The 71,826-nt window shown below is 43.4% G+C and overlaps 2 protein-coding genes and 2 pseudogenes across 4 annotated transcripts; 1 reads left to right on the forward strand and 3 right to left on the reverse strand.

The window, feature by feature from the left end:
• The first annotated feature begins 24,552 nt into the window (after positions 1–24,552).
• LOC136638133 (5S ribosomal RNA) lies at positions 24,553–24,674 on the forward strand (annotated as a pseudogene).
• A 10,432-nt stretch (positions 24,675–35,106) lies between these two features.
• OTOR (otoraplin) lies at positions 35,107–38,345 on the reverse strand. Its single transcript, XM_066609779.1, has 4 exons — positions 38,197–38,345; positions 37,751–37,890; positions 36,408–36,518; positions 35,107–35,422 (listed from the first exon to the last, which is right to left on the reverse strand). The coding sequence occupies exons 1-4, from the start codon at positions 38,318–38,320 to the stop codon at positions 35,399–35,401; spliced, it is 399 nt and encodes a 132-aa protein (XP_066465876.1). The 5' UTR covers positions 38,321–38,345; the 3' UTR covers positions 35,107–35,398.
• LOC136638238 (5S ribosomal RNA) lies at positions 35,670–35,788 on the reverse strand (annotated as a pseudogene).
• Positions 38,346–43,665: 5,320 nt separating the features above from the next.
• SNRPB2 (small nuclear ribonucleoprotein polypeptide B2) lies at positions 43,666–51,292 on the reverse strand. Of its 3 annotated transcripts, none has more exons than XM_066638702.1 (7): positions 51,143–51,292; positions 49,311–49,397; positions 48,402–48,574; positions 47,050–47,187; positions 46,088–46,141; positions 45,190–45,278; positions 43,666–44,531 (listed from the first exon to the last, which is right to left on the reverse strand). In XM_066638702.1, exons 2-7 carry the CDS (start codon positions 49,372–49,374, stop codon positions 44,372–44,374), a joined length of 678 nt encoding a protein of 225 aa, XP_066494799.1. In that variant the 5' UTR covers positions 49,375–49,397; positions 51,143–51,292; the 3' UTR covers positions 43,666–44,371. The 3 variants fall into 3 exon arrangements, with proteins under 3 accessions (XP_066494799.1, XP_066494806.1, XP_066494814.1); XM_066638709.1 differs by lacking the exon at positions 51,143–51,292 and adding an exon at positions 50,954–51,116; XM_066638717.1 differs by lacking the exon at positions 51,143–51,292 and adding an exon at positions 50,618–50,703.
• Between the last annotated feature and the right edge of the window lie 20,534 nt (positions 51,293–71,826).

Genomic DNA, 71,826 nt, shown 5'->3' on the forward strand with positions numbered 1-71,826 from the left:
AGAGTGTGCTTTGGCCACTGGACTATAGTTTAAGTATATTTTGTAGTGTCTTAACATCAAAAAATACGTGCTTGATGCTGTTCTGGCATTGCCTTAGATCAGGGGTGTCCAAAGTTTTTGGCAGAAGGGCCACATCATCTCCCTGACACTGTGTCGGGGGCTGGGGAAAAAAAAGAATTAATTTACATTTAAAATTTGAATAAATTTACATAAGTTTACATAAATGAATATATTAAAGATGAACTTATATAAATGAAGGAAGGTCTTGCAATAGCTCAAGGCCTATAAAAGGCCTTGCACAAAGCAAGGCTGGCCTCTCCTTTGCTGCTGCAGCTGCATCACAGATGTGAAACAGCAAGCTGTGGAGGGAGCTGTCATCCCACAGCTCATGCGAGAGGTCAAATAGTCACCCTCATGCTGAGAGCAGTTGCTTTGGACCAGTGAGGGCTCCAACAAATCTCCGGAGGGCCAGAGGCTCATTGGAGACTGGGGGCTCCTTGAGGGCTGCATTGAGAGGCCTCGAGGGCCGCAAGTGGCCCCAGGGCCGGGGTTTGGGCACCCCTGCCTTAGATAAACCAAGGGTTCTGAGTAATGGCTGTCTGATTGCTGTGTCCTTGAAGCCTGGAGAACATATAAGACAGTGCTACCATCACTGGAGATAGGATTGTGTTTTGCCAGAAAGACTGAATACCAACATAAATTAAAACTTGGTATGCATAGGAACAGGTCTGTATTACTCTGCACCTGATTCAGCTATGCAGAATAATGGGTTGTCATGGAAAAAGCACCGCCATGATAGGGCTCATGAGGTCAAGTTAATTCCCTGAGATTTTCTGTTGAATGAAGAAAAAAGTGCAGTCAAAAAGAGCGGAGCAACCAGATTCAAGTAATGAGGAGTGTTTTTTATACTTAATGAATGGGAAAGTACCACCTGCATCACCTCCACTTGGTCACGGACCAGATGGGACTATTCTAAACATCTGGCCATTTGTTCCAACCTGTATGCTCAGAATAACCGAAACTAATTGAAAACGAGTCCTTTTCAATCCAAGCTTGCAATTTATAAATTTTTGACATCCTTGCAAGAGGGCTATAGTCATTCTGAATCTAATTTGTATATTTTTCTAAGTACTTCAAAGAGTCTTCCATATTGGCATGAAAGTGCTTATGTGGAATAAAAATGAATCACCATCCCATGATAATTATGATGCAGAGCCTTTTCTCCAATTGTTTGGGTTTGTGCCCTCAACAATTACCAAAAATGCACCTTTGGCTCACAGCTACATTGATTCAATGCATGCTAGAACTTTTCTACTTCTTTTTGAGGAAACATATTTTAGAGAGGTGTCCCTTCAGTAAAATGTACTGACTTTATGCACAGGTTGCTGTTGGTTTTACACAATGTTGGAATTCTGCCTTCTAATTAAGGCTTTTGGGATGAAACACTACAATACCATATGGGGTATTGTGGCATGTGTAGACAGAAATACCATAACATATTTGATTGTGGCATGTGTAGACAGAAAGGGCATTGGGTTTCCTCTGACTTTCCTCTGACAAGGGAAAACAAACTCTGTGGTGAAGCTCCCTGTGGAAGGAGGAGGGGAGGAGATATGCATAATAATAGGTTCATGTTTCCAAAGGACTAGTCATTGTATTGTGGATGATCCAAACATACACCCTGGGGGGAATTGCCCCAAATAGGCAAGGTTAGGCAAATATTGCCCCAAATAGGCAAGGCTAGGCAAGAACCACGACTAAGGCCACAATCCTAACCAACTTTCCAGCACTGATATAAGGACAATGCAAATCTGAGGTAATGGAACACACATTGCCTTATTATTATTATTATTATTATTATTATTATTATTATTATTATTATTATTATTATTAACAGTACAGTATTTATATACCGCTTTTCAACTAAAAGTTCACAAAGCGGTTTACAGAGAAAAATCAAATAACTAAATACCTTGAAGAGGCCTCCATGAGTGCCCCCCAACTGCAAGATGCAGCACATGCCCCACTGCCACAGCTATGCCAGTGTTGGAAAGTTGGTTAGGATTGTGCCCTTACATGACAAATAGTTCTAAGTTGCAGACAATCAATTAGCTTGACTTGTTAGTAAGGAATAATAGTTCCCAAACTTAGCTATTATCAGTGGTGTCGCTAAGAGGTATGGGGTGACACGCATGGGGGGTGACCCAACTACTGGTCAAAATAATTAAAATCTTGGTATTTTTGAATAATACCATCATGTTATAAATAAATCTATGTGTAATTTCATGCAGAATGCAATGAAACAAACCATTTTGAATTATCTCGATTATAGCAAAAGTTATAGTCAAAAACCCAGCAGGGGCGGGGCAATAGTACATCACTCCCGCTGCCTGGGGCATTGCCCTGCCCACTGCATGAGAAGAGGACCATCATAGGGGTGACACACTGGCCTCCCACATCGGCTGACTCAAACCTTAGAGACGCCACTGGGCATTATGGTTTGTTTAGAGAATTCTGGGGAGCCCAAACTAGATGCAGTGGCAATAGAGTTGACTGGCTTATTTAATCTCAGGCCTGTCTCAAACACACACAAAACAGGTGGTCAATTTTTAGAGCAAAAGAGGGTACAGGGGAGTTACTAAATCCTCCCATATCTTATCTCCGCATCTACAATCTACCTCCAACAAACACTTCGTTTTCTTTTCAACGGTGACAATGCCAAAAGTACAGGAAGCTGACAGGGCTGTTTCTGGGCCCTACCCAGACATGTCAAGGACAGAATCTGAGACTGCAATCTGCCACGGAAAAACAGCCCTATCCCAAGACTCCTGTACTATAGCTTTAAATAACTCTTTCAATATATTCAAATACTACTTAACTGAAAAGGTGACAGAGCAGCTTTCAAACTGATCTCTGGGGGGAAGCCAACAGGAGCCGAGGGGCATCTGGTTTGGAACTCTTCATCCCTAAGGGACGAGGATGGGGAGGTTAGAGAACAACAAGGTAAAGGCAGAGTAGGAGAAGAAACTGGGAATGGTAGCATGATGGCGTGTGATAGACGGTTTGGCACACTGAGAGGATGCGGGGACAAAGGAGCTAATAGGCAGTCCATCCTGGGGCATTCCATGTGCGAATGCTTTTATGCAAATGCCCGAAGTCTCTGAGCAAAGATGGGAGAACTGGAATGTCTGGTGATGAGAGAAAACATTGCCATAGTGGGCATAACGGAAACCTGGTGGAATGCGGAGAATCAGTGGGATACCGCAATCCATAAGAACATAAGAACATAAGAACAGCCCCACTGGATCAGGCCATAGGCCCATCTAGTCCAGCTTCCTGTATCTCACAGCGGCCCACCAAATGCCCCAGGGAGCACACCAGATAACAAGAGACCTCATCCTGGTACCCTCCCCTACATCTGGCATTCTGACTTAACCCATTCCTAAAATCAGGAGGTTGCGCATACACATCATGGCTTGTACCCCATAATGGATTTTTCCTCCAGAAACTCGTCCAATCCCCTTTTAAAGGCGTCTAGGCTAGACGCCAGCACCACATCCTGTGGCAAGGAGTTCCACAGACCGACCACACGCTGAGTAAAGAAATATTTTCTTTTGTCTGTCCTAACCCGCCCAACACTCAATTTTAGTGGATGTCCCCTGGTTCTGGTATTACGTGAGAGTGTAAAGAGCATCTCCCTATCCACTCTGTCCATTCCCTGCATAATTTTGTATGTCTCAATCATGTCCCCCCTCAAGCATCTCTTTTCTAGGCTGAAGAGGCCCAAACGCCGTAGCCTTTCCTCATAAGGAAGGTGCCCCAGCCCCGTAATCATCTTAGTCGCTCTCTTTTGCACCTTTTCCATTTCCACTATGTCTTTTTTGAGATGCGGCGACCAGAACTGGACACAATACTCCAGGTGTGGCCTTACCATCGATTTGTACAACGGCATTATAATATTAGCCGTTTTGTTCTCAATACCCTTCCTAATGATCCCAAGCATAGAATTGGCCTTCTTCACTGCCGCCGCACATTGGGTCGACACTTTCATCGACCTGTCCACCACCACCCCAAGATCTCTCTCCTGACCTGTCACAGACAGCTCAGAACCCATCAGCCTATATCTAAAGTTTTGATTTTTTGCCCCAATGTGCATGACTTTACACTTACTGACATTGAAGCGCATCTGCCATTTTGCTGCCCATTCTGCCAGTCTGGAGAGATCCTTCTGGAGCTCCTCACAATCACTTCTGGTCTTTACCACTCGGAAAAGTTTGGTGTCGTCTGCAAACTTAGCCACTTCACTGCTCAACCCTGTTTCCAGGTCATTTATGAAGAGGTTGAAAAGCACCGGTCCCAGGACAGATCCTTGGGGCACACCGCTTTTCACCTCTCTCCATTGTGAAAATTGCCCATTGACACCCACTCTCTGCTTCCTGGCCTCCAACCAGTTCTCAATCCAGGAGAGGACCTGTCCTCTAATTCCCTGATTGTGGAGTTTTTTCAGTAGCCTTTGGTGAGGGACCGTGTCAAACGCCTTCTGAAAGTCCAGATATATAATGTCCACGGGTTCTCCCGCATCCACATGCCTGTTGACCTTTTCAAAGAATTCTATAAGGTTCGTGAGGCAAGACTTACCCTTACAGAAGCCATGCTGACTCTCCCTCAGCAAAGCCTGTTCGTCTATGTGTTTTGAGATCCTATCTTTGATGAGGCATTCCACCATCTTACCCGGTATGGATGTTAGGCTGACCGGCCTATAGTTTCCCGGGTCCCCCCTCTTTCCCTTTTTAAAAATACCAGGGCTATAAACTCTACAGGATAGACAGGGAGGGGTGTAATGGAGATGGCGTGGCCATTTACATTAAGGAAGGGATAGAATCCAGCAAAGTAGAGAGTGAAGGCGGGTCTGACTCCACCGTAGAATCTCTGTGGGTTAAATTACCAGGCCTCAGAAGTGATGTAATACTGGGGGCGTACTATCTTCTTCCAGACCAGAAACCAGAAGGGGACTTTGAAATGAGGAAACAGATCAGGGAGGTGACAAGGAGGGACAGGGTTGTAATCATGGGGGACTTCAATTATCCTCATATCGACTGGGTCAATTTGTGTTCTGGTCATGAAAAGGAGACCGGATTCCTTGACATGTTAAATGACTGTGCCTTAGAGCAGCTAGTCATGGAGCCCACCAGAGGACACGTGACTCTGGATTTAATATTGTGCGGTACTCAGGACCTGGTTAGAGATGTCAATGTTACGGAGCTGTTGGGGAACAGTGATCATGCTGCGATCCGTTTCGACATGCACGTTGGGAGAAGAATACCGGGCAAATCTGTCACAAAAACCATTGACTTCCAACGGGTGGACTTCCCTCAAATGAGGAGGTTGATTAGAAGGAGGTTGAAAGGGAAGGTAAAAAGAGTCCAATCTCTCCAGAGTGCATGGAGGCTGCTTAAAACAGTAATACAGGCCCAGCGGAAGTGTATACCGCAAAGGAAGAAGGGCTCCACTAAGTCCAGGAGGGTGCCCGCATGGCTAACCAGCCAAGTTAGAGAGGCCGTAAAGGGCAAGAAATAGAATTTATTTAGAATTCCTTCCATAAATAGAAGTCTTGCCCTAATGAGGAGAATAAAAAGGAACATAAACTGTGGCAAAAGAAATGTAAGAAGGTGATACGGGAGGCCGAGCAAGACTATGAGGAACGCATGGCCAGCAACATTAAGGGGAATAATAAAAGCTTCTTCAAATATGTTAGAAGCAGGAAACCCACCAGAGAAGCGGTTGGCCCTCTGGATGGTGAGGGAGGGAAAGGGGAGATAAAAGACTTAGAGATGGCAGAGAAATTAAATGAGTTCTCTACATCTGTCTTCACGGCAGAAGACCTCGGGCAGATACCGCTGCCCGAACGGCCCCTCCTGACCAAGGAGTTCAGTCAGATAGAGGTTAAAAGAGAAGATGTATCAGAACTCATTGATAAATTAAAGATCAATAAGTAATCAGGCCCGGATGGCATCCACCCAAGAGTTATTAAGGAATTGAAGAATGAAGTTGCTGATCTCTTGACTAAGATATGCAACTTGTCCCTCAAAACGGCCACAGTGCCAGAAGATTGGAGGATCTCTCCAGAATGGCAGAATGGGCAGCAAAATGGCAGATGCGTTTCAATGTAAGTAAGTGTAAAGTCATGCACATTGGGGCAAAAAATCAAAACTTCACATATAGGCTGATGGGTTCTAATCTGTCTGTGACAGATCAGGACAGAGATCTTGGGGTGGTGGTGGACAGATCGATCCAGTAGGGCTGTTCTTATGTTCTTAAAAGTTTTGGTCCTTAGGTAAGTTCATGTGACCTCACAGTTCTCACAGTTCATGTGACCTCACAGTTCATGTGGTCATAACCCAATGTATTTGTTTTCCCTTCGGGAACGCACATTATCACTAACATGCACTTGTAAGCAATTGTAGGCTGTGCACTTAGTGTTTAGATGAATCTGTGTTGTCTGTTTTCTCAAACATCTCTGAGAACATAAAGCAACGGTGTTCTTGTTCATCTACACATTTGCGCACCCAATGCCCTTTTAAAGGATCAACAAGGTTTTTGGTTAATTTTATCTTGCTAAAAGTGTGAAATGCAACTGGAGGGCAGATGGCTCATTTTGACTGACGCAACCTCCCTTTCCTGAAGAGGATCAATCTGACAACTTAGCTCTTTTAAGCCATTACACATTGCCAGGAGATTTAATAAGAAAGACTAAATTCAAAGTACTCTTTGTAACAGCCCAATCCTAACTAGCTCCCTGTGCGGCACTGTACAGGGACTGTGGCTACCTTTGCATCCCACAGGGGAGTTATGGCCTCTGGGGGCCTTCTCAGGGCAGCAGAACACTTGTTCCCTTTCCCTGGGTTAAGCTCCAGCAGCCACCATGGGTCAACTTGGACCTCCACCAGCAATATTGCTGGCACAAGACCAAGTTGATCCATGCAAACAGTTCAGGTCCAGGAAGGAAGTTAGGATTTGGCAGGCCAAACCCACCCCCTCCTAGGCTTGCAAGAAGAGGCTGATTCAACCTACATTGGTTTCAAGTTACAAAAAAACCTCTTGAACTCACCTTCTCCATAAGTAGGGGGCTCAGTGTGCATAGTGGTACCAGTTACTGTGCAGCATTTCTCTCTCTCTCTCTCTCTCTCTCTCTCTCTCTCTCTCTCTCACACACACACACACACACACACACACACACATGGACAAACGGATGGACTACACAGCTGCCATCACTTTCTGTCTAGTTGAACCTTAAATTGCTCAGAGCAAGCAGGTCTGCTGTGCGTCGATGAATCTGTGGAGCTTGCTCTTATGAACAGCCATTGCTACAATGGCATCCCTCTGCTCAAGCTGGACATTAGAGCTAAAGCAGTGGCTGTTGCCACATCTGGCTCCATGGAACCAAATCTAGCAAAATTTGCCACAGCCCCAAGAGATGCAATAGGAGCAGTACTTATGGTTTCAGGTGGAAGAGGAGAGTAAGCAGAGGAAAAATTTCCTCCCATTTTCCCTGCCCTTGGTTTTTCCCTTTTCACAACAGAATTTCATAAGGTGCCACATGTAACTTTTATTAGCATATATCATTAGGCTTCAGTGCAATAGCACATCTCTTTATATTTCCTCTTTTATTGTGCCTACAATGCAGATAGCAAAAGAAACTCAGATGCCTCAGGCAGAAATTTCAAGTGGTGTCTTCTGGGATGGTAAAAAATATACAGTAATAATGGACTAAACAGACATTTCAATTTCACTCCAAAATCCACCACCTGAAGTGAACCACTGTATCCTCCCAACTGTAAACCCAGCTCTAACCCGAATCATGCACACCATTTCTTGAAAAGTTAACTTTGTAAGCCTTTAGCATACACTCTACAAAGTACCTGTGGAACAAAGTCATATGCCATTACATACCTCTTTCTGCACCTGCACGCATTAGTCTAGTCTAGTATAAACATAACTCTACCATTCAAAGAATCCCTTGTTAGCTGTTGCTGTAGGGGAAGGCCTGTAGTTCAATGTGAGAGCTCTCGCTTTGCATGCAGAAAGTCCCAGGTTCAATCTCTGACATCTTCAGGTCAAGCAGAGAAAAATGCCTGCTTCAAACCTTGGAAAGCTGCTGTCAGTCAACATTAATTATATTGGGGAAGGTGGGTCAATGGTCTGGCTCAGAAGAAGGCAGAGTGTAGTCACTGAACCCTTGCCCAATCAGAAAGTTTTTACTATATTTCTAGAAGAAACTCAAAGGAGTTCTGCCAGACCCCTGGGAAAATGAGAGTTAGTTTGACCTTGAATTGTGATGGGGCAGTGGTGGGCCAAGATGTAAGAATGTTCGGTTGTTGGCTGTACATCTTCTCTCTCTATTTCATTTTAACATTCAGCTCATCTCAACAGGAAGACATTTATAGTCACGAACCATCTTTTAGTCCCAGACAGCATGTATAGGCTTAATAAATAATTGAGCATGGTGTGGAAAACTCAGTGACTCACTCACTATGCCATGGCTCTTCTACTACCAAATTATTAATGTAGCTGTAGAAAACCACAGAAGCGTCAGGCACTTATGTGCAGACTAAAGCCAGCCATGGAAGAGGACCCCTTGGGAGTCAAGGGGCTCTTGTTTCTTCCAACCATGGAAAGGATGCCACAAACTTCAGGCTTCCGATCCTTGAATTATGGCATTTCTGTTTTGAATTCATTGCACATTTCTAAATGCCTTCACTCCTAGGAGGCGATTCCCCTAGTTTCAGTCTTCCACGCCATAAAGCACACTATTTCATAAGCACAGCACTTAATTTGACATGAACCACTGCTGTCTCAAAGAGATTATAAAGAAACACGAGATGGAACACCTCTCCCCTTTGAAAATAGCAATAATAATGCAGAACAATTGATAAACATGCTTTCTCTAGGCAAGCAAATTACTGAAAGGCCACTTTAGAATGCTGAGAAAACTATGGAAGTGAAATATATTTGCCAGGAAAGTCAAGATTTACTTCGCAACATACACAGCACCAAAATAGGATTGCACTGAACACATTAGGAAGGCATTCAAATTCTAGAAATGACTGCACTGAGTATAACAGAAAGACAGTGGAAATTAGGGCTCCTTCCCTGTAAAGATAAAAAACATGCAAATTCTTCTTCAGTTGAGTGGTAACCATTGTTGCCACTGTTTTGTTTTCATAGCACAAATAAGATCTGCATAACACAGATGCCACTTGATAGTCCATCGCATACTGAATTCATACAAGGGGCTTTAATAATTAAAAATGAATATTAGCACTTCAGTCACATCCCTCTGAACTAAACCACAGCATAGAAAATAACTTAAGTCTACTGAATTATTTAGACCAGCAACTATGCAGATCCACCCAGTAAAACAAGATGTTCTGAAACCTCTTTGTTTAGACAGGCTGCCCACAGCTGCAGTTTTAACGATTTTAATCTCTGCCACAACAATGTAATAAATATCCGCAATACGGCTTGACCACTAACAAAACCCTGTATTACAAGATAATTCATTTGTGCAGGAACAAATGTACAGCCCTGGAAGCATTTTTGTCCCCAGTTCTATGTTACAAAGTAAAAAAAATAAATAAATTCAGCTTTAGTTTCTCCAGAGGAAAAGTTGACATCACAGAAGTTCACGTATCCAAATGTCTGCTAGATTCATGATTCTGAAATTCGTCATGACCTTGACGACTCTTGTTGAGCCTTCAAAGGAGAAGGAACAGAACATGAGGCGGTGGCAGCCTCTACATACCTGCTGCAACCACACTGATGATTCTATTGCTTCTCCCGCTGCTGCCACCATCTCAATCGGGCCTCATGCAGCACCCCCTTCCAGCCTAGCAACTGGGGCGGATTGCCCCCTGCTTCCTATGCCACTGCGCTGAACAGATCTCACAGTTCCAGAAAACTCTCTATGAATGCCCAATCATTGTTGCCTGGTACATAACACAACCATTAGGATAACGAAGCTGCATTTAGCATTACCCATACTGTCTGTTAAATAGAATAGAATAGAAAATTTATTTGTCATTGTACCCGTAAACACAAGTACAACGAAATTAGGTGCTTTCGCAAGGTAAAACAAGACACAACCCACACAAAACAACAATACAACAAAGTCAGGCAGTCTACATATACAGTCACCACATTGCTAAAACTCTGTTCAACATATCACTGTACCCCCGCATTTAATCTAGACACTGCACTGGGGTAAAAACTGTTCTTTAATCTACTCGCTCTTGTTCTTATCACCAGATATCTTCTTCCTGATGGCAATAGATGGCAAAAAACTGATAACCAGGATGTGAGGGATCTCTCAGGATTTTTAAGGTTCTCAACATACACCTTGTACTGTGAAGCTCCTCCAAAGAAGGGAGGGAACAGCCAATAATCCTCTGAGCAGTGCTGATAACCCTCTGGAGCGCTTTTCTCTCTGCCACTGTACAACTCGCAAACCAAACACAGAGACAATAAGATAAGATGCTCTCTATGTAGCTGCGATAAAAAATTACCAACAATGTCTCAGGCAGTTCTTGTCTGCTGAGGAGTCTCAAAAAGTACAATCGTTGTTGCGCCTTCTTGACCAGAGCAATGGTGTTTGCACGCCATGTCAAATCCTTCTTCATGATGATCCCCAGAAACTTAACCTCGTCCACCTGCTCTGCACAAACGCCCTCAATACACAAGGGCCGAATGTCAGATTTTCTTTTCCGAGAGTCCACAATAAACTCCTTAGTCTTATTTATGTTAAAAATAAGGTTATTATTTTTGCACCATGAAGACAACCGTTGTACCTCTTCATGATATGCAGACTCATCATCTTCAGAGATGAGCCCCACTAACGTGGTGTCATCCGCAAATTTGATGATCTTATTGCTGGGATAAATATTGGTGCAATCTGAAGTATAGATGGTAAACAGTAGTAGACTCAACACACAGCCCTGTGGAGTACCCTTATTGAGAGTCCTGGCAGAAGAAACAAAGTCCCTTAATCTCACCCTCTGAGGGCAATTTGAAAGAAAATCCAAGATCCACATACAGATTAGATCTGGAAACCCAAGATCTTTAAGATTAGATATCAGTTTGTATGGTAAAATTGTGTTAAATGCAGAGCTGAAATTCACAAAGAGCATTCTTACATAGGTTCCCCGCTGCTCTAAGTGAGTTAAAGCAGTGTGTAAAACGGTGTTTATAGTATCTTCCGTTGATCTATTTGCCCTATATGCAAACTGATATTTATCAAATGAGTCTGGAAGACTGGAGATGATGTACTGTCGAACTAATTGTTCAAAACACTTCATAATAATAGAAGTGAGTGCCACTGGTCTATAATCATTGAGGCTACTTATAAAGGATTTCTTTGGCAATGGAACAATGGTGGAAGCTTTCAGACTCAATGGAACAATGGCTTGGGATAGAGACCGATTAAAAATCTTAGTCAAACCCCCAGCCAATTGGTCTGCACAGTCTTTTACCACCCGGCCAGAAATGCCATCGGGTCCGGTGGCCTTCCTTGAATTTACCGCTTTCAGTGTCTTCCTCACATCATGCTCTCCCACAACAAGGAGGGAGCCGTGCTGAGTTGATAACTGCGGTGTGGCAACTTCAGTTTGATTTACCTCAAACCGGGCAAAAAAGTTATTCAGCTCCTCCGCCAACAGCGCATCTCCATCCGTGGGGGCAGCATGTCAAATATTGCATGTCATCCTCTTGTAAAGTGCCCCTCTTCACATGGCCATGCTAAATACCAGGCCCGTTTTTAGGGGGACAAATGGGGTAATTGCCCTGGGCACCATAAGTGGAGAGGATCACAGCAACATTGACGTGCCCAGGGTCATGCAGTCAGGGGAAGCAGGGGAGGCAGAGCCTCACCTGTCATACTCCAATGAGAATAACCTCCAACTCTCAGAGGCAGCAAGAGCTCTCCAGTGATTGTGCATGTGTGCTGCAGCTTCCAGGTAGCCCCTAGAATGCCTTGCAGCACCACAGCAAGTGCCTCACCAGTCATGCACAGCACATCACTGCTGATGTGCACACCAGCTAAGAAAAAAAAAATGCCACTGATCCAGCATGCATTGAGAAGGGAGGTGAATCTCAAATGAACACTTGGTCCTCCTGAGCATCTCAGTGTCCTGAAAAGAATGTATTGAAACCACATGACTTGCACTTAGGAGCAAGCAAAACTTTACATAGTAGAGAGAGTCTTCCTTAAATCCCAGCAATGTGTTTGTGATCTATATTGTTAGTGGTGAGGTTACCCAACAGAGTGTATGTAGACAAAGATTCTGTTGCAAGATTGCTTTGCATAGCTTATAAATTTTATGGCATGGGTTCTTTGGTATGTACATCCTTTAATTTAATTTAGCTATTATTTAAAGGGCTTTGCCATTTCTAAATATATCCTGGGAATAGCGTTCATCTTCTTCACACAAGCACACTCTGGGGAAATTACTATTATTTAAAAGGACTAGGAATGTACTGTGGTTCTGAATGCCTCCAAATTGCAGCTTTTATCTTCTGCCTGAAGCTAGATAACAGAACTAAAGGTAGAAGGTTGAAGAGATTTGGTAAATTGCCTCATTTAAGAGGAGTAAGTGGGCAGTGTCATTTCAGAGAAAGCAAAGCTGGAACAAGAGCTGGCATATCAGGGACTGGGCAGCACCCGGGTGTATAAACGCTTTACTTGACCTGCAAAGCAACAGAAGGAGCTATGCGACTGTGATAAGCCTTGCAGTTTGCGCAGCTGTGAAACTGCTTTCCCTACATGATACACAGAATCTTATCCCATCCATGCTTACTTAGAACAAATTCCTACTGATTTCAATAGGATTTGGTCCCATGAGTGCACCCAGGGCTGCAGATTTAAGGAAGAGCGTTTTTGTAGAGTGCTTTCTTGGGGTTTTTGTTTTTTTCCTTTTTTGGCCTCTAAAACATGTACATTGGCTATGAATGTTCTTTTTTTTTTTTAACTTTAATTACATTTTCTACATTTTCATTGAACAAGGCTTTTATGATTAGTTTTATAGGTTTGTGTTCTTTTTAGTGTTGGCTGGTTTTTTGCTCTTTGCTCCTGGCTTTTAATGCGATTTTATATATATATTAGGGACTGTTTTTAGGGACTGTAAATATATATAGAGAGGTGTTTGTAAGATAGGATTACAGCCTTAGGTTCAAATCCTAACCCACTTTCCAGCACTGGCATAGCTGTGCCAATGGGACGTGTGCTGCATCCTGCAGTTGGGGGGCAGTCAGGGAGGCCTCCTCAAAGTAAGGGCATGTTTGTTCCCTCACCTCAGCGCTGCATTGCCCTTACGTTGGTGCTGGAAAGTGGGTTAGGATTGCTCCCTAAGTCTTACTGAACACAATGGGCTTACTTCTGAGTATTTTCAAACACTTTCCAATACTGTCATTTTCAAACATCTCTAATAATAACATTCATATTATGCCTGAAGTCATTTCGAATGAGGTGGGGTATATCTTATTTTAAAATAAAATAAAACATAACATCAGTTAATCAGAATTTACCAAATGTTAAGCACATTTGAGAGACAACTGTATGTACTTGAATTTTTTTTTTTTTAAAAAGGCCACATTGCATTCTGCCTTGACAACATTCACATATTATGGACCAAATGGCACAAAAGAAATTCAAAGGCTTTTTTTTATGTAGCACAAAAATATCAATATGAACAAACTGTAAAATAAGCTACTTTTAGGCTACAATCCTATTCCCACTTTCCTGGGAATAAGCCCCATTGAATCCCATGGGACTTACTTCTGCATAAGATTACGCTTGTAAGCAACTATTCTATTTTTGATGCTTAGTTCATGCAAATAGTGCATGATGCACTATAGTTGATGCAAATAGTTCAGTAGTGTCCTGAAGTTGTGTTCATTATTTATCTGAACTGGGAATGTGCAGCCTGCTTTAGATTTAACAAAATGACTGTTACTGTACATGTTGCCTAGTCTTAATCTGGGGTTGTATCTATAGAGTATAAATCGTTCTCAGGCTGAATAAATCCTTCAACTGAAAGAACCTGCTACGAGGCAGAAGCATCCACCTTCCATTGCCCTCCAGAAATCAACCTTCACAGCCCACATCTCCATCTGTAATGAGTAGGGATACTGCAGAAAAGTGACTGAAGTGCAACTGCCTCCAGGCAGAAGGCCAAACAAAAGAAAAATGTTACTCTAAATGTGCAGTCAGGTACTCAGAATGAGGAACACCTTATTCAATCTGTTTTCCTTAGGAAGTCTGGGCTGCAGCTCCATACAACCCAATATCGTGGGTACAGCCCGATTGATTCCATACTCCAACAAGACCATACTAATTAGATGGAGGTGAAAAGTGATTTCCTGAGCCCAGTGACTAACCATGCCTCAGGCACTAAAATTACAAGAAAGGCGTCAGGCTGTCAAATCCTATCAAACAAGTGATCCTTTTTGTTTCCAGCAATTTCTGAGACACAGTTCAATCACAGCCTTCCATGTTCAGTTCTTAATGCTTAATAATTTAAACGTGGAAGAACTACGCACATTCCTAACTACATGGATACAAATTTCTGTTAAAAAATAAACAAGGATATTTACCTTAGAGTCTGTGGTTATATCCTAAGTACAGTTTGCATGCACATAATGTACTTCCATTGCCTTCTGTTCCTGCAAAATGTATCTTGGATTGTGGCTGCAGTTCTTTCAGTGTGCACCAGGTCTAGCAGAATACAACCCATGGAACCTACAGTGTGCACCAGGACTAGCAGAATACAACCCGTGGAACCTACAGTGCGTTCCAGGTCTGAAGTCATATCCTTCTCATAGCTGCAGGCAATTGCTTTGAACTGGCTCTGTGTGACACTGGGTGAAGATGGATATACTGTACTAAAATTCAGGGGCATGGATGTTCTCTGCTTGGGATGGAATGTAATGTATGTGCATTCAGACTTTTTCAACTCTCCTTCAGTCAGTCTATCTTCACCTAATATGTACTTTCTCATACTCCCAAGAGGTTCCTTTGGCACAGGATTACCCAACTTCTCCATTACCAAGGACTGCACAAAAATATATTAACATCCAGAAATTAGGCCTCAGCCACAGACCCTGGTTTCAATCCCTTGGTTCAGCCTTGGAGTGTAGGAAAATACGACTACTAAAGAAACATTCCCCCTGAGAGTATACCACAACCGTTCTCTTGAATTACTGCAGACACCTCACTGAAAAATTCCAGTGCATAACACTTAGGCTGCAATACTATCCACATTTACCTGGGAGAAAGCTCCATTTACACAAAGGGGTTACTTCTAAGTAGACATGCATAGGCTTGGGTTCTTGGATAAAAAAGAAAAAGGAGAAGGAAGCGCAACATGCAAGGATACTCTCTAAATTTTCATCTCTTTGGGCCTAGGACTGTACATGTCCCTGAGAATATCATGCAGGTTCTTCCACTTACCCAGTGTAAAAATGGATCTGCCTCCGTCAGATCCTTTTGAAGCCTTATGAATTAGTACACAACGTATTCCCCACCACTACTAAATAACCAATTTAGAAACATCTGAGATGAGGAAGCAGAGCTTTCAGTTTTTCTTTGAGCCCCAACACTTTCATACTGCAATTGCCTATAATACACATAATTTGTATAATTTTCAAGAACCTTGTAAGTGCCAAACTGTAACTGATATTCACATCACATGTTTTCTACAATATTCTTACTTAAATGTGAAAACACATGACTCAACCATTTGAATGATCATCATTATTTCCAAACATTTAGCGCATTTTGTCATATTTTCAGTGTTTGTTAGCCAGGAGTGCTAGAAAGTTTAATTCTTTTCTGAAATGAAGGATAGGATTTTCAATATCTACCAAGTCCTATGGGATACACAAAAGATCCTTGGAGCTCCGTAGTGAAATTGCTTTACTGAAGTGAACATAAGAACTTAAGAACATAAGAACAGCCCCACTGGATCAGGCCATAGGCCCATCTAGTCCAGCTTCCTGTATCTCACAGCAGCCCACCAAATGCCCCAGGGAGCACACCAGATAACAAGAGACCTCATCCTGGTGCCCTCCCATCTGGCATTCTGACATAACCCATTTCTAAAATCAGGAGTTTGCACATACACATCATGGGTTGTAACCCGTAATGGATTTTTCCTCCAGAAACTTGTCCAATCCCCTTTTAAAGGCGTCCAGGCCAGATGCCATCACCACATCCTATGGCAAGGAGTTCCACAGACCGACCATACGCTGAGTAAAGAAATATTTTCTTTTGTCTGTCCTAACTCTCCCAACACTCAATTTTAGTGGATGTCCCCTGGTTCTGGTATTATGTGAGAGTGTAAAGAGCATCTCTCTATCCACTCTTTCCATCCCCTACATAATTTTGTATGTCTCAATCATGTCCCCCCTCAGGTGCCTCTTTTCTAGGCTGAAGAGGCCCAAATGCCATAACCTCTCCTCATAAGGAAGGTGCCCCAGCCCCGTAATCATCTTAGTCGCTCTCTTTTGCACCTTTTCCATTTCCACTATGTCCTTTTTGAGAAGTGGCGACCAGAACTGGACACGATACTCCAGGTGTGGCCTTACCATCGATTTGTACAACGGCATTATAATATTAGCTGTTTTGTTCTCAATACCTTTCCTAATGATTCCAAGCATAGAATTGGCCTTCTTCACTGCCGCCGCACATTGGGTCGACACTTTCATCAACCTGTCCACCCCCCTCCCAAGATCTCTCTCCTGATCTGTCACAGACAGCTCAGAACCCATCAACCTATATGTGAAGTTTTGATTTTTTGCCCCAATGTGCATGACTTTACACTTACTGACATTGAAGCGCATCTGCCATTTTGCTGCCCATTCTGCCAGTCTGGAGAGATCCTTCTGGAGCTCCTCACAATCACTTCTGGTCTTCACTACTCGGAAAAGTTTGGTGTCATCTGCAAACATTGCCACCTCACTGCTCAACCCTGTCCAATATCCAGGGAGGGATCAGTTTGACTATAAGTGTGAATTATGACCTTTCCCTATCTGTTTGCCACCCTGTGTGCAGTTCATTTCTCTCTACTAGACAAATATTCTGCATTACTGGGAAAATCAACATTTGCTTGCTTGAGCACAGGAAAGTAAGATGGGTTAGCTTTCTCCTTAATGGCTTTACATGCACAGCCTGGCAAGTACACCCTTATTAGATCCCTTATTTTTTGCTTCTAAGTTTTATTCTAGGGGATGATAAATGCCTTTTGTAAGAGAAGCCCACGGTTGCCTTTACTGTTTCTGTATGTACTTTTGGTTCTTCTGCAGAAAATCTCCAGGCTTTTGTTTGCTCACTATTTTAAATTTGCTGCATGGCAAGAAGAGTTAGCAGATTGCTGATAAGCTTTCCACTGTGTTGGGGTTTACAGATACAAATTAAGCAGAATCATGTGGTGGAAGATTCTTTTTCCAATTGCTCTCCATCAGCCCCTACTAGACAAAAGTTTTAAAAGGAGAAGAGGTAGTAGAAAGGTTTCAAAAAAAAAAAAGCACAACTTAAAAGGGAAGGTAAAAGGTTTTGTTTTGCCTGATTCTTTTATTAGCATCCAACCTTCCAGATGGAAGAATTTCTTCTTAACCATAGCATTTGTCAGTACAGACAAATGCTATATCTGTGGGCTGTAGGACTTTGGGAGCATGTCAGCATAAGGGCAGGGCTTGTGCCAGCGTCTGTCATGTGCATCCTATGACACAAACTGGGGATCATACATTGTATGATTCTGTAATGTATGAAAAAGGCTTCGTCCTGTTTTCTATCTGTTTTCTACTCTGCCGGCTATGATTGTTCCTGTAGGAACTAAATTGACTCCATGGACAAATGAAGAGGCCATACAATTACATCCTACAGCAGTCCTATGCATTTCTACTCAGAAGTAAGTCACACTGAGTTCAGTTGGACTTACTCACTGGTAACTGTGTATAAAGGATTATAGTTCTAATTTCTGTGTATGTGTATGGGAAGATTTAAAGATAAGCTAGTCAATTTCCCTTTGCAGTCACTGCAGCCCATGTGATTCAGCCCCAGCATCGATCTTTGAAGGACTTTGGACACATTCCTCTCCATATTCTTTGCATGATCATCTGAGAATTCTTAATTTTCATGGTGAACTAGTGATTACAGGATGGACTCTATATGGAGCCACTGTTGAGGTCTAGATCTGGTAGAAAAGCAAGAAATAATGTATTGAATACAAAATAAATATGAAAGGCGGATGGTGAAATTTAAAAAGTTGGGTTACTTGGTGAAAGTAGGATAGGTGTAACCTCATGGGAACCCAAGTTTGTCCAACCAGTGCAACAACATTTACCTTGGTCATTGCATGTTCCCATAAAAGCAGTGCTATCCTACTAGATCAGGGGTGTCCAAACTTTTTGGCAGGAGGGCCACATTATCTCTCTGACACTTTGTCGGGGACTGGGGGAAAAAGAATTAATTTACATTTCAAATTTGAATACATTTACATAAATAAATATGAGATGGAACTTATATAAATGAATGAAGGTCTTGTGATATCTGGCCTGTAAAAGGCCTTGTGCAAAGCAAGACTGGCCGTTCCTTTGCTGCTGCTCCACAGACATGAAACAGCAAGCAGGGAAGGGAGCCCTTGGCCCACAGCTAGTGCAAGAGGTCAAACAGCCTTGTGCTGACAGCAGTCGCGTCAGGTCAGCACGGGCTCCAGTAAGTGTCTGGCAGGCCAGAGTCTCATTGGAGACTGGGAGCTCTTTGCAGGCCGGATTGGGGGTCCCCAAAGGCTGGAGTTTGGTCATCCCTGTACTAGATCATTGATCTAAGATGTATAGATTTGATTGGACATTGGCTACAGGTTATGCATTTGTGAACCATGACAGCCTAGTCCCTGTTGTGGAGCGAATGTTCAGTTAAGCTTCAAAAGCACCTGGACACCCTGATTCTGAAGAATGCTGCAGTTGAGAGCAGCTTCTGCCACAGTGGCTAAAGCAGCATTGTGTGCAAAGCAGATTGTCCTACCATGATCAATCGGCTGATATGTTGGCAACCTTCAGTCTTGAAAGACTATGGTATCGCGCTCTGAATGGTGGTTCTGGAACAGCGTCTAGTGTGGCTGAAAAGGTTGATTCGGGAGTGACAATCCCTTCCATACCGGGAGCAAGTGCAGTCTGTCCCTGGTCTGTCTCCCTGGCTATGGGCCTTCCTTGTTTGCCTCTTTGCCTCAGACTGTTGGCCAAGTGTCTCTTCAAACTGGAAAAGGCCATGCTGCACAGCCTGCCTCCAAGCAGGCCGCTCAGAGGCCAGGGTTTCCCACTTGTTGAGATCCACTCCTAAGGCCTTCAGATCCCTCTTGCAGATGTCCTTGTATCGCAGCTGTGGTCTACCTGTAGGGCGCTTTCCTTGCACGTGTTCTCCATAGAGGAGATCCTTTGGGATCCGGCTATCATCCATTCTCACGACATGACCGAGCCAACGCAGGCGTCTCTGTTTCAGCAGTGCATACATGCTAGGGATTCCAGCACGTTCCAGGACTGTGTTGTTAGGAACTTTGTCCTGCCAGGTGATGCCGAGGATGCGTCAGATGCAGCGCATGTGGAAAGCGTTCAGTTTCCTCTCTTGTTGTGAGCAAAGAGTCCATGACTCACTGCAGTGCAGAAGTGTACTCAGGACGCAAGCTCTGTAGACCTGGATATGAAACTCCTAAAAAAACTACATTTAGATTTGCACTATCACTGGGGAAAAAAGATTAAATGGTCAGATTGTCACATCTCTGAAAAGAAGGAAGTGGGGAGCTGAACTGTGCTAAATATTAACATTTCAAAGCTGTTTTTATGTTTCTAGGGCTTTGAAATTATCGTCGGCGTCATCGTAGCACACAGCAAAGCCTCCGGGTTCTCTTAACATTTCTTGTTCTTCTTTTCATTTAAAGTCTCATAATCCTGAGCATTTAATTCATGAGGTTTGAATGCGAGCAATACTGAACTATAGAAAAGGGGAAATAATCAAAGCAGCACAATTTTTTAATTAAAGTATGAATGGAAGAAAACAGCAAAAAAGGTAATTGGAGTTGGTTATTGCTAAACCTCCTGAACCAACTACCAGACATAGGCATGATGCTCAGATCAATGGTCAAGACCCAGGTATTTCTTTAATTCAAGATCACAATATTAGAGGGCCACCTAAGGGTCAAACAAGAGATGACCCAAAACACATAATTATTCTTTCTGAATTTTTTTTTTTTTTTAAGTAGCTCATGGGCAGGATTTTAATAAGTAGCTCATGGCCGTTACATCGCATGGTGGGAGGGGAGCTTTACTACTTTGTCTCTGCTGTATTGTCTCTTCTGTCATTTAAAAAAAATGGGGTTTATGAGCAGCCTGCCAAGTGTAAACCACTTTATGCCCTGAGAAATCTTGAGAAACGTGATATAAAAATCCCCTAAATAAATAAATTTGCAGCAAATGAATTTTTGGTGAGAAAAAAGTGCATATTTCTGGTGACCCACTTGGTTGGCAACCTTCAGTCTTGAAAGACTATGGTATAAGCCTACAGCACCCGGTATTCCCAAGCGGTCTCCCATCCAAGTACTAACCAGGCCTGACCCTGCTTAGCTTCCGAGATCAGACAAGATCGGGCGACCTACTTAATAACATCACTTCTGATCTTCAGCAGGCCCCATGAATGCTATTCAGCCCAAAGACGGAAACAAGTTTGACACCCTAGTCCACTGTTTCTCAACCAGTGGTATTCATTTCAACAGTGGTACTTGAGGTGGTGGTACTCGTGGGACCCCCAGACCCCCACTGCCTGGCAACAAGACCAGCAGTGTAACATGACAAGCAGCAGTCGGAGGCTTGGCTCGGTGGGCAGAGCTCCAGCACACGCTTTGCGCGCACTCAAAAAAGCCCTGAGCCTCTTACACGTTGTATCTGGCCTCCCAATGCAGAAGAAACTGGCGATCACACCATCACCAGTTTCTTCCAGTGGTACATCCAATAGGTGGACTGTGCAAAGTGGTACAGTGGGGGACAAACATGGAGAAATGCTGCTCTAGTCTGTTTCTGAAGTTATGTAGGTTTCGCTGTTTGTGGTTATTGCTTTGATTTGCTAGGGTGATTGCATGAGGCACAAGAAGATTGGGTCTAGCAGCTCTGCACTGGCCCAGTGATAGTGCTCCAGTGACTAAATACTTGTCTGTTTTATATATTTTGTGTACTAAATCTGAAGATTTGAGAAATATTGGGATGTGGGAAATGAAATGTTATTGCAACTGTCTTAACAAACACAAGAATTATGTTTTCCTTTGAGAGGATGCAAATTGCTTAGCTAATGCTGTTTACCTGGTAAGTGTGGGTGTAATGTATGTCACATCCAGCTTATATTTTACATAAGGCTGTAGGCTGGTTTGTTTGTGTGTGTGCTTTAGAATGAATGGAAATAGTCAGCAGTGCGAACCATCATTTTTTACATTCTTATTCAAGCATCTAAGAATTGGAAGAGACTGACAAATCATCTGGTTCCATCCTCTGCTCAAAAGTCAGTGATGTCTTCCGTACATCGGAATACCCAACCCAGAGCACAGCATGCCACAAGCAGAGAACAGGTGCACCATGAAAAGGTACCAACAGTGCAATAACTCTTGAGATGTCTGGCTTTTTTTTTTTTTTAACACATCTAAGATGTTAGACAGCATTACTTCTAGTGGAAATGAATTCTGTGGTTCATTGCATTCACATTGGAATGGCCCTGGATAAATTAGATGTGGATATTTCTTTTAGAAGCCAGTACTTTTCTTTTAGAAGCCATTGTAAATTCATCCTTGAGGGAGGGAGTGATGCCCAGCACCCCAAAGACAGCAACTGTGCGCCCCCTCCTTAAAAAACCATCTCTAGACTCCAACAATCTAAACAACTATCGACCAGTTTCCAGTTTTCCTTTCTTGGGGAAGGTGATTGAGCAAGTGGTGGCCTCCCAGCTCCAGGGGTTCCTAGATGAGAAGGACTATCTGGATCCATTCCAATCTGGCTTCAGGCTGGGTTTTGGAACAGCCATGGTTGCTTTGATAGATTACTTCTGCCAAGGATTAGTTAGGGGTAATGCTTCCCTTCTGGTCCTGCTGGACCTTTCAGCAGCTTTTGACACCATTGACTACTGATCAGTGGGGCTTGGGGGCACTGTTCTGCAGTGGTTCCACTCCTTCTTGTCTAACAGGGCCCAGATGGTGATGCTGGGAGACACCTGTTCAGCATCCTGGCTGTTACAGTATGGGGAGACTCAGGGGGTCTATTCTATCCCCCATGCTTTTTAACATCTACATGAAACTGCTGGGGGAGATCATCCTGGGATTTGGAGTTGGATGCCACCAATATGTGGATGACACCAAACTCTATCTCTCCTTGCCATCCTGCTCCGAGGAAGCAGTGGAAGTCCTGGAATGTTGTCTGGATCCCAGTAGAGACTGGATGAAAGCCAATAAGCTGAAACTAAATCCTGAAAAGACAGAGGCTCTCCTGGTCAAGAAATCCCCAATGCAGGTACTGAATCATCTACCCTCTCTGAACAGGGTTATGCTCCCCTTATAAGAACATGTGCGCAGCCTGAGAGTTCTCCTGGACTCTCAGCTCTCTCTGGAGAACCAGGTGAAAGCAGTTGCTAGAAGTGCGTTCTCCCAGCTTAGGCTGATGCGCCAGCTGAGACCATATTTGAGCAGTTTGGAACTGTCTATGGTGATCCATGCTTCAGTAACCTCAAAACAGGACTACTGCAATGCGGTCTATGTGGCTCTACCCTCTAAAACAATTCAGAAACTGCAATTAGTGCAGAATGTGGTGGCTTGAGTGGTTACAGGGGCCAGATATTATGACTTGGCTGGAAAACTGCTTCAACAGCTACACTGGCTGACATTCATTTCCGGTCCCAATTTAAGGTGCTAGTTCTAACTTGACATTCCTGTTTTGGTTTGCATTTGGCTGCTGACTGAATACTTGCCCTCTAGCTGTTGGCATCCTTCAGTCTCAGAAGACTATGGTATCGCACTCTGAATAGTGGTTCTGGAACAGAGTGTCCTCTCCAGTGCGCGAAGCCTGGGTAAAGGAGATGTGGAGGATAGACTGTTACCCATGCAGCAAATCCCCCCTCTCCACGTCACTGGAATGGGCCAATGGAAAGGCAGAGGCCAATACGGTTGGGTCCAGCGGCATCGCAGGAGTTGCCAGAACGTGACTGTGTTCAGCCATGAACTGCCTCAGGGACTCCGGCTCCGGATTTTGCCTTGAGGTTGACTCCTGAAGCCTTTTCCATAACTGGATGTAGCCACAAGGCAGTGTAGGTTTGGGATCAGAGTTTTCCTTCTCTCAGATGAGCTGCCTTCCCGGGCTGACGAGTCCCATCTACCCAGTGGCTGTTTAGTCGCCTCTTACGACTTGCCCTCTATGCCTCTAATAATACTACTATAACTTGACTGCCTCCCTGAACTTACTTTAATTGTTAGTTATTGTTATATTCCACTATGTGAAAATTTGTTTTTAACGCCTTATTTGATGTTTTTACCTGTGACTATACTTTGTACCTGTTCATAAGCTTTGTTTGCTACCTTGGGCATTTGCTTTGGCATGGGAAAGGTGGGATATATATATATTCTATGTTTTCCCAGTTCTTCCTGCCTTTTCCCCCTCCTTTGAACCAAGAGATCTCTGTGTCTTGGCACCCTAGCCTCACCCTAGTCCCACAATCTCTGCAATACTACAGGCTTGTCTCAGGAGTACGGATCAGTAACCTTTGTCATTGGCATCCCTGACCATTGACCCACAAATCCCCTCTCCCATCTTCCATGTCTCATGTACGGTCAGATTGGCAAGATACTTAGTGTTTCTAGTTTTGCCTCCTTTGGCGTGAGTACGGTTAGTGTGTGTGTCAGTTTAGGACACCTTGGTCTATCTTTTACTTTTGAGGGGGAGGGCTAGAGATTTGCTCCAGGCTCCTTTATAGGCAGACTTCATTAACCACGGCAGCAACCTTGCAAACCACTGGCTGCCCAGCTGTGTGTGAGAAGGCACCCCTTTGAGCATCTGCGGTGCAAGCTTCTCTCACCAACAGTGTTTCTAAGGCCCAACAAAGGGCTCAGTCCTTGCATCTAGCCCTGGTTCAGGCTACAAAAAAGAAAGGCTTCAGGCCCCCAAGCACAGCACTGTGCTTAGGAGTTTGCAGAAGCTCGGTGGAAATTGAGAGTCAGCTGGGAAGCTGCTGCTCAGTGGCACCCCCCTTCAAGTGATGCCCGGGCACATACCCTACCTGCCATACCCTGAATATGCCACTGCATTTCATACCATGGTTGGAACTTCAGCACTCCCCTGCTTCTTCTTGTCCTTTTCCCACTACTACATATCCCCTGGGTTTTGTTATGTCCCTAATTTCCCTATATTCTGCTCCACCTCCTTTTTCTCCTCCTCATCATTATGTGCCCCCTTCTCCTTACAAAGAGTTATACTCTTTCACTTTATGCCTATGCAGCAACTCTTACCCTGCACATGCCCGATCTTGTCTGGTCTCGGAAGCTAAGCAGGGTCAGGCCTGGTTAGTACTTGGATGGGAGACCACCTGGGAATACCGGGTGCTGTAGGCTTATACCATAGTCTTTCGAGACTGAAGGTTGCTAATTAATTCATGCCTATCTAGAAATCACTGACACCCTAGGGCCTGGTTGCCTGAGAATTTGCTGTGTACGTATCATTGCCTTCAATGTTGATTCCCCTTCCCAGTTACTGTATTCTTAAGCCCACAATAGAATGTACTTATTGTTACGCCTTTAACCTCATATCCCCCCTCATGTCATGCCATTCCACCGAGTTGCAGCAAGATAGATCTACTACACATGCAACAGATTTTCCCCTGTATGCACATGTTACAGCACATGGGTCTTAGAGCAAATCCAGTAACAAGCTCCAGGAAAGCAGAAATGTAGCATCCGCCCTCCAGGGATAGGGTCTCTAATCATCTCTATGCTGTGGCTGGCAGCATCAGAAGTTAAAAGTGTTATATAAGTGTTATATATAAGTGAGCACAGAGGTCTCATAATTTTTGTCTTGGCAAGCAAAGACAAAGGCATTACCTTTAAAAAAAAATTAGAAATGTCAGCTCTGAAAATGGTTTTGTAAATGCTACAATGACAAACAGGAAAGCATTCTAAAATGCCAGCATATATTCACTGAACCAATGCTACAGCAGTTTAATGGCCCAAAAGGATTAATAAATACTGTCCGAAACCCCATAAAGTACAGACTCCACAGCAGTAGCATTTCAAGGGGGGGGAGGGAAGCCACCAATGTCTATCTTTTGTCTTGAGATGAAAGCAACATGTAACTGCTTAGAACCACGTCTAGTTTGGCCCTCCCCCAGGCTTGAAAAAGACAGTTGCAGAGCAGTATCTTTTGCTAACCACATCAAGCAAGCACATTTTAATTGTCAGGCCTGTTTGGGCAACGGCACACAGCCTGTCAGCGCATATCAGTGTGTGATGGAAAGCATCCATCCACCCACATGCATTGAGAAGTCATCAGTCGTGAACCTTCTGTAACAAATCCTGGCGGCATTGAAGCCCTTTTCTTTTTTCTTCCTAGGCAAGATGCAGACAACCCTGACTTGGAATCAGTAATCTAACTCCTGGAAACAAAGCTCTGCTTAGGAATCCACCCACGCAAGGCTGGCCCATCCATGAGGACAACTGAAGCAGTCACCTCAGGCAGCAGGTGGGGGGTGGGGGACACTCACCTCTGTCGGCCTACTTGCCTCCATGGCTTCTCCTCTTCTTTCCACTCTCTGGATTGGAAAAGGAAGAGAGGGAACAGATAAAAAGATGAATCAGGGAGGGGAGGAGAGTGCTGAGCTAGAACACTGAAGAGTGGGAAGAGCAGAGGCTGGCACATCCTAATGTAGAGGGGGGATCAGGAAGTCCTGGATTGGCTCTGCATCTGCATCAGTGCTTTTCCAGTGGTGATGATAGTCATGGCAGATGGCAGTTGCTTTGTACTTTGTAGGATCCACACAAGCCTGACCCAAGACCTTCTGGCACCAGAGACAATAGTTCAAATGCTGATTCCAAATTAATCTGGTAATACACCAGCCTCTGATCCTTGGACTGATAAACAAAGAGACAGAAGGAATGCAAGAGGAAGTATAGAAGATAGGAGAGTGACGGCCTAGAGAGCAGTGATGGCGAACTTATGACACATGTGCCAAAGGGGACAGTTAAAAGTACTTTGAGCAAAATGAATCAAAACACTTACCCGGCTTGGTGCCTTATGAGAGATTGCTCGAGTCTCCAAGGGTCCCATCTTCACTGCCTTGAACAGCATGGAATCCATTGCACCAAAGCATCTTCCTTAACCACTGGGTGAGGTAAGTTAGAATCTGAGGGAGGAGCACTTGCCTCAGCTCCTTCTCACTCCATTGTTGCTCCAGTTCTCTGGAGGGGAGCCCATGGCAGGAGAAGGAGCAATGGCCAGGCTATTTATTTTTAAAATATGGCCTCTGTGTTAAATAATGGGCTTTTTCATCTGCATAAATGAAATCTTTTCTAATGAAGAACAGCCATTTCCCCCCACCGGGAGGTGGCAAACGTGTTATGGGGTAATCTGCAGAAGGTTCAAAATGTCATTTGGAATGTAGCACTGAGGGTCATAGATAATAGCAGCTTTTCAAAAAGGTCACCTTAGAAGTGATTTCAGTGCTTCTGCTTTTCCCTTGTCAGATCCTGCAAGCTATTTTCAGATTTCTTCCTGCGTCTCACCTGCTCCTTCTCAAACTCTCAGTGGAGTTGTTCAGTGTGCCCCGTGCACATTCCCTTCAATCAATTTCCTTTTTCTTATGTTTCTCTTACCCATTTCTATTCCCGGTATTTGTGATTATGTGTCACAAGTTCAACAGACCATGTCACAACCAAATCGCTAATGCAGAGGTTCCCAAAGTGTGTGCCGTGGTGCCCTGGGATGCCACGGTGCACTTACAGGCGTCCCGTGGAATGCGCATGGTGGCTCCTCCTATCAGCTCTCCCAGGCTTTGCCATTTTGGATTACGTGAAATCTTGCATGATCCAAGATGGCAGCGCCCAAATTTTGCAATATTTGTGTGTCACCATCTCGGATTGCATGAGATCAGTGCCACCGTCTTGGATCACATGAGTTCTGGGTTCTACCATCTGGGATTGCTCAAGATTTTGTGTGACCAAAAAGGTGGCGGGACCAGGCTGAGCCAGAAAGAAGAGGCTGCAGGGGAGCCATGATCCCAGGACATTTGGCAACCACTGCCCAAAGATTCTGCCATACTGCCTTGGAAAGAGACCTCAGAAGCAGTCAGTCACAGGGAAACAGTCACATGAAACTGAGGGCACAGTTCTAACCAACTTTCAAGCACTGGCATAGCTATGCCAGTGGGGCATGTGCTGCACCCTGCAGATGAGGGGCAGTCCACAAGGTATGGCAATGTTTGTTCCCTTACCCATAAGTTGCTTTGCCCTTATGTCAGTGCTGGAGAGTGGGTTAGGACTGAACCCTGAGTTTTCTAAGATTTAGACTGAGTCTAGATATGTTAGAACAGGGGTGTCCAAAGTTTTTGGCAGGAGGGCCACATTATCTCTGACATTGTGTTGGGGGCCGGGGGGGGGAAGAATTAATTTACATTTAAAATTTGAATAAATTTACATAAGTTTACATAAATGAATATATTAAAGATGAACTTATATGAATGAATGAAGGTCTTGCAATAGCTCAAGGCCTATAAAAGGCCTTGCACAAAGCAAGGCTGGCCTTTCCTTTGCTACTGCTACTGTATCACAGACATGAAACAACAAGCAGTGGAAGGAGCCCTCATCCCACAGCTCACGCGAGAGGTCACACAGTCACCCTCACGCTGAGAACAGTTGCATCGGGCCAGTGTGGGCTCCAACAAAACTCCAGAGGCTCCCTGGAGACTGGGGGCTCTCTGAGGGCCGCATTGAGAGGCCTAGAGGGCCACAAGTAGCCCCAGGGCTGGGGTTTGGGCACCCCTGTTTTAGAAAGTACATTTTCTTACTGATACTCCATGACCATGTTGCCCAGTAGGAGAGAAAATTGAAGTGACCAGTTTTCCATCAAAGGACGGCAGAAGGCAGAACCTCTAAACTTACTAAGGCAGGTGTTTTTAGTTATGCTGTATCTGTTCAGGCAGCACTTCTTTTAAATTAAAAATCATTTGGAAGACTGCATAAATTCTGCCATATTTGAGACTGATTCTGCAGTTAAAGCTAGTTTACTAAAGACAGCATTCTGCCTGGCAACAACAAGGGCTCATCCATCTTCTCTTCAAAACTCAGCAGCAGGCTTGGGTGAATGGCAGATGAGCCCTCCAGGGACCAACACTAACAGGGTAGTTAACAGAGTATTGGTATGCCCAGACCCATCCAGAAGACTCATGTAAACCTGGTCATTTAGTTTGTAACTGGTTTTTGGCTGAAACAAAGAGGACATCTAGAGGTGAAAGAATGCATTGAGTCAACCAAAGACTAAGCTGGTTTTTGTTTTCTAAAATTAATACTATGCCTGTTGATTGTGCTTGTTTTGTCATTGTGTATAAATAACCATATATATATATTTAAATTTAGAGCCTACCTGGAAACGTCATCTGTTTTTGATGCTGCAGTATTTTGTTACTCTCTCTCTCACAACCTTTGTAGTGTGTACTGCAGGGTGGGCAAAAAGTAGATTTTGCTCTATGAATAGTCTATTGGCCAATTCCTGCTGGGCTACCTATTGTTTTTTCAGGATTCTTGCAAACCATTAGGTGGGCCTTGATCAGATTGATCAAGGCAGTTCAGGTGTTCTTAATTACACTGCAGAGACCATGGGTCAGCACGTTTGCTTTTAAATTAAAACCTGTTGGAAGACTGCATGGATTCTAGTAGCTTTTTCTTAAGATTATCAAAGACTACCATCTATGAGCCCCTATGATCCTGAATTTTTAAATTCTAAACATCTTAGTGTAAGGGGAGCACATGAAAATTTTTAAAAGTACACATTTTGACTCTCAATGTGCAAAAAATATTTAAAACCAGGTGATGGGAAATTAGTATGTCAGAAAATAATTTGGTAGGACCTGTCCTCAGGCAGCATGTAAGATTCATTCACTATAATTCTTTTGTTTTCAGAAGACTAGAGTTGCAATCCTATGCATGCTTACCTGGGAGTAAGCTCCACTGAAAACAGTGGGCCTTACTTCTGAGTTAAAATGCATAGGATTGCTCTGTTAGTTTATCATCATTTCTGTTTAAGCAGTTGACTCTCTGGGACAGAAGCAACAAAACAATATAGATCCCATGGTTTTTATTAAGCAGCTTGCCAAGACATCTGCTTGGATAACTGATTGAGAGTAACTTGTTGAGCTCAACAGCAAAATCATTCGTTTCCGGGCCCAATTCAAGGTGCTGGTTTTGACCTTTAAAGCCCTATACTGCTCTGGGCCAGGTTATCTTAGAGATCGCCTACTCCCGTACAATCCGGCTCGTCCTCTCAGGTCATCAGAGAAGGCCTTTTTACAAGTGCCGCCGCCTAAGGAGGTACGTGGGGCGGCGGCAAGAAATAGGGCCTTCTCAGTAGTGGCACCAACGTTGTGGAACTCCCTTCCCCTTGACTTGAGAATGGCTCCCTCTCTTGAGTCCTGAAGACCTTGTTGTTTAACCAAGCCTTCTGACGTTCTGGCCTTTTTAACATCTTTTATATATCTTTTAGTTGCTTTTTTACAGGCCCGATTCCTCTAAGAACTGCTGTTTTATGCTCTTTTATTCTGACTCTTCTGACTACTGTTTTTATGGGTTCTGCTAATGTGTTTTTTAATATGTTTTTATCTGTGAAATTATGTTAATTTGTTTTATATGTTGTTAGCCGCCCTGGGTCCCTTTTTGGGAGAAGGGCGGGATAAAAATAAAGTTTTATTATTATTATTATTATTATTATTATTATTAATCTTCCTTTGGAACTGGAATGCAAATAGACACAAACAGAATTTCCTGAAAATGTCTCCTGTTGTATCTAAACTGGTAGCTTATTGATCTGATTTTCTCTAAAAGCTTTTATTGTCAGCATATGAGCCAGCAACTAGTGTCAGACTGCCAAGATACTGCCATGGTATATAATAGCAATTTCATTTTAAAAGCCAAAGCACAGTACAACCACTAGAGGTCAGCACAAGGCTACTGAATAATTGTGAATTATACTGAAGATAATCCCCCTGAGGACTGGGGGATAAGAATAGGGCCTCAGTTTGGCTGTACTTGTTGTAAGAGGCGACTAAACAGCCACCGGGTAGATGGGACTTGTCAGCCTGGGAAGGCAGCTCATCTGAGAGAAGGAAAACTCTGATCCCAAACCTCCACTGCCTTGTGGCTACATCCAGTTATGGAAAAGGCTTCAGGAGTCAACCTTGAGCAAAATCTGGAGCGGGAGTCCCTGAGGCAGTTCATGGCTGAACACAGTCATGTTCTGGCAACTCCTGCGACGCCGCTGGAACCAACCGTATTGGCCTCTGCCTTTCCATTGGCCCATTCCAGCGACGTGGAGAGGGGGAATCTGCTGCATGGGTAACAGTCTATCCTCCATATCTCCTTTACCCAGGCTTCACGCACTGGAGAGGACACTCTGTTCCAGAACCACTATTCAGAGTGCAATACCATAGTCTTCCGAGACTGAAGGATGCCAACAACACAGTCTCCTAAACTGTCTGGGCAGCGATTTTCAAACTCTCTAGGAGAGTTTGCACCACTGTAAGTCCTTGCGGGGGGAGGCAGCGGGGGCAGGGGGAAGGCAGCGACGTGATCCCCAGGATGGCACTGCTCAGGAGGGCTGCAGGAACTGGGGTGCACTCACCAGTCCCTGCAGCAGCCTGTCGGGGGTGCGGGGAGCCCTGCAGAAGCGTCTGCAGGTTTCCCCAGCTCATTAGAAATGAAAGTGGAGCAACCGCGCTCCACTTCCGCAAAACTGGAAGTGGAGCATGATCACTCCAGATTCACTTTTAGAAGGCTGGGGAGCCCTGCAGATACTTGCTCAGGGCTCCTCACATCCCAGGACGGCTGCTGCAGGGACTGGTGAGTGCATCACAGTCCCTGCAGCCCTCCTGAGCAGCTGGATCCTGGGGATCACTGCCTCCTCCCTGCCTCCCCCCTGCCCCTGTCCCTTAAGGGGAAAGAGGCCAAGGCCTTCAGGCTGGGGCATTGCGACACCCCAGTCTGAAAACCACTGTGTTTGGGTAAAAGACCATGCAGTTCTTCACATGAAAGAGGTAAACCGACACAAAATGCAGACTGTAAAGCCAATTGGCTAGTTGAAACAGTACATGAAACCAGAGAGCACTGAACATTTCAAAATAAGGGTATGAGAGGTTGCTGCAGAACCTGGAGAAAGAGAGAGGAAAGTACAATGAAAACATAGTACAGTATCTAAGTGCTAGACTTATTTAAACTAAAGGTTCTTTAACTTTGTCCCAATTAAACTCCCTAAGACTCAGTTCATTCTTGTATACATCCATTACACTTGTTACACACTGATCAACAACCGACCCCCACACTTGCTCTGAAATGCCTGTGGCATTCTTTAAAGGCCCCCAAAGGAAGGTCCCACCGGAATAAGAAAAGACCCTAACAATTCTCTGTTGATCCACTGACTGCAAGCATAATTGATTGACATAACATGGGGGCATATAGCTATGAAGTCTGCAGCCTGTCACAAAAAGTCCCTAAGAACCTCACCCATAGACCTGTCTGAGTGTATATACACCATTTCCAAGGACACTTGCTGACTCTAGGACATTCTTGGTTGATCAGTACAGCAATATAGTCTGGCATACCAGAACAGTTTACAATAATCCAGTGGTTCCCAAACTGTGTGTCGGGACCCACTGATGGGTCATGGCCTCATTTTTGGTGAGCCGCCAAAGGATGATGGAAAGATATGATAACTAATTGCCTCAAGCCCTGAGGCTATTAAAAAATCAGGTATTATAGCTGCCAATTACCCTGCAAAGAGCTCAGTTCCTGCAGTTTGCAAGCATGTGTAAATATAGGGAGAGCTGTTTGAGGGTCTTTTTTCTGGTTACTATTACTCAGGGCTTTTTTTCTAATAGAACGCACCAGAACGGTGTTTCGGCACCTTTTAGATAGGACTACAATCTACTGCCTGCAGCAATCAAGACCAGGCAGGACTACAAGGAGAGACAAGAGGCACGTGATCTGCCCGGCAATGCTCTCCCCACTGGGTAGTCACAATTCCATGGAGGGCGGTGCTTTTCATGGACACGCCCATTTCCTCTCTCAGCCAATCAGAGCCCTGGGGTTTGCAGCAGCTGGGCGGTTGAGATTCGGCTCTGGGTTGAGGGAGGCAGGGCGGGGTGAGCCAATCACAGTGCTTTATGAGTCAGAAATGGTTGTGGAGCAACAGGACTTCCTTCAACACAGCTGCTCCTGGGACAGTCCCGCAGTGGGCCAGCGGGATATCGTAGATCCGACTTGCCCACCCGTGCCACTTTCACCCCCCTTTCCATTATACTCAGCATAGGGACCAGCAGCCATGAGCAGCGAGCAGGTGAGAGGAGGGTGGAGGGGGGCAGGCTTCAGAGGGACTCATCCTGCCAGCTCAGCCCCTCCCATCAGTGTCTCTGCCTCCTGCATCAGTTGCCAGCCAAGTCCTGGGCATGTCTACTCAGAAGTAAGGCCCATTAGTCAATGGGGCTTATTCCCAGGAAAGTTGGGGTAGGATTACAGCCTCAGAGCCCAACCCTATACATGTCTACTCAGAAGTAAGGCCCATTATAGTCAATGGGGCTTACTCCCAGGAAAGTGGGGGTAGGATTACAGCCTCAGAGCCCAACCCTATGCATGTCTACTCAGAAGTAAGGCCCATTAGAGTCAATGGGGCTTACTCCCAGGAAAGTGGGGGTAGGATTACAGCCTCAGAGCCCAACCCTATGCATGTCTACTCAGAAGTAAGGCCCATTAGAGTCAATGGGGCTTACTCCCAGGAAAGTGGGGGTAGGATTACAGCCTCAGAGCCCAACCCTATGCATGTCTACTCAGAAGTAAGTCCCATTAGAGTCAATGGGGCTTACTCCCAGGAAAGTGTGGCTAGGATCACAGCCTGAAGCCCCAGTGCCCCACACTTACTGGTCAACCAGTTGCCACTGTGAACTAGCCAGCAAGACCAACCTGCTGCTAGTGTGCAAAGCTTTAGCAGCAGGTTGATATGCAGAAATCCAGCTGCTGAAGCTTACCCTGCTGATAAACACCACTGGAGTAAGAGCTGGTGGGAAAAGTTGGCAGTCTAATCCCAAGAGAACTCAGGCTACAATCCTGTCCACACTTCCCTTAGAGTAAGCCCCATTTAATATAATGGGACTTCCTTCTGAGTAGGCACGCATAGGCTTGGGCTCTCAGGCTATAATCCTATCCACACTTTCCTGCGAGTAAGCCCCATTAGCTATAATGGGACTTACTTCTGAGTAGACATGCATGGGATAAATAAATAAAAGATTAACAAGTTGTGAGTTCCTGCACATTTTTTTTTTTTTTTTTACAAAAAAAGCACTGCTATTACTTATAAATAAAATATTTCTTTTTAGATGTCCTTATTTAAAGTCTGGTAAACCTAAGTGGGTTCCAATAGAGTGTTGTTTAAAAAAGTGGATCCTGGTGCTAAAAACTTTGGGAACCACAGCAATAATCCATTGTCATTGACAACAGTGAGCTAATGCAATTATTTTGCTAACTTTTTTTTGTATCAGTACAGTCAGCAAAGCTTGATTTCAGCTAAAATGGATGTGTAAAAAGAGCACTGAAACTGCCCCACAGGGACTTGATAGTCCTCTTTACATGCACATTACATTATTCTCTCGTATTAGTAAAACTAATAATAAAACTCATTGTGGTCAAACTCATATTTGAAATCTCCATTCCCTCTGGGAGAAGGCAGTAATGGAAAAACCTGCTCAAATGAAGTGCATCCTGCCTCCACCCCACACAAAAGTGGGTGGACTTCAGGTGGGGCACTCTTAGAGGCTTATGTGCCCAAGTTGGCCAACCCCTGATGACAGCCCTACTAGTGCTGTTCCCCACCATGCCAGTCTTGCATGCCGTGCAGCAAGAAAGAGCTGCTCAAGTACCAGCTTGATCTGAGATAGCTTGACCTTCTTCCCTCCTTAATATATATGTGTGTGTGTGTGTGTGTGTGTGTGTGTGTGTGTGTGTGTGTGTGTGTGTGTGTGTGTGGCACTGTCCACCATCATGGGATTGGTTACCATTGTAATCTAATCCAGAACATAGCTATCCTCAGCACCAAAGGACAGGAGTGCACTCAGGCATGCTTAATGCTCCACAGTCCCTAACAGATGAAATAGGAAGAGTAAAGCATGAACATTCTAGTGCCTTCTGACCTGAAACCAATTCTGCAATATATACTGTATACCAGTGGTTCTCACACATTTAGCGCCGGAACCCACTTTTTAGAATGGGAATCTGTCAGGACCCACCGGAAGTGAGGTCATGACCGGAAGTGACGTAATCAAGCAGGAAAATTTTTAACAATCCAAGGTTGCAATCCTACCCATACTTACCCAGGAGTAAATCCCATTGACTATCATTGTTAAAAGAACATACATAGTAGCTTGTTAAAAGTACAGGTCTGTAACATTTCCCCAAATGCAGTCACGTACCATGGTAGCACCAAGTCTAATATATTAAAAATAAAATATTGAAATGAATGGGGACCCATCTAAAATTTGCTCGTGACCCACCTAGTGAGTCCCAACCCACAATTTGAGAAACACTGCTGTATACAGTATTGATTCACTGTGGTTATACACAATTCTTTTGAGTTTTGATGTGAAAGTGATTCACAGAGGCAGCTGACAAATAAGAATGGAAAAGGAGATGTTTCATTCTGACATTTAGCAACACGGAACACACAGCAGGGGAGAAGAAAAGCTCAGACATATGGGCCAAAGCACAACTTCACAAAGCACTTTTGTTCTTCCCTAAAATGTTGAACATTTATTACTTTGAAACAAAGACAATAGAGTAGTTTACAACACAAAAGCATTTCTGGCAATGGTTAATATCAAATACAGCAACGTAAATAAAAATTACACACTATTCTAATTTCAATCTTTTCTATCCTTTTAATTTAAAAATATTGTTTAGGAAAGTCAAACTTCCTATTTTTCCCAGGAATCTACAGTAGAAAAATAGGACTATGTTCATCTTGTGTTCAGCATTTCTTATCTTCCTTTCCAACAGTCTTTCATTAACAACCTGGTAGGTAGCCGGACTATGTGCTTCTACTCGCAGAAGAAATCAATGGCCTGAGAAAGGCATAAACAGAAATGGTTTTATTAGGGGCCTGATGTTATACTTTAAAAAACAGTAGGCAATTTGAAGTCAATTCTAATGTAAAAAGCAAGAGAGAAAAGACCTAGAAATCACAATTGTTTTGATAAGGCAAGCCACTTTCAGACCTGGGGTTCAAGTCTGCCTGCAGTGATATATATAGCCCCAGATGCAGGTTTACTGGTTGGTTGGCAACCTTCAGTCTCAAAAGACTATGGTATAAGCCTACAGCACCTGGTATTCCCAGGCGGTCTCCCATCCAAGTACTAACCAGGCCTGACCCTGCTTAGCTTCCAAGATCAGATGAGATTGGGCATGTGCAGGGTAACAGTTTTACTACCTCAGTGATAACTGGGTGCAGTAGTTTGAGAGAGCATAGTGCCTTCCGAACACAAATAAGAAAAAAGTTTCCCAGTTTCCCTTAAGAGGGACTTGACAGGACAGAAGCAGAGAATGTGGCATACTGCCCAGGCAGAAAACAGAGAGCATCTAGCAACAGGACATGGTCGTGCCAATTAAGCATAGGGCATACCTTGTGCTCAGAGGAGTCTCTAGACACAGAGCCAAGTCAATGAGGAAAATTCTGCAGAGGTTTACGGCCCAATCGTATTCAACTTTTCCGCACTGATGCAGCTACAATACAGCCCCAAGGTGAGGGAACAAATGTTTCCTTACCTTGCAGAGGCCTCTGTGACTGTCCCCACACCACAGGATGCAGGGCATGCCCTATTGCAACAACAGCATCAGTGCTGGAAAGCTGGATAGGATTGGGTCCTAAACCCTTAGAGATTTTGGTAAAGCTAGATGTTACCCAATTACCATAGCAGAAATATCTGTCTAAATGCGAGGTCAAAAATATGCATGGCTACTTTGGTTACAGACTAGGATGCCTTGACAGTGAAGCAGCACTGACCAGTTGAGAACATTCCTTTAACTAGCAAGGTACAGTTCACTTCTTACCTTTGTGAAAATGGTGGTGTTCGCTTGTTGAAACACATGCTGTTCTGTGACTAAACTCCTGGGGAAATAACCAATGGTGCCCATCTGGTCCTCATATTGTTCCCCATAAACCTTTCACGTGACAAAACAAACCCAGAATTAAGCATTTCCAGAGCAAATGAGCGTGCTCCTTTGGTGGAAAGCAAGGATTACTGTTTCGGTGGGAGGTGATTTTTACCACTACAAGGCACCAACAAAAAAAAGACTATTATTATTTTGATAAATTCATCTTTCCCACAACTAAAAGTTAAAATTCAACAAATGCATTTTTAAAAAAATGAAAACACAGCTTATTTTAATTGTTCCTCAATAGTTTTTTTGAAATTAGAATTAGAAAAGATTTGGACACTTCAATAAATTTTTAAGCACCAAATAAAATAGGGCTGCTTTATTGCATTGATAATAGTTTCTTTTCTAGAAGAAAGCAGATGTTTAGTATATGCCATAGCAGCATACAGTATGAAAGTAGCCTGATGCTTTCACCACAGCCTGGTATCTTTATGCAAAGAAGTCCAACAATGCAATCAAAACATGTTTAGCTCAGAAGTAAACAGAGCAATGGACTTAACATTCTTAGTAGGTGTGCTCAAGGTTTCTGCCTAAGGGATATTCACAGGTTTATTTTTGACAGTACTCTCTTTAATATTTATTCCCAAATTACTTTAGAAAACATTTGTGTTTCTCTTATTTTTACATTGCCTTTTGGCCAATAGCCTCCAATGCCTGAGTCTTATCAAAACATCTCATTAAAATCTCATCCCAGAGTGACAATGATTTTTCCCTATTAAATTACAGCTTTTCATGCTCTTCTACCTTCCCACTCCAGTGTTAAGACCATGAATTGCTTAGCAAGAGAAGGAAAGGGATGCTTCGAGTATATACAAGATACAAGAAATCTTTATTGGCATATTTAAAATCCAAGCAGTATAAAACAAAAGATTGGGTGGAGGGATACATGAATCAGACAGTTCACCTCCAACCATGACCAACCAGGCCTTGCTGCCACGTATCAACCATTTGTGACCATCATAGAAATACATCTCTTAATTATCATATTTATATATTTGGCCACCACCCCAGAAAGCTCTTCATTTTCAGAGTATATAATATAGACTCCCTGAGAGATGTAGCCCAGAATTTCCCCATTATCTCTGGCACTTTCAAGGACTCTGGTGAACATTATACGTATTTTTAAAATGTGGGTACCAAAGTATAGGTAGGATATACTTTAGAGTTTATATATCGAAGTTTATACAGTATATCTTTTATATATATTGCAGTTTATATATCAGAGAGCATCTTACACTTCCAGCCCAGAATTCTCCAGCTCCTTTTTCTTTCACTAGCTTGGAATAAACATAGATCAATTGTCCCTTTTTAATATTAATGAATCTGCAGTCTGGCGCATTGTAGTCAGCTTCTGCTCTTGCCAGAGAAATGGCATCTGAAATGGAAAACATCATAAAGCAAGGTAGCTTGATTTTCTCAAGAATGACAGGAAAGACAGATATCCTTGTAAATCTCTGTGAACACCACAGTGCTTTGCATAATCAGGAAGCAGACAATCAATGTCATCAACCACACACAGTATTCCACTTTTGCAGAAACGTCTGGCAATAGGATGACTCTTTAAAATTTTTAACTCTGGAATATGATAATCAACACCCTGAGAGGTCCAAGGCATTACTTGGTACAAAAAGTTCCCCCTTTTGCAAGCACACAGGTTTAACAAACTGATTATGAAACTTACACACGCAGTCCTCATCAGCACACAGCTTCTTTCTGGCTAGTTTGTCCATAAAGACTCCCTTCACAATCGGGAAAGTAAAGCCAAGACACAGCAGAAATATCAGCAAACAAACTCGGTGCGACATTGTCCTTTCTTGCAAGTGCCTCACTCTCTGTCACACGAGCAAGAAGCACAGTGAGGAATGGCATTTTTTAAATAGAATCACTAATGCGCATCTGGGTGGGGGGACATTTCTGACCAATAGGAAGCTATGAAGGCAGCATTCCAAACTTTCAGAGTCACAAAACTCCTGAGGCACCCCTTGTGCTTTATTTCCTAGTCAGTCTAAAATGCCTCTCTATTATGCGGACTAGCATAAACAGAATCTTTTTCATAAAGATGGAAAATCAGACAAATTAATCTGTTTGACAAGCTGTCCAATCCTACAGATTGGTTTAAACTTTAGCACCACAAGCAAGCCTATGCTAACTTTGGACAAGGGATAGCACTCTAGGACAACAGTCCCAAGGACAGCTAGGGGCCAGGGCCTGGCTCTCATACAAAAGGGCAAATCCCCCCACCCCAATACAGCAATTTTAGCAAGTCAGCTTGAAGCACTAAAATGTAAGGCAATCCAGGCATATCCTCTCTTGCTGAGCCAGTTGGTATCTTTGAGGTTTGCATTAGAAAAATGTCATGACTGTAACTTGGAGTGTCTAGAACAGGGGTGTCAGACATAAATCAGCCCACAGGCTCTCAGCTGCTGAGCAGAGCTGAGGTGTTACTGCTGAAAGGGCAGCCCACATGAAACTTGGGCTCTCCCATATCTTGAAATACTATCAAGATTTGCAAATATTCTCTTTTGTCATTTGCAGCTAATGAGTTCCTAAATCTCAAAAAGTGCTCTTTTTTTGGTTATGACCTATTTAATGACACAACTTCCTGCCTAATGACAGCACTTCTGGCCCTCAGCAGGCATGATGAATGCTATTTAAAACCAGGTGATGGGAAATTAGTATGTCAGAAAATAATTTGGTAGGGCCTGTCCTCAGAATGTATGAATGAATGTATTGAATGTAAGATTCATTCACTATAATTCTTTTGTTTCCAGAAGACTAAAGTTGCAATCTTATGCACGCTTACCTGAGAGTAAGCTCCACTGAAAACAGTGGGCCTTACTTCTGAGTTAAAATGCATAGGATTGCTCTGTTAGGATGAGTAAAGTACTCATTGAAAGGTTCCACTCCAAGCAGCACCCCCCTTTCACCTTCCACAGAAATTATGGAACCAACTTCAGAGGTAAGTAGATGTCCTTAGTGTTATGTATGCACCTTATGCAGGATCGAAATCCTGCATATCTGATTGGCCCAGAGTTCTGGCTGGCCAATCGGGTGATGGATCGAAATCCTACCATCTGATTGGCCCTCTAGTTAATGTTTCAACTGCACCAATCATGGGGAGTCTGGCGGAGCTAAAGGGTATAAAAGCCAGGGGGCTTTTGCCTTGTGTCAGATTCATTCAGATTCATTGCCAGGTTCTGTTCTGAAGATGGAATAAACATATTGAGCTGTTCTCTCTATGCCTTCTTTTATTCACATTGACCCACTATATAACACTTAGCATCAAGCTTACTCTCTCCCTCATCCCTTCCCATTCTTTTTGAATTGGAAGCTGGGTATCAAAGGATACACGAAGCACAGAAGAGCACAGTAAGAGGCCAGCAATGACAGCCAATTCTGGTAGAGTCAGCACACTACAGTAAATTGTATGTGGCACCTCGAGAGTCTGCTAAGTGGGGAATTGGGCTCCAGCCCATTTGAATCTGGTGTTGCTGTTATATGATTTTCTTGCTTTTGTGATCTCAAGAGATCACCTGCAACTAACATACCATGCTTATACACCCTGCATAATGAATACCTGATCCAAGACAATCATAATTACAGCATAAACACACGGTCAAAAAATATGATACAACACATATGAACTGCCATTGGAAAGCAATGCTAGTAAACCAGCAATGCTAATTTATCACTAGTAAACTCAAAGTCAGTGGCCTTATTGAGCAGGCTAGTTATGCACTCATCTAAAAAGAAAATATCAAATTCTGCTTTAAGACAAGTCAAGTTCTGTGACCCATTACAGAAAGTCTTGAATGTTTTATGAAGAACTGAGATATGCATTGATATTTTGCTGAAGATTTCACCAGCCATTATCCACAGATTTTTAAGCAGATCTTCACAGTATTAATTTTTTTTTAATTTTTCCTTTTTGTGAGCAAAAGACTATACTTTATTAGAAACTTGCTTTTCTCCAAAGTGAAAGACAGTATCAGGATGCTCAAATTCTATGGTCTGTGTGAAACACACAGAATCCATATCATCATGGGCATAGCCACATGCCTGCAATAGAGAACAAGTTGTCCAGTGTCATATGTTTAATTCATAAATATACCCAACTGCTTCCATGAATGAAGTATAATTCATACAGCATTCTTTTATGGAGGAAAGCAGGTATCAGTATCCCATTACTATAGCACTATCAGGTAAATATTTTGACACGCTTGCTTGCAACTTTGCAGAAATTTAGATACCACTCTACTGGACAGAATCCTTTAAAGTACCTTGGTTTGGTTGGCAACCTTCAGTATCGAAAGACTATGGTATAAGCCTACAGCACCCGGTATTCCTAGGCGGTCTCCCATCCAAGTACTAACCAGGCCTGACCATGTTTAGCTTCCGAGAACAGACGAGATCGGGCATGTGCAGGGTAACAGTTGCTGCTGTTAGTACCTTAGTTAGATACCTGTTAAAGTACCTTAAACTTATTCCAATCCCATCAAATTCAGCAGGAGATGCACATACGTAAACCACATGCAAAATTGAAGCATGGAAGGTACCTTGACGGAATACTTTACATTTTATTATATTCCACGAAACCAGTTTAGTACTGTCAAAAACCCAAAGACATGCTAGGAACACAAAAAGCAAAGTACATTAAGAAATACACCCCACCTATGAGATAGTTTTTTAGACAGCAGTCAGTTTCGACTCATGTACAAACCCCCTTCATTATTCCCTCTTCATAGTGGAGACCATGGAACGTACACGTTAAGCAATTTTAAGAAAAGAAAAATATTGCATTACTTTAACTGTAACTTTATATTATGGATGAGCAGGGCAGGAGGTCTGGTCTAGAGGGTAGAGCCTCTGTTAGCTCGAGGATAACATCAGAAGGTCGCCAGTTAGAGGACACCGGCAGCTCCCTGAATGGCTGAGAATGGCAAGACCTTGAAGCAGCTGATAAGCCGAGCTGAGTGATTCCACCTGCTCTTGGTGTGAGCAAGAAGCGTCGTGGCTGCCCTCCATGTGAGAGATGGAGCTGCTTGTCAGCCTGCATGGGAGAACTGGAGGCCAGAAGTGAGACCAAAACAGGAAGATCCATTCTGAAACATTGTTGGTTCTTGAAAAAGAGAACCTCTATGATTGTAAAAATCCTCTTGAGAGATTTAGAAACACCTGCCTATGTAGTAGTTGGCAACCTTCAGTCTCGAAAGACTATGGTATCGCGCTCTGAAAGGTGGTTCTGGAACAGCGTCTAGTGTGGCTGAAAAGGCCAATCCGGGAGTGACAATCCCTTCCACACCGGGAGCAAGTGCAGTCTGTCCCTGGTCTGTCTCCCTGGCTATGGGCCTTCCTTCTTTGCCTCTTAGCCTCAGACTGTTGGCCAAGTGTCTCTTCAAACTGGGAAAGGCCATGCTGCACAGCCTGCCTCCAAGCGGGCCGCTCAGAGGCCAGGGTTTCCCACTTGTTGAGGTCCACTCCTAAGGCCTTCAGATCCCTCTTGCAGATGTCCTTGTATCGAGCTGTGGTCTACCTGTAGGGCGCTTTCCTTGCACGAGTTCTCCATAGAGGAGATTCTTTGGGATCCGGCCATCATCCATTCTCACGACATGACCGAGCCAACGCAGGCGTCTCTGTTTCAGTAGTGCATGCATGCTAGGGATTCCAGCACGTTCCAGGACTGTGTTGTTTGGAACTTTGTCCTGCCAGGTGATGCCGAGAATACGTCGGAGGCAGCGCATGTGGAAAGCATTCAGTTTCCTCTCCTGTTGTGAGTGAAGAGTCCATGACTCGCTGCAGTACAGAAGTGTACTCAGGACGCAAGCTCTGTAGACCTGGATCTTGGTATGTTCCGTCAGCTTCTTGTTGGACCAGACTCTCTTTGTGAGTCTGGAAAACGTGGTAGCTGCTTTACCGATGCGTTTGTTTAGCTCGGTATCGAGAGAAAGAGTGTCGGAGATTGTTGAGCCAAGGTATACAAAGTCATGGACAACCTCCAGTTCATGCGCAGAGATTGTAATGCAGGGAGGTGAGTCCACATCCTGAACCATGACCTGTGTTTTCTTAAGGCTGATTGTCAGTCCAAAATCTTGGCAGGCCTTGCTAAAACGATCCATGAGCTGCTGGAGATCTCTGGCAGAGTGGGTAGTGATAGCTGCATCGTCGGCAAAGAGGAAGTCACGCAGACATTTCAGCTGGACTTTGGACTTTGCTCTCAGTCTGGAGAGGTTGAAGAGCTTTCCATCTGATCTGGTCCGGAGATAGATGCCTTCTGTTGTAGTTCCAAAGGCCTGCTTCAGCAGGACAGCGAAGAAGATCCCAAACAAGGTTGGTGCAAGAACACAGCCCTGCTTCACGCCGCTTCGGATGTCAAAGGGGTCTGATGTGGAGCCATCAAAGACAACAGTGCCCTTCATGTCCTTGTGGAAGGATCTGATGATGCTGAGGAGCCTGGGTGGACATCCAATCTTGGGAAGCATCTTGAAGAGGCCATCCCTGCTGACCAGGTCGAAAGCCTTCGTGAGATCTATGAAGGCTATAAAGAGTGGCTGCCTATGTAAACCGCCTTGAATAGTCAGAGGAGTAATCCGATGACCAGAAAGGCGGTATATAAATACCTAGTTATTATTATTATTATTATTATTATTATTATTATGAACCTACATTACAGTTTAGAGTGGTGATGATAGAGAATTCTTGTCACAAATGTTTGAAACCAGTATTATTACCAAACAAAAAACACATATACTTTTTAGGTTCTTAAAGACAAAATACCCTAACCTTTTTTGACCTTGGTTTGTCAAGGCAAAAAGATGAAAAGGGACACTAAGCCAACATACTCTAGATGATCAAAGATCAGAATCTCATTGCCATCTGCTTATTTCTAAGTCTGACTCTCTTAGAATTCAGAAAAGTTGAGCTTATCTCCATCACAAAATGAAATATTAGTGCTCTCTGGCATATGTCTATTAGAAACAATATCATAAGATCAGAGGGAACTCTACAAAAATCATTTTCTCTGTCACTCAAATCACCCTTCATGGGTAAAGCATGTACTTCTAAGCTATTAACACTTCCAAGTACACAACCAGTCCCAGTAACAACAGCAAAACTAGTTTTTACTGAAAAATGACTGCAGATTTGCGTTTATAAAAAAAACACAGTTTTATTCTCGATTAGGCAACCTTTCTTACAAAGAGAACTTCACTGTAAAGAACCTAGTCATGCATGAACAGAGTTGTATACATTAACAGAACTAGACAGCTGTTTTATTTAACAAAACAAAAAGGTTTCAGGACAACTTAGGACACAGTGCCAGTGCTAGGTGTCATAAACGTGTTTACGGCACTCAGTGAGGAGGGAACACCAGTTATCACTAGGAAGGTGACTCTGTAGTCCAGCTGGCAGTATGTCTCGCCATTGGCCAGTGAAGCACCTTTTCAGTGCGGGAGGAGAGCACGGGAAGGTGGAACATGGGTGGAAGAGAGGAGGGACTGGCCCAGGTGGGACCAGTGGAGGCCTCCTCTACCAGATTCAAAGATCTATGTCAGGCTTGAAAGCCTGACATGGAGCTCCTCAGGTCTGCGCCAGTGAATTAGCTGGCACAGACTCGGCTTCCTGGCACCCACAGGATGTGATGGCCACCACTTTGGTGCTGATGTTCCTCCAGGCACTGGGAAGCATAGAATTGGGCTGCCCGTATTCCTTGACCGTACATAAAATTCTTACAGGTATCTATCTGAATGACCAACATTGTCACACAAGGAGTTTTCCTTAAATTTAAGGACCACACCTCTACCAAGAAACTGGTAACAAAATAAAAGCTAAAGCCAGTCCTTTGTACTAGTTCACTTTCATTACTTCTTGGCATAAGTTATTTTCATGGCATGCGAGGGGGTAATTTTAAATCCTTGGAGGGCATCCCTGGCAGCTCCTGCTTGTCCTTCATTTTCAAATTCCACAAATGCAATATCATGTCTGCCAGGTACTAGGCGCACTTCTTTGAAACCAGGGAACCTTAAGAGAAAGAGAGACAGTTTTTATTTTTTGTCACTTGCAAGTGACGGAGCCAGTCTTAACCTCGAAATACCATCACTGATCTTATTCAGTTCTTAAAACTGATATTAATAGTTGCAAGTAAAATTGGCTGCAACAGGACGATTTTTTTCAAAAAATAGACATAAAAGAGCCAGCAATGTACTTGCAACAGTGATAAAAAGAGGAGCAGATATGCAAGAATCACAAAACACAACCCCTGCCCCCCAGATGCCTCTTTGCAGTTTGAATGCCAGAACTACTTTTCAGCAAAATCTCATTCAGCAGAGTGGGAATCTAAACACCCTTGGGCAATTAAATGACCCTGGGCCTCCATGACTTATACCTTAATCAGTCGGCCTTCAGAAAGCCTCCTCCACCTCTGCCCGTTCACACAGTGGATATAGCTGAATACATTCCGAGCTAGAGTCAAGTTTTTATCTCAAAATAAATGAAGAGCTACTCTGTCCCACTTTCACAGAACCGGTTTGGCACAAAACCGTTAACAAAGAGTTGGGGAAGCTATTGCACACAGCCAAACAAGCCAGGAGACATTCTGTCTCCAATATTCCTTCAATTTCAGCACATGTCAAAGAATTAAATGACTAGGGCGGGACGGCGTAAGTTTAGATGAACTTACTGATTAAACAGCATTGACAACATCATTTCATTTGTTTCTTCTGGCAAATTGTTGAGGAAAAGTATATAGTTTGGAGGATTATCAGGCACCTGCAACAGCAGAAACAGCAAACATGCTATTGTAACAAAACACAAATTTGCTTTAGTTTTTATAAACATTTACAGTGGATCGATAGGTAAACATACAGTTAGCAGCACTGTACTCTAATTCTTCATTTGATAAGACAGAACTGGAGAAGGAAGTTATTTCTGTACCTCACAGGTCTGTAGCTCAATTGTGCTAAAAGCACCTTTTAAACAGTAGTTTTCTTATCCATTCGCAGGAAAGAAATGCTATCTTTAGCATTTCTTTTTAAAGATTGAGAGTCCTCTGACACAGTCACCTTTTCACTTCTTCTGCTATGTAAACTGCTTTGAGATTTTGTTAAAAATGGTGTATTCAAAAATATTGATATACATACAATATAATACAAGTTAGAACCTTGTGCTATACAACCTTTTAGAATTTTTCAGTTAATAGAAGTTCAAATAGCAGCCTCTCACTACAAACACAAACTTTAAAAAATGAGTCACAAAAACCCCAGTTTGCATGTCTAAACAGAAATCCCACTAAGTTCAATGGGACTTACTTGCAGAGATGTGTGTATAGGATTGTAGCTTCAGGCAATTAAAATTATTAGTTTCTTACACTTTGACCTAATTTATATTATGTATAGTATTATATAAATATAGGCAGAACTGCATAACATTTGCTTAGAGTCTAATAAAAATTTACTCAACTAGATTATAGGTCACACATAAAATATGCATTTATGCGTATACAAAATAGATTGCCCTAAAGAGTCAAATACACTGATCTAAAATGTTTACTTGCACTGAAAAAATATGGCAATAACTACCTGTGGATTCTGCGATGAGTTTGCTTGGGCATTTGTAGAATTCTGGTTTGCTCCCTATTGAGAAAAAAAAGTTAAAGATTTTTTTATTCCAGCTCCAAAGTCATATTAAAAGGTTATATATACACCTTTATTTACCCTAACAAAAATTGTGGTGCAAGTAATGTTTTTAAAAACACAAACATACGTAATATTATATTTTTAAAAGTTACCAGCCATTAATTCTTAATTAAGCACTGTTTTAGACAAAGAAGTGTGAATATTTAGAGAATATTTAGAGGGCCAAGACTGTTGGAAGATTTATGCTTTCTCATTCAGAAAAAGCAAACTGATAGTCCTGAAAGAGCAAATTTCTTAAATCTGTTTTTGCAACAGCAATTGTGCCTGTAATACACAAATATTCCCAATTAGGAGGGTGGGTTCCTTTCTCCTATCTGTGCAAGCGGTTTCCACAGGCATGTGGTCTTTTATTCAAGAGAATCAGTAATATGACCACCAAAGAGCAACGTTTTTGTTAGTTCTAAGTTACACAAAGCTTATAAAAATGAACCAAAATGACAACTGTCAAACTGACCTTCACTTGTGACATCCAAATCCTTGCAAAGGCTCTTCAAAGAAAACTACTTGAAAGTCATTTTGTTAGCTCACCTATCCATTAAAATGCATCTATTCAAGTTTCTGAAATGGGGAAACAGTGCCAAGGCCAAGTTGTTGGGAGACCTGATGTGAAGCCTACCCTGGACACTCTTGGGACCCAATTGCCAATAGTACCAATGTCCCCCAGTCAGTGACCAACCCAATGCAACCCCTGCATAGAAAGCTTAGTTCAGTGTGTAAGGAGTATATCTCTTTAATATAAACCTCAACATAGTTAATATGACAGACATAAATTTGAGAAAATTATTCCTTGACCAATGACATTTACAACTAACTGCACAACTCACTCATTTACAAATTTATCTTACCTGATTTGTCTTTTTGTTTGCAGCATTAGATTGCTCCAAAGATTTCGTCTTCTTCTTCTCTTTTCTCTTCTCTTTATCAGCAAACGTACCCCGCATTTTAGAAATGACATCTGAATCCGTTTTTGCATACTGAATGCGCTGTTTTAAGGATTAAAAAAAGCTTGCATTAAGCTTCACCAAAAAAGCATGTTTGACCCAGATGTTCAGGAGCAGACGAAGTGTAGATAGGAATGGATCCAAGATAACAGAATACTCTGATAATGAACTGTTTGAAAAGCTACAGCTGTAGCTATATACCTATATATACAGGTTTCCCTGGGTTGTGGTCTTGTAAATCAATGGGTCACAGAATGGCAATAGAAAACATATTACCACAGTTATGAAATGCCGTTCCTTAAAGCACTTGCGGTTGACACAATCTTCCCATCTCCACTGGCATATCATCACTGCCATCAAGAAGGCCTTCTCAACAAGACACAGAAAAGCAGCCTCAAAATACGTGGCTACAAATGCATAGTGGGATATGTCATGAATCAGTATAAAAACAAAAGATAAAATAATTAGCAAAAAATATGACTCATGTAGAGAAATAAAATCCTGCGCAGATGTTTGGAACAGAAGCAGTTTCTTTTCTTAAAACCATTTTTGCCCAGCCCACAGGTGTACACATTTGGTCCCTGTTGCATATATGCAACGTTGGGCAGAAATGGCTTAATTTGGAGAATTCTTGGACATCATCTCTTAGAAGCCATCCATACACATATTTCAGAAATCACAATGATCTGTTCAAGGTATTCCTTGCTCAACTGACAATGGGTTGTATCCTAAAATCATCTTCCACTTGTGGATACAGTTATGTTTGTGCAAGAAGGGTGGAAAAAAGAAAAATAATTTTCATAACTTCTCTTCCCTCCCTCCCATATCCTCCCGAAAATCTGCTCACGAGAGTCTCTCAAATTCTCAGAAGCAGATTTTCAAGATACTATGGGAGTGGAGGTGGGAAGAAGCAATCTGTGAAACTCCCTCCATTGCTCAAGCAGAAGTAGTTCTTAGGGTGCAACACCATACTAGCAATATTTCAATTTGAAAAACTAGAGAAAATGTTGAGTTACATTAAAAGCCAGTTATTTTGCAACAAAGTAATTGAAACGCACTTCGTGTACTGTACTTTCTTACTTTTTAGATGAGTAAAAGAAGGGTTTTATGAAGCTTGATCTCTATCTGCATGCTGAAAGTGTTTAAGATGTTTAACAATTTCAAGACACTGCCTCCCTTTGAAGGTGGAGAACACACACCACAAATTCCTATCACCATCATAGTGTTATTTTGCAGTAGATTAAAAAACACCTTACCATTGGTTTGCCATAAAATGGAAAGCCTTGTAACTGTCTCAGGGCATTGGTGGATGACCCAAGCTCTTTAAATATAACAAAGGCCTGTCCTCTCATCTTCATTGTCTTTAGTGCCACAATGTCCACTACGTGGCCAAACTGAGAAAACAGTGCATACAACGATCTTTTCAGTTCTGTTAAGAGAAGTAAAGGGTAAACTACAACATGAACCTATTGACCTCTGAGAAGCCATTCTATCATCAAGGTCAGTAACATATGCGAGAAGATGGCACATGAAAATCTAATAAAGTTTCTTTCTGTAAGCGTACAAAGGTTTGACAGAGATGACATGCCAGAAACATGCTGCATGCTAGCATCACCTGCCCTTGTAATTCTTAGATATGGTAACAGTTTACAGTTGTATGTGTTGATCTAGAAGTTATCTCACCATCTCTTTCACTGACAATTTTATCCCTTCTGACTGTCAGTATATTTGCAGTATTTAGTACTGGTTTGTTAGAATATTCCAGTTATACATTTCACTAGCTTGACACAAAGACTACAACAGCTTAAGAGAGAAGTAGATTTGCCCCAGTCTTGCTGGGGTTTCAGCTGGGGTTGTTTCTAATTCTCTTAGGGCACACTGCTAACCTGGTCTACTCAGAAGTAAGTCCAACTGTGTTCAGTGGGACTTACTCCCAGGAAAGTGAGTTTAGGATTGCAGCTGGAATCACACAGGATTTTTAATGTTCAATTTAGGAAAAACTGTTTGCAGGAAACCTAAGACAAGTTAATTTGCTGCACATTCTTTTTAGGCATTTATCTCTAAAAACGCAATTCAGTGTACTGAAGGTCAATCTTTTTTTATGAAAGGCAAGGGAGGACACAAGAAGTAACTTTGCCACAGAATAAAACTCTTTTTTTTCATACCTTCTTTTTTAATTTTGTCATTAACATTATTGATGTAGAGTGTGTGGTTTGGTCGAATATCCATCTCCTAACTTTTAGCACAATGACCTAGAAGAGAAATAATAAAGCATATTTTAAATCCATCTTTTTTCAAGAATTAAAGATAGTTTACACGAAGATTAACATAACCAGTGTTACTTCAGATACGTAGAGGTGTTTGAAAATGGTGTCATTTGTTTTACTCAGAAGTAAAACAAAAGTGGCAGCGCTTTTTGAAGGACCTTGGCAGGGAGGATCTGCCTCACCTGTCTCCCCACCCACTGTATGTCCCTGGAAAAATGACAAGACCCTGCAAGTCAACCTTATTTAATAATTAGGCCCCCCGTTTGTAGCTCTTTTTAGTATTCAAGGCTCATCAAGCCTTTATCTTTTTACAGTTCTTGTGGCAACTCTTATGGCTTGATCCAATCCAACTTTCTAGCTCTAGTGTAGCCACAACGCAGACCCATGATAATGGAACACATGTTCCCATACCTTAAGAAGGCCCCAGTGACTGCCTTTCCACCACAGGATGCAGCGCACATCTCACTGGCACAACTGCACCAGCACTGGAGAATCCGATAGGTTTGGGCCCTAAGTCACTGTTTCTCAACCAGTGGTATCTGGTGATACTCACTGGACCCCTGGACGCCAGCTGTTCAGCAGTGCGACTAGAAACATGATGCAATAGTGATAGGAGGCTCGGCTCAGTGGGCAGAGTTCCAGCGTATGCTTTTCTGTGCTGGCAAAAGCCCTCCCATCCACCTTGAGCCTCTTACTGGTGTTTGTTGCATTAAATCTGGCCTCCCAATCCAGAAGTAACTGGTGATGACATCATTATCAGTTACTTTCGGTGGTACTTCAAATAGGTGGACTGAGTGAAGAGGTACAACAGGGACAAATGTTGAGAAACGCTGCTATAAGCATTATTCCCTCCTTAACTGCAGACGGGGAGTAACTGGCTTGCCTTCAGGCCTCCCAGTGAGCTCTTCTCCATTATACAGCTTTCTAGCCACTGGTAACCAGCTGGACATTCCACTTTCTTAAAATTTCTATTGGGACTGTGATGTTTGGTGTTGAGATTTTTGATCTGATGCACGTTGCACCCTGACACAAATGCCATTTCAGTTTCATTCACTGCCTGACCAGAAGGTCAGGGTTTCAGTCCTCTGCTCAGCCAGTTGCTCTCTCTCAGCTTCACCTATCTGTAGAGAGACTTGTTCCTGGCAAGTCAGGTAGGATTACAGCCTAAGTCTTGCTAAACATAAAAGCGAGTGTGGCTTGCTCACCTCACAGGGCGGCAGCAGCAGCGCTTTTCACAGGACCACGGCAGGGAGGCTCAGCTTCACCTGCCTCCCCACCCACCGCACCTCGCAGTGGCATCTCAAAGCACCTCACAGAGTGGTGGTGCTGCTGCTTTACGAAGGACTCAGGTGGGGAGGCTCTGCCTTACCTGCCTCCCCAGCCCCCGCACCCCCTCGCCTTCTTCCGGGGCAGGCTCTGCCTCACCTGCCTCCCCACCCCCCTCCGTCTTCTTCCGGGGCAGGCTCTGCCTCACCTGCCTCCCCACCCCCCCCTCCGTCTTCTTCCGGGGCAGGCTCTGCCTCACCTGCCTCCCCACCCACCTCTGAGCAGGGCTGTGAGAGGCTCCAAAGCAGCGCGCGCTTCTCTGCAGGGCTCAGTGAGCCTCCCAAGAAGGCGAAGCGCCCCAGCCAGAGAAGGGGCGCAAAGGCAGAGCAGCCCCTAACGTTCCACAGTCCAGAACCACGTGACTAGAAAGCGGAGGGGGACGCGGCGCGAGCTCCTTTTCTTACCCCTCACAGCGCTTTCCACGCACTCAACCGCCGCCGCTTCAGCTTCGACGCCACTTCCGGTAGAGCCCTTTTCCCGCCTCCCATTTCCAATCTGCAAAGACGCGACCCACTTCCGTCTTAGAGGCACCGCCGCGGCTAGAGTGACCGCCAACCCGCATCGATACCATAGAGCCGGTGAGTTTGAGGTTTAGAAGCTTCAGTGCGTGTGGCCCAAGTGACGAATGAGGGGACCTCGTTCTCCGACGAAGAGCAAGAAACGCGGCCACGCTGCCTGAACTTCCGGAAAGAAAGTGGCTAGACTTGCGAATTGGGAGTTGGGACTCTCGCTTTTTTCTAACTCTATGTACTGTGAGCCTCAATGCTTACTGGCGCGGGGCTGCCGTTCTAGGCATGCCCATCTCTATGGTGAAAAACTTCCTGTAGCGGAAGCGGAAACCTGTAGTTGTCATCTCCCCTGGAAGAAGGTCCCTGAAGCCCTTCTGTAGTTGTCATCTCCCCTCTCTATGGTGGTCTCTCCTCCGCAGGTTCTCCTGGACTGCTGCCTCTCTTGCCTGCAGGGGCGAGAGGTGGAGGCGCTTCTGGCTTTAACCCATTCGTGGTGCACCTTTGGTCCCTGCTGGGTATCAGCCACGTTGGGCGGAAATGGCTTAAGCCATTGAGGCGGGGCTCACACAAGCTGCAGCCTAGTGAGAGCAGTGTCTCTGAGCATGTGCAGAGTGCAAATCTTCTGCCGTGTCACTAGCCAACACCTGAATAAGAACATAAGAGCTCCTCTGCATCCAGCCACAGGACCACCTAGCCCAGCTTCCTGTGTCTCACCGCGGCCCACAGATGCCTCCGGGAGCACACAAGACATGACCTGCATCCTGGTGTCCTCCCTCACACCTGCCACTCTGAGAGAGTCCACTTCTAAAACCAAGAGGCTGCACAGCTTGTAACCCCTGTTGGACTTTTATTATTATTATTATTATTATTATTATTAATTTATAATTTATACCCCGCCTTTTTGCCCAACGGGCACACAAGGCGGCTTACAAACACTTTAAAAATACAACATTAAAAACAATTTGCAATAATTAAAAAATCTAAAAACAAACAAACCCCGTGGATTTTCATATAACAAGCAAGAACGCCAGCCAGCCTGTCAACAATTAAAAGCTTTTTGAAATAAAAAGGTCTTCAGTCCACGCCGAAACGTTAGCAATGAGGGAGCAGTTCTCAGTTCTAAGGGGAAGGTATTCCACAGTTCGGGGGCCACCACCGAGAAGGCCCTCTTCCTGGCCGCCGCCCCTCTCACATCTCTTAGTGGCGGCACAGTCAAAAGGGCCCCCCCAGATGATCTAAGAGCATGGGCAGGATTGTAGGGAAGGAGGCGGTCCCTCAAATACCCCAGACCCGAGCCGTAAAGGGCTTTAAAAGTCAAAACTAGCACCTTGAATTGGGCCCGGAACAGAACCTCCAGAGATCTGTCCAATCCCCTTTTAGAGGCATCCAGGCCAGATGTCATCACCACATCCTGTGGCAAGGAGTTCCACAGACCAATCACGTCCTGTGGAAGGAGTTCCACAGACTAATCACATGCTGGGGAAATATTTTCTTTTGTCTGTCCTAACTCTCCCGACACTCCATTTTAGTGGATGCCCCCTGATTTGTGTGAGAGGGAAAAGAGTAGTGTTGTGTGAGAGGGAAAAGAGAACATAAGAACAACCCCGCTGGATCAGGCCATAGGCCCATCTAGTCCAGCTTCCCTTCACACAGGGCCCCATCAAATGCCCCAGGGAGCACACCTGATAACAAGAGACCTGCATCCTGGTGCCCTCTCTTGCATCTGGCATAGCCCATTTCTAAAACCAGGAGGTTGCACATACACAACCCCTATTCACTTTATCCACTTTAGAGCATCCCCCTATCCACTTTATCCACCCCCTGCTTAATTTTGTGTGCCTCAAAGCTTCAGTGGCAGACACACTTCCTTCCAGAAAGCATTCCTTCCATGCACATTTGAAAGGAGATATCCTAAGGACCATTGGCAGCTGAAATAAGTTTTCTAGTATATTATTATTCTATCTAGTGTAGTTATTTTAGCTAGAATAACTTCTGAGTAAACATGCATAGGGCTGTAATGCTGTGCAAGCTTACCTATGAGCAAACTTCGCTGTATGTGGCTGCAATCCTAACCTCACCTTCCTGAGAGTAAGCCCCATTACTTACTCTCTGAGTAGACCTGGTTAGGATTGTGCTCTGTGGTGGAGTTTATTTCTGAGTATCTGTGCATAAGCTCAGGATGTTGATAAGTTCATGAAATCTATAACATTTCTTAAAATAAAAAATGCAATTTTTGGTTTAAGATGTATATGTTTATTCATTTATAAAGTTTCTCAGACACCTCCAACAAACTCTTGAGTAAACTCTTTTGAGCAAATAAAAACACTGTAGTTAAATTATACTAAAAATGGAGAAACTGAATTTAAAATAGATGAACTTAGCAAACTCCAGCAGGCAACTTGGCAAAATGGAGTAAGTTCTCATCCAATTGCAAAAACTATACAGGGAGGTGGCCACTTGAATTTTCTGCTGGAGAGAGTAGACTGGATGCCACAACAGAAAGACCCCACTCTGCACTGACTGATCTGTTATTACTTAAGGAAAAGGAACAATGCAAAGCTGGATCTGCAAACGTATGCATGTCACCCCAGAAGTAAACCCCATTGAGTTAAATGGGCCTTACTCTTAGGTAAGTGTTAGTGTGTGTATGCTATACATACCTGAGAAATAAGGCCCACTTCACAGTAAACATAAATAGGATTGTCGCTTTAGTGACTGTGGATGTGTGGACAGGAAAAGACATGATTTTTTTAGATTTTAAACTGAAAGGCAAGTTATAAATATTTTAATTTATAAAGCCATTAAGGGCCTTAAAGGTGAGAATCAGCACCTTCAGTTACATCCACAACCCAATGGCAGCCAGTCAAGTAGCACTAATAGGATGGCTTCTCCTTACTCCTCTCAGCAAATGAGTTGTGGCATTCTGCACTAGTTGCAAATTCCAAACCATTTTTCCCCAAGGACAGTCCAATGTTACAGTAATCCAAACAAGATGTCACCAGTGCATTAAGAACAGAAACAAGATTAAATAACATTTTATAAAATATTTGTATCCTGCCTTTCCCTTCCCAAAAAATCTCACAACTTCTTTAAAAAACATAGTAATATACAATAAAATAAAATCAATAATAAAGAAAACAAAAACACCTCATATTAAACAGTGTATAGCACACACACAAAAAAAGTAGAGATGCATAACTAAGAGAAGAAACAAAAGGCCAATATAAATGTAGTCCCCAAAGGCTGAAAATAACAGGAATTGTTTCAGCTGCTCTTGAAACAGTGGAAGGGATGGAGTCAGGGCCCAATCCTATCCAATTTTCCAGTGCTTGTGCGGTTGTGCCAGTGGGGTGTGCGCTGCAGCCTGTGGTGGAGGGGAAATCACTGGGGCAATCTCAAGGTATGGTAACATATGTTCCCTTACCATGGGGCCGCTCTGTGCCTACACCAGAGCTGGAAAGTTGGATAAGATTGGTCCTCCCCATCTGTTAATCAGGGCAAGGAATTTCATAACCTGGGTGCCTCTGCAAAATTATTACAAAGTTGGAAAATGTGTTGACTTGCAGATTTTATCAGCTGCTGGAACATATTTTAACTCATTATTTGATTATAATTTAATAATCAAATACCATACATGCATTTCAATGAATGTATGAATGAATGAAGCCACAATTGCTCACATCTGTAAAAAGCCTTCTTTTGGAAGGCATGTTGTGGCAGTGGCAGCCCATACGTAGACAGAAAGGTTAAAATAAAACTGAAAAGTAGTCTACAACATCAAGAATAGCCCCCTCCCTCCAGTTTTGTACACTGTCCTTTCCTGGAGAGCATGCAACTTCTTTCATTCATGGCTGTAACAGACCAGCTGCTCAGTTTAAATTTGAAAGTAGTAAGGTAAAAAAAAAATCACCTGCAGAGACTATAGAATTCAGAACAGTGATCCCCAATAAAATCACTGGTGTAAGGAACAGATGTACAACCCTTAGATGTGACATTCCAGAAGCTATTTTGACAATATGAAAACTGTTAGTTGTGTTATACAAGAGAGCAAGTGCAGGTGAGTGTGGAAAAAATAAGATTTTTATTACTGTTTTTCCCTACAGGATTTATATGTGACTCAGCAGCTTCTGAAGAACCAATGAAGAACATGGTTTAGAAATGTCTGTAGTCTAAGAATGTTTATTCAAGAACATTTTGTTTGAAAACACTGGAAACTAAAAGATTAGCAAGATATTTTGGACTTTTCTCTGAGTTGCCAACAGGAATAAAAATTCCTGAAAGTACAGCTCTTGAATGTCTGAAATAATTTTGCTGACAAAGGTACCTTACAGCCCAATCCTGAGCTGCACTGGGCGCACAGCTTCGGTGGCACAGAAAATGGCCACCGCTGCATCCTGCACAGTTTGGGCAGCCGCCAGCTGCTCCTTGGAAGAAGGGGACACTTGTCCCCTTCCCCCGGGTAAAGAGAGTAGCCCTGCAATGGAGCTACTCAATTCACCGCCAACAAAAAGGTCGGCAGTGAATCAAGAGCCTCCATGTAGGGCAGCAAGACCAACATGGAGGCTCTGGATCTGGTGGAGCATCACTCTACTAGTCCCGCCTCCCTCCCTCCCTGCTCCCTCCTCCACCACACTTCCCCCGCCCTTCCCCCGCCTCCCCCCTCCCCGGAACGCATCCTCCCTACCTCCTCCCATGCCCCCACTTACATCTCCGCTGCTCAGCGGTCCGTGACTGCCGAGTGGCAGAGGCTGGTTGCCTGCCTGGGCAGTAGGCCTGACGCCGGCCAGCACTGAGCTACCACCGGCACTCACCTGGCAGTAGGGCCCACAAACGTGCCTTATGGCACATTTGCAACAGTGCACGCCAGCGGTGAGCCGGCATGCCAAACCCAGGATTGGGCTCTTAATCAGTTGTAAAATATTTTTTGAAAGGATTTTGTTTTGAGGCAGGACTTAACCTGGTAATGTAATTAGCAACACTAATATGTATTTTTTATTTTTTTTTTAAAGGAAATTATAAGGCATCTGGTATTTGGATTGCAGATTGTGTTTGGTATATCCTGAAAGACACTTTTGTGCAGAGAGCTGTGTAAATAGTGTGACACATATGAAATGTGTTTCATATGCTGGAGACAGACAATGGCTCAGATTTTTCAGAGGGTTTCTCTGTTTTTGGAAAGTTGATTTAAACCATTTCTAGAAATAAGTGTTCTTTAATACCCATCTTGAAAGGTGAGAAAATGTTTCACGTAGTGGTCTGGTGTATTTCTTTATTCATACTTCTCTTTTCCTAGCCTTCCCAATTGTTGTTTACAAACAGCCAGAATCCAGAGATTGCCATGTCTCACAAGCTGTTACTTGTAACCAGTGGCTCAAGACAGTGGATGGAAACGCATATTTTCTGTACCATTGCAGAGCTACAGCATTTTATGCTGATGGCTAGACTCGTTCCACTGCCACATCTCATTTCCCCTTCTCCACTGGTATTATGGCTTTCATGCCACTTGCGATGCTTCACACTTCTAATTATTTTTATTCAACAAACCAGGATTAATAACGTTGTGCCTTCTTGACATTTGGGGCTAATTGCAGCTAGTGCAGGCCATGAAATAATACCCCCATCTTTGTGTTTTCTCAACCATGCAGAAATAAAACACAACTTCAGAGAAGAAATTGAAAGATGCAGCCATTGAGTGTTACTAACTGAAGCATAACCCCAGCACAACTAGGGCTTCTTAATATCAGTTGTATCAGTAATATGACAGTTCCTCATGTGCTCATACAGCTTTCCCAATTCCATAGTCGCTAAGGTGAACCCAATATGCTTGTGACTTTCTGATCAGAACCAATAGGTGTATCAAAGGTGGGAATTCTCAGGACCATGGAGAAACAGAAATCAGTCCCATTGTGTTTATAGGACCTACCCCCAGGAAAGTATGCATAGGATTGTAGCCTAAGGGCCCAATCCTATCCAACTTTCCTGCACCAATGCAGCCCCAAGGTAAGGAAACAAATATTCCCTTCCCTTGATGAGGAGTTCCCCATTAGTGTCCCCCCACCACAGTATGCAGTGCATGTCCCGTTGGCATGGCTGCATCAGCGCTGGAATGTTGGCTAGGATTGGGCCCTAAATCTCCTTATTCTATATGGCCTTTTGGAATTCTTTCTTGCTCCCAATTATTTTGGCACCATCCTGCTTTTTGTCTTGCTTCAAGTTCATCTCTGGAGGCTGTCTCGTACAGTTGCAACCTTTCTAACATATATGGGCACCGTTTGGTAACAGGATTTCCAGAAAAAGGTAAAAACAACATAGCATCCCCCCCATTTAATGTTTCATAACAGCTTCTATCTAGCCATAGGTCTGCACAGATCCAAACCAAACAAGTGCGGTGGGAGAAGGGAAAGAGTTCTGATGTCTGAGGAGTATGTAAATGTGCAAGACAGAGAGGAAGAGCAGATTTAGAGTATCAAAACAACAGAAATGGCTCAATTGCATCTGAAAGGACAGTCTAGGGATAGGCTGCATCGTAACAATTGAGGCTCTCTGAAGATAGCAAAGCTCTAGTTCACTCAGATTTCCCTTTCTTATTAGTCAGTGATAATTAAATTGATCAAGATTTTTTTTTGGGGGGGGGGAGTGCAACTCAATCTTATGCCTGTCTACTCAGACGTAAATCCCAATTTAATAATTATTAAACTGATTTATTCAAAATGGGGTTTACTCTCAGGAATGTGGGCATATGATTGCAATCTTGGTCTCCCAAATTCCAACTTTGTATGTAGGTTTGTGGAAGTTAGGCAGAACTAAGCAGCTTGTCTGCAGAGCAAGTCACACACATCACAAAATCTAAAAGTGGCAACTAGTGAATGGAGATTCATCATCACTTGGAATACTGCTGGAATTGCCCTTTCACTCCCCATTGTAGTGGAACACAATTGCACCAGCCAGATCTATGATGTTTTCAGCCCCCCCCCCCGAGAAAAAGTGGGTCTCAGCTAGCACTGAGGTTGAAGTGGAATGTTATACCTTCTATCATTCAACCTCAGTGCTAGTGGAGAGTGTGCTCATCAACCTTCCTGCCATTTTCCGCCCAAGGATCTTCATAACCAAGGTAGGGAGTGAGTGGGCTGTGCTGATAAAGCCACTGCAAGGTCAGAATCAGGGCTACATTGACAGAAAACCTGTGTATTCAATAGGGGACAAAAATGCTCTGCAGAGAATTATTAAGATTGTGCAGCACATCATCAACCTTCATCTACTAGCTTTGGAGGACATCTATTCATCTCGCTGTCTGCAGAAGTCACATAGTATTCTGAGAGACCCCTTCCATCTGGCTCGTAAGTTCTTTGAATTGTTGCCTTCGGGTAGACGATACAGAACTGTTAGAGCAGCACCACACCACTCCCGAACAGTTTTTATCCCGCAGCCATAATTACGTTGAATAAGGCAATATAGTTGTTACCCTGCTCCTGGGCATTATGGTCTGTTATACTGTTTTTATATTATGATGCATGTTGTATAGAATGTGTGGGTGAGTGCGCAGAGTGTGATTGTTGGAATTGTTGTATATATTTATGCTTGTATCTCAAAGGTGCATAAATTTCGTTGTGCTGTAGCACAATGACAATAAAGTTACTACTACTGTTACGTGAAAATCCCCTTTTTCCTTTTAGTTGTGATTTTCTCTCTATATCTGGTTATGTTACTATGGACTAAAATATCATGCAGGCTAAACTTCACACAGCACACAGGCCACATTTCCAAAACTCTGGTCAAGTCACAAGCTCATGGTTACACAACCCCCACCTCCCCATGGTCACACATTATGGGAGGAAGTCTGGCATCTTAAATCATTGTTTGTCTCCTACATTACTGTACTCACTGTATTGTTTTAACCCAATCACTGTTTAAGTACTGTATGCAAACTTGAACTGCCTTCTTGTGTTGCTGATTCATTATATTGTTTAAGTTTCCCCATCTAGGAAGCCAGCCATAGACCCCATTGAATTTTGCTGATAAGGGACATCCTGATCCTTTCAATGTTTTACACACTCCAAGCACCCTGCTGGGTGCTGGTAAGCAAATTACCATCCAGCTCAGCACTGTCAGAACCCCTTTTAAGTGAGGGCTTCCTCTCGCATGCTCTCTCTCTGGCTCTCTCTCCAAGGACCAACACATCTGTGTTGTGTCAGAGGGTCCTCCTCACAGGACTCCCCCCCCCATCCAACTGCTCTACAGGACAGGTAACTATCTTGCGCCTGGAACTCTTTCTCTTCTCTCCCCCCTTTTCTCCCCTTCTCTCCCCATCTTTAGTTAGCAGCTAGGGTTTGGCAGATCAGGGACCCCTAAAATCCTTCCCTACAACCTTTCCTTTTTCTAATTTCCTCGGATGCACCAAATACTCTTTACACGCAACCACCATGAAAGCTAGGTACACTCGATTCAAGTACTAGGACGAAGAAACATACACTTAACATTTCTCCATGTGCATTATGTTTACCTTTGTGCTTTTGTAATAAAACTATAATCTTTTATTAAAAGTTATCTTTCTCTCAGTCTCTTCTTTAAGTAAAAGGGAATTTCTCTGCATTACGCCGTCTTGTTATCCAGCCAACGATCCTAATGTTCCAATAAGGGCAGTGTGTTAATTCCCCTAAACAAAACAGCCCTTTTGGTAACACTACTACTACTACTACTACTACTACTACTACTACTACTACTCTTTGCTGTAATTCCAATCATATGGAACCTGTAGCTTTCACAAAATCCAAATGCTGCCTTATCAGTCCAATTCATATCAGCACACTCAGTGATGAATGTTTGAATTTTGCATTTATGTGCATTTCATCATTTCCGCATGCTAGCACACTGAAGATGAAACTTGCTGATGCTTTGAATTGCATTCAAATGGTTGAAATTAGTTTTGGGTTTCCTCAGAGGGTCGTCACTGATCGGGCACAGTGTCATCTGGCTTCTTTATAACTTTTTGTTGGGAAGATCAGCAACGTACAGTACCACTTTGACTTCCTTGCTGAAAGTATCTTGTATCATGTTCATGGGCCTACTTTTTGTATTTTTTCTCCTATGTATTCCAGGATATAGTCTGAGGGCACATGATTAACCTATTTTGCTACAACTAAGCAGGAGTATGTCTGGTTAGTACCTGCAAGCGTGCAGCCTACGAACCCCCACGCATGCTACCTTGAGTGCCATGATGGGAGAAAGGTGGAGTAGAAATGAAACTCATCAACCTTGTTAATATCTTCTTCCAAACAAACAGTTCCAGAGTACGGTAGCAGTTGTAAAGGTGTTAGCTTCAGCCTTATTTTGTCAGCTTGGAGGGCAAGCGCTAACAAGCAAGAGCAAAGAGGTTGCTTTCATCCAAGCCCCCCCCCCCCAACTGCTTCCTCTATGTGCCTGCTTGTTAGCGCTTGCCCTCCAAACTGCTTCCTATTTGCATTTGGAAGGCAAATGCTAACAAGCAGGCATAAAGAGGAAGCAGCTTGTAGGGCTGCAAACAGTATTCCCTCCCAGGCTCCAGCAGCAGTGATGGACACGGGAAGCAGACCACACAGGAGACAGCGACAAGAGGACAAAAAAAAAAAAAACAAAACAGATGAGTCATGGGGGGATGGGGGAATTTGTTAACCACAGATAACTGAAATGGCAGAAACAGTCTGTAGACATGGGATAGAGGGAATGTGTGTATACTCTCTCTTTCTCTTCCCCCCTCCTCTTTTTTTCTTCCCTTATTTTTAAAATTTTTACATTTGTTATTTTGTTCAGCAATTGCATTACTGTATCATTGGTATCACACAGGCCTAAAAAACTCCCATTTTTTTAAGTTGCCAAAGATGCTTGAACAGATGGTTGCTTTGGGGTGCTGAATCCAAAAGTGGCATCAATTTTGCCCGACTGGCACTAGTTTTGGGGGTGTGGCATAAACACCTTATATGCTGATTCAAATAGCTTCCTCACGACGAAGCTGTGTCTGCTTCCTCACAAGGAAGCTGCTTGAATCGGCATATAAGGTGGCTGTGCTGTACCCCTAAAATTAGAGCCAACTGGGCAAAACCAATGCCATTTTTTGGTTTCAGCATCCACAAAATACCCAAGAATACAACAACAAAATGTGTGTAGGCCTGTGTCACCAACAAAGGAGGAAAAAAAAACCTGAGACTAATTTTAATCATCAAAATGTGCCTGAAGGATTGAGAGTGTCACGATGTGTTGTGTCACGATGTGTTATGTGCCATGGCTCATAAGAGTATGTTTGGCATACAGATGGTCCCAAGTCGAAACCTGGCATCTCAATTAATTACAGATAGTAGGACTGGAGAAAACTTCCACCTGAGACCTTGGAGAGAAAGTGCTAGTCAGAGCAAACAATTCTGGACTAGACACAAGAACAATCTGACCCAGGATGAAGGAGCTTACTAAGGTACATACCGATGATTTTGAATTCTGCTCTGGAATTGGATCAATTGTAAATTTAGATTTGGGCTACTACCATGCAGGCAGTTACTCCTTGCTCCCAACTCAGTGCAGTGGAAGTGCTTGAAGTCAGGAGGTACTTAACTGAGCAAGGTCCAGTGAAGGCATTCCAAAATAGCATTGTAGGAGCCTTTATTAACTCCAGAACAACTTTGTTTGCACTTTCCAAATCACGTTTTTCAGAAAGGGCCCAGAGAGCTCAGGATAGGTACCAATTGCTGGGGATAGAAGTATCTAATAAGCCTTGCTAGTACCTTACTAAAGTTAGTGGGTTGGAACCCAAAATACCACAAAACCCTCTTCTGCTCACGAAAAAAAAAAGTGGCACACAGGCCGGGACCCATTCTATTTGTGAAAGGACCCTTTGCATAAACACAACTTTCCCTCCTCTTGGAGGGCTCCATTTTAGGTTTGGAAACCCTTCCACTGACAGAGCTGTGCTCCATTGAAGGTTTGGAAAAAACCCAATATATCAGTAATATTTAATGAAGATAATAGTTTGCTTTCGCTCAGTAACATAAATCATTCATGGTTTCAAAAAATTAATGTATCAAGACAGATTGGTCTTACAATCATGAAAGAGCAATTTACAGCAACCAGAGATAACTCTAGTTAATATTTGAATAAATGTAATCTACAACTTAGGTGTGATTGACTGATCAGATCACTGACGGTTTATGTCTTTCAATTCAAATATGGACATCTATGCCCAGTACACAATATAATAAAATCATAACTTGGTTTGCAGAACAGATTTCTTACCTACAATGAGTAAACAAAAAAAACATTATAGTTGCTTGGGAAGTATAAAACTCTCCAGTAAACCAGACAGAGGGCACAATCCTAACCAACTTTCCAGTACTGACCTAGCTGCAATGCAGCCCCAAGGTAAGGTAACAAACATGCCCTTTCCTTGAGGAGGCCCCCTTGACTGCTTCCCCACTGCAGGATGCAGCGCACACCACATTGGCACAGCTATGTCAGTGCTGGAAAGTTGGTTAGGATTGCGCCCAGAGAATTATAACATGTATTCCAAAGAAAGGGATATATGTTAAAGCAAGAAATTCAGTGGACTGTTAACCCTTTGCTCTGAAATCTGGAACACTACAATGGATAATTGTTAACATTCCTTAGAGCACCGTAGTTCTTTGTTGCCAGGGAAACATAATGAACCTTCAAGCCTTTGCCAGGGTTGATAGAAGGTTGAAGCATTAATCCTGAATGTGAGGGGTATGGATCTATTTCATTAGAAAACAAGACAGCATCTACTTGTCTAACAGGAATTTGGGAAGGTCACTTCCCTAATAAATCTGTAGAAGAGCAGAACATCTTATTTAGAATGACACCAAATTGGACCTCAAAGAGGCTCTACTCTCGATTGTCTGATGATGTAAACATAGATGAGCTTGACGCACCCTGCCTGCTTTATAATTATATTGGTGTAATTAATATTAATACCAGGCTACAAATTGTCACAGAAAATTATTGCCAGAGATGGCACTGGAGATTGTAATTATCTGGTTTGGATTACAAATTTGACAAGTTCATAATGTTTGGGAGATATTGCAAATATAGCCTCATTTCCCCCATCTTCATTAGTCTTGAATGTAAAATACAATTCTGCACATGTACGGAGTGTTCAGGCTGCTTTATAGGTGCAGGCACAGAACTGCTTTAATGTCAGTCCTTTTTTCAATCAAACTCTTGTTGGTTGCTCTGAAGCAGGTGACCAAACCACTCAACCAACCACTGTTGTTGTTTTTTTGGCAACTCCTTCCTTTTGGGAAGCTTATACATTACCTTAATTCTCTCTCATGAATGTTTTATGCTGTTTTTGTCCTCTATCCAGATCAAGGACCCTTTCTTGTTCTGGAATGTATTTGTTGGTGGTGGTGGGGAGGAAAAACAGTTGAATTTCGAGGCCACTCTCCACCACGGTTAGCAAACCACAGGTCTCAGGAAGCAATAACATCATCAGTGACACCATGCATGCATTGGTGCAACAACATGCACCAATATAAGCTGGGAGGTAACTCTGAGAAAAGAGATGGACATTCTCCAGAAAAGTTCTTAAGCACTGAGCCAGTTCAGAACTGACTATATGTCCTATGAGAAGGAGGAAGGAAAAAAAGTAAGATTTGAGTCATGTACACTGCCTCCATCTCTGGTGCCTTTTCGAGTTGTGCATCTCTCCCACCACAAAAACACAGCAACTGCCTTGTGAAGAGGAGGACAAGAAGATCTCGAATTGGAGCCCTGAAAAGCTTTTGCCATGGTGCACCAGAGCTCAGCAATGATGATCAGCGAATGCTCAGGAGCTGCCCCTGTACAGCTCTGTTAGGGCTCTGTGCAGTTCCTCTAAAAATTACAGGGAACACTGGCTGAGGGATTACTGATGTCAATTTAGCATTCATATAACATAATGTATGCAGAAAAGTAAATGTCATAATATATCTTCAAAATGGGAATTTCCAAACTTGTCTTAAATTTTTCCATTGTAATGAGCTTTTCTGTATTGTTTATTCTATTTTTTCCCCCACTTTTCAGCTAGCAGGCTTGCAAAGCAGCTTATAATAAAGAACAGTAGCAGGCTGAATGGTGAACTTTGCTGTTTTCTTCAGCAAGAGCAGGGCTATGCCATGGGAAACGAATCTAAAAATTAGTGAATTATCTCCTGACACACAACCTTAGACCATATGGATCTTCATGACTGGTTATTTGGCTCAGGCAGTGGCTTGATATTTACTAGCTATTCAGTAAATCTTCCTGTTTCTGCATGCAATGCTTTTTCATGGCCTGCTTCCAGTTTACAGCCTGCATGCATCCACGCAAACATCTGCTGGGTGTCTCTGGCTGAAATCCTATATAGTACTCACCTACCTGGATGTACATTCTCATTGAACTCAGCAAGATGTATTTCTGAGTAGACATGCATAGAATTGCACTGACAGAGGGCCAAATCCTATCAAATTTTCCAGTGCCAGTGCAGCTGTGCCAACGGGGTGTACACTGCATCCTGTGGTGGGGAGGCAGTCACAGAGGCCTCCTCAAGGTATGGGAACATTTGTTCCCTTACCTTGGGACTGCATTACAGCTACACCGGTACTGGAAAGTTGGATAGGATCGGGTCCTGAGTTTTTATGGATGTAAACTCTCAGTTAAACTCAATGAATAATAAATATACATCCTTATTCACCTTTGTCAGTTGTTCTCCTGGGCAAGGACAGAATAGCTGGACTTGACTCAAGTCAATGCAGCAATCTGAAGTAAGAGTTTGACAAAAAAAACCAGTCAGTGCACCATCTCACAGCCCCCTACAGCAGCAATTCTCAACCTTTTTAAAGCTATGGCACCTTAGGAGCTCTTTTCAGGTTCCAGGGCCCACCTGTCAAACAAGGATACAACACGAACAGATAAACATAAAATCATTTATTATTGAACACCAGGAAAACTTGAACATTCCGACATACTGGCCTCCCCAGGGGACCATATGACTCCCACTGAGAATGGCTGTAATAAAGGACCCCTGTTGCTATGCTTTATTAAACAAGCCGTTGAGAGCACATCTTTACTCAAAAGTCACATGTGCAGTGTATCTAGGGTAGCTGCAAACTCACACAATTGGATTGGTTGAAGAACTGCAGATGAGAATCTTTTCATTGTCAGAAAAAATTTTCCTAGTCCTTATGGCTTCAAAGAAAATGTGTGGGTGTAGCATCTGGTATTGCTTCTGTTTCTTCTTCCCCATGCCTAACATTTTTGGTTAAATATCCCCATAATATCAACAGAAAAGAAGAGGCTCTACATATTAGCAATGCCTGGTTTCCAGTCCTAAAAAGAACAGACATCCCTAGCAGAGAAGGGATACTGTGATTAGGCTGAGTTTACTTTAAGAACCCAGCAGTACTATGGTACGCTAAGCACCTGGAGGGTACTGGTTTTTTAAACTTCTGTTTCTGGCTTGCTCTCTAGCAACATGTTCTGTCTAGGCGTGTTTTCCCTGATGAAGTTCTGAAAAAACAGAACAAAACATTGGACTTTTTTAACGACATGGATTCTAACTCTTTCACACAACCATGGTCTTCTCACTCGAATGTTAAATTGTTGGATTACTGCTGGCCATGAAAACCTACGAACATACCTCTTTAAGGTGATAATCCAAAAATCAGGTTCTTTTAAAGCTCCAAAACAGAATGATATTCAGCAGCTACACATTTTCCAACAATGCAATACAGTGAAATAGCTTCTATGAAACTACCTAGGTGCTCTTAATGGACAGAACCCCTTTCATTTAAGGAGTATGATCAACATTATTCTCACCTCTATAATCACAGGTGTCCAATCTGTACATATATCCTTCTTTCTTCCCATTTTGTTGACTCCATGTGACAAACTGCAACAACATTTCGTAATCAAAATGAATTATGAAATTATACGTATCATCTCTGCTAATTCCTCCTCCCGAGGGGAGTTCTACCTCCAGGGTTTTGGAACAACATCATCAGCTGACCCCAGGAGTTTATTGTACTTACCAGCACTATCCTAACTTGCACTGGAATTGGGAGCCCAGTAGCTGGGCCGGCAGCGTTTGGGGCTGAAAGCAGCTCAACCTGGGGGCAAGGGGAGTTGCTTCCTCTTCCCCTGGGTAAAGCTGCAGCAGCCCCAATAGGTCTACCCAGATCTGCACCACCTAAAGAGACTTTACGAACTTGCACTTGCCCAGCACAATGTTTGGATTGTGCCCTATGTCTTTTATTCAACAAAGGTCTCCACCTTGCCTCTAAGTGAAGGCCCTTTGATTAAAGTGTGGCCCAGACTAATTCCTGTGGGGATATCGGGGTTCCACTTCACCTGTGGGCCTACAACATCCTCAGGTCAAGGGTGGGGGCCTGCTGTGAGTCTCTGCAGCTGCCTGTTCTTAAGGGGGGGCTAAGCTGTTCCCACCTGCCAGAAGTATGACATGTCAGAGCCTCCTGAATCCCCTCCTTTCTCCTTATCCCTGTCCTCTTTCCCTCTCCTGGTTCTAGATTCCATTTGTCTCTTCCAGCCTGTTCCCCCTCTTTCTGCCAGCATTCCTTGCTTTCCCCAATCCAGAGGACTGACTGGTTTGAAGTACAGCAGAACCTATTAAAATACATACATTTCCCAGTCACCAATGATTTGCCTTGCTCATTTCAATGAAGGATACTAATCTGCATGTGCACTCCATTAAGATAAATAGGGAAGCTATGGAGAGGTCTGGGTTGAGGCACCTGTACATCAATAAGCTGCTGTGGTTCGCATTGCAAAATTAATTTGGGAGAAACGATAATGATGCCACTGTTATACTTGATTTAAAATTAGATGTCCCACTCTAGTCTGCACAATTAATTCATCCAATTAATTCACTTGGAATCATTCTGATATTTAAATCAGTATAATATGTTCGTTTCTAAAGAGCTGCCTAGGGCACAAAGATTTGCACGTATTATAAGCTTTAGTGGCATATTAAGATCAGAAAACTGCATGGCTGGATCTGTTTGGGGGAAAAAAATGGCTGAGGAGTCATTAGCAGATTCAGAATTATAGCCGCAGCCTGCACTTATATCAAAAAGCCCAAGGCTTCTGTTGTAGAATTTAAGCAAAAACAGGATTTCTGCTAATTACAATGATCAGTTAGTCTGAAATAATGCTGGCCTGGGTCTAAGCCTCCGAAAGGTTGCTAGAAAAATACCCATTTTCTTCAGAGCATTTTGAATGAGAATGTTCATGACCTAATATTTCTACATCAGCTCCCATACACTCAAAACTTTGTTGTGGTATAGATTTTAAAAATTGCTGTGCAGTGGTACTCATTCAGTTAGGTATTCTATGTATAAAATATACATACACAGAATACATTGTACATGTACTGGACCTCCACGGTGCCCCCATCTGCCCCCTGATGGCAAACTGTAGAGCACTGCATTGCTCTATTACCATGCAGTTAAATTTCATTTTTGTTGCTATACCTCTCTTTGGTTTTGCCAATTCAATTCATATTTTTCAGCACCAAACAGGCCACTAGAGGGAGAAAAAGTTGTTTGTTTTATTTTGAAATACAAACTGCGTGACACTGACATCTTTGACACACACTGTGAAGCATTAGTTTCTCCACTTTAAAAGACCTGTCATGCTCTTAGAATATTCATATCTGATCATTTGAAAGTTGTTAATTTGGAAAAGAAGGGAAAGATGAGGCATTCATAATACAAATTAGTATTTCTGGATAGTGCCAATATTACGGTCTTTGCAGGAGCAAGAAGAGTAGCTTTAGGCCCAAATCCTAACCAACTTTCCAGCACTGGCATAGCTGTGCCAATGGGGCATGTGCTGCATCCTGCAAGTGGGTATCACTCACGGAGGCCTCCTCAAAGTAAGGGAATGCTTGTTCCCTTCCTTTGGAGCTGCATTGCCCTTATGTCGGTGCTGGAAAGTAGGTTAGAATTGCGCCCGTAATAGCCCAATACTGTCTGGACCTTGAGCTGCCAGAACTAGTGTGTGCAGGGTCCTCTGTGGCAGCATGAAAGCCAGGCCACCACTTTGCACTTCCTGGCTGCTGCAACAATTGGGCAGAGGTATGGATGTCCAGCAGCAGCTGCCAGATGCTTTGCTGCTCTTATTAGGAGGAGGGCTGGGTTTTGGGGTGGGCAGGGAGTAGACTGGAAAGTGAAGGGGTTGATCCAGTGGCCCCAGCATGCACCAGGATCCTATCCCCTCTGTTTTAACTGGTCCCCCCTTATCGCTCCTTGGACTTACACCAGCTATTTGGCTGGGGTAGGTCTGAGGTGACCCATAAGCCATCAGCAGACCAATGGAGACATCAGGGAATATATTTTTCCCTTCCTCTCCCAGGCCTCCTGATTGCCCCCTCCCCACTGAATTGCACTTCCTTCACACAGCTGTATCAGCGCAATGGTGGGGGATAGGATGGGGCTGTAAATCTCATGAAAATATCCTTAGTGGCTCTTCACCATTCTGCTTCCTGGAGAAAGTGCAATCCTATGCATGTCTACTCAGAAGTAAGTACCACTGTGTTCTATGGAACTTAATCCAAGGGAAGCATGCATAGCATTGCAGCCTTAGGGCCCAATCCTATCCAGTGCTGGTGCTGCTGTGCCAATGGGGTATGCACTGCTTCCTGTGTTGGGGAGGCAGTCACAGAGGTCTCCTAAAGGTATGGGAACATTTGTTCTCTTACCTCGGGACTGCATTGCAGCTGCACTAGTGGTGGGTAGTTGGATAGGATTGGGCTCTTAGTGCTTCACATAGGAATGGGGGGGCAGGAGGTCTGGTCTAGAGGGTAGAGCCTCCGTTAGCCTGAAGATAACATCGGAAGGTCGCCAGTTCGAGGCCACCGGCAGCACCGTGAATGGCGAGACCTTGAAGCAGCTGCCAAGCTATTCCACCTGCTCTTTGGTGTGAGCGAAGAAGCATCTTGGCTGCCCTTCATGTGAGAGATGAAGGAGCTGCTTATCAGCCTGCATGGGAGGCAACTGGAGGCCAGAAGTGAGACCAGACCAGAAAGATCCATCTGAAATATTGCGTGGTTCTTGAAAGATAGAACCTTTCTGAGTTTGTAAAAATCCCCTCGGGGATTTAGAAACAGCCTGCCTATGTGAACTGCCTTGAATAAAGTCAGAGGAGTAATCCGATGACCAGAAAGGCGGTATATAAATACCCAGTTATTATTATTGTGATAATTAATTAATTATTATTATTATTAGGAGGGAAACAGCCTGCCTTCTCTGCCTGCTCAAGGACTTTGTCTTCACCTCACATGTGGTGCTGCTGTGGTAATTTTTCATTCACTTCACTGTTCTAGCCCTAGTTCTTTGCCTGACCAAAAGCCAGAGAGAGGGAGACAGATTATTGCAAGTCAAGTGTCTAAGGAATAGCAGCAACTGCCACATAATGTGAGAGCCATTCCTGATTGTTTTAATGGTATAAAAGCTTCTTGGGTCCCATCTAAACTGGCAGCATTAAAGTCCTGATTATACTGTCTTGTTGAATGCATTAGCTGGAATTCACTTCGAAGCATAGCTTCACACCTCTGCTGCGGATATTGATGCATTCATTTCCATGTGAATCTATACTGCAGCGGAACTGCTAACATATAGTGAAACCAGCATGTAACTGCTGGCATTCTCCTGCCCTCAAGAAGGAACATACAAAGTAGCTGAAGAGCCTTGGATTACGGTTAATCAGTGATGCCCATTTGGGTGCCACATGACATGTGACCACACAAGAAGCCCTTTTCCATGCCTCCATCCATCCAACACTGATGAAGCTGCTACAGAAGATAGCACTCCTGTGCTTGTAGCTGGGAGAGATGGGCCTATAGTCCATTAATACAGAGGTTCCCAAACTCTTCAGGAGAGCTTGGGACTCCGTAGATCCTTGTGGGGGGTGAAGAAGGTAACAACACCCCCACGATCACATCACAAGATAAGGGTTTGTTTAAAAAAACAACAACTTACTGTGGGTCACACTGGCCCTCTAGAGAGTGAAAGGAGCCCGCGGACTCCTCTGCGGGCTCCCCACGACTCAGAACTGCTGCTGATTGTGATTGCAATCTACATTTGTTTTTTAGATGAAAACTAGAAGTGGGTTGTAATTGCAATTGGCAGCAGTTCTGAGTCATGGGGAGGCCAGCAGAGGGATCTGCAGTCTCTCCATATCCTCTGGAGGGCCAGTGCAACCTGCAGTAAGTTTTAAAAAAAAACTTACTTTCTCATAGCACAATCAAAGGAGGGCTGCCACCACCAGGTCGCAATAGCTCTTCGTTTCCTTTTACCTATGATGTGGGACTCTTGTGGTGCTGTTTGCCTTTGAAAGGCCCTTGGATCATTTCAGCAGAAGGAGATGACTGTACTTTATACCATGTTACCTAAAACCACAGGCGGCTCAAGATCTCCTGGTGGTGCTAGAACTGGTACAGTAAATGCTGCCCCCCTTACCTGCTGGTGCACCAGCTGCTGCCACTACTCATTTTCCCTGAATGTAGAAAAGGGGAGAGAACAGGAGGAGAAGTATGTTTCTCAGTGTTTTTGAATCCAGGGAGTAGGAGGCGGAGGAGCTGGGGAGATGGATGACAGGCACTCCCCATATCAGTCCATCACCAAAAGAATGAGCTCAACTGGCCTCATGGATAGACTGGCCTTGATGACAAGGGTCACTGCAGTATACAGCATGCCACTTGTATATAATTACATGTGGGGCTATGTGTGGGGACACTTGTGTAAAATTACTGCTAAGTGTGAGTTCTAGATATGGTAGATGCGAATTCTACTGGTATTTTAGCAAAATGGAAGATAAAACTGGCACACAAATGCACATTTCCACATGTCATTGACATCATCTCTAATGGGAAAAACACAGTGCTGACTGCTGATATTTGGTTGACAATGTATTATAAACAAATAGAGCACAAATGTGAAAAAAAACAGAGCAAAAATATCCTAACGGCAAAGATGATAAAGAAGGCTTCTCAGGGCTAACAGCATGAACAAGGGTTAGAAGTGAAAAGCTGACATCCTAGCACTAGAAATCAAAGAAGATTTAAACAGTCACATACAGCTCACAGATGATAATGCCGAGAGACAGAATAGGTCAGCTGATGAAGTGATCTGCAGTTTCCTCCCCCAAAGAGTTCAGGGGGATCAAAGGAAAAGGATAGCTTTGGCGAAGAACTGATGTACAACTGTGATGAGACGACATTGTCTTCAAAGCTTTGGCTGAATAAGAGTGTCTTGCTGATTTCTCATGAACCAGAGATCAATCTTCTTAGAAGATGGCAGTTATGCTGTTTGGAACAAATTGGGAAGTACATCCTCAAGCTGCTTGCTCAGAACGGCACACTCTGTGATACGCAATAACTGTAGGAAGGCCTGGATGATAGCAGCTCGCTTCAGGTATCACGCTTGGCATGACTTTATTCTTCGAGTGTAAAAATTCTGCACACAGGCTGTTCCTCACGTTCGTTCCCACTAGGTCCTCTGCCTCAGAAGTAAATGTCAAAATAGGATAGTGGGGAAAGGCTCTTTAAATCAACTCAAAAAATTCTA

The sequence above is a fragment of the Tiliqua scincoides genome, chromosome 1 (assembly GCF_035046505.1).
Source record: "Tiliqua scincoides isolate rTilSci1 chromosome 1, rTilSci1.hap2, whole genome shotgun sequence".
In the NCBI taxonomy this organism is placed as follows: Eukaryota; Metazoa; Chordata; class Lepidosauria; order Squamata; family Scincidae; genus Tiliqua; species Tiliqua scincoides.

What these genes read in the sequence shown, in the direction of transcription:
- SNRPB2 (XM_066638702.1), bottom strand. Translation starts at nt 49,374, where the DNA reads ATGGATATTCGACCAAACCACACACTCTACATCAATAATGTTAATGAC. An exon ending in TGACAAAATTAAAAAAGAAG is followed by an intron (nt 48,575 to 49,310) that starts GTATGAAAAAAA and finishes TTCTCTTAACAG; the next exon opens with AACTGAAAAGATCGTTGTAT. An exon ending in CAAACAAAAAGACAAATCAG is followed by an intron (nt 46,142 to 47,049) that starts GTAAGATAAATT and finishes TTTTCTCAATAG; the next exon opens with GGAGCAAACCAGAATTCTAC.
- OTOR (XM_066609779.1), bottom strand. Translation starts at nt 38,320, where the DNA reads ATGTCGCACCGAGTTTGTTTGCTGATATTTCTGCTGTGTCTTGGCTTT. An exon ending in GAGAATTCTGGGCTGGAAGT is followed by an intron (nt 36,519 to 37,750) that starts GTAAGATGCTCT and finishes GTCACGTGAAAG; the next exon opens with GTTTATGGGGAACAATATGA. An exon ending in ACACCACCATTTTCACAAAG is followed by an intron (nt 35,423 to 36,407) that starts GTAAGAAGTGAA and finishes TGCCTTTCTCAG; the next exon opens with GCCATTGATTTCTTCTGCGA.